The sequence below is a fragment of the Lacerta agilis genome, chromosome 6 (assembly GCF_009819535.1).
Source record: "Lacerta agilis isolate rLacAgi1 chromosome 6, rLacAgi1.pri, whole genome shotgun sequence".
NCBI lineage: Eukaryota > Metazoa > Chordata > Lepidosauria > Squamata > Lacertidae > Lacerta > Lacerta agilis.
The window spans coordinates 82,757,473-82,815,869 of NC_046317.1; the positions used below are offsets into that span (position 1 = coordinate 82,757,473).

The 58,397-nt window shown below is 43.5% G+C and overlaps 2 protein-coding genes and 1 non-coding gene across 3 annotated transcripts; 1 reads left to right on the top strand and 2 right to left on the bottom strand.

Moving 5' to 3' along the window:
- Positions 1-6,852: 6,852 nt before the first annotated feature.
- Positions 6,853-22,026, top strand: ZNF831 (zinc finger protein 831). The gene is made up of 5 exons (XM_033153651.1): positions 6,853-11,121; positions 11,717-11,868; positions 13,947-14,119; positions 19,030-19,115; positions 20,967-22,026. The coding sequence occupies exons 1-5, from the start codon at positions 6,934-6,936 to the stop codon at positions 21,759-21,761; spliced, it is 5,394 nt and encodes a 1,797-aa protein (XP_033009542.1). The 5' UTR covers positions 6,853-6,933; the 3' UTR covers positions 21,762-22,026.
- A 1,999-nt stretch (positions 22,027-24,025) lies between these two features.
- LOC117049054 (60S ribosomal protein L27a-like) lies at positions 24,026-30,394 on the bottom strand. The gene is made up of 5 exons (XM_033153652.1): positions 30,325-30,394; positions 28,932-28,995; positions 27,170-27,245; positions 25,332-25,506; positions 24,026-24,199 (listed from the first exon to the last, which is right to left on the bottom strand). The coding sequence occupies exons 1-5, from the start codon at positions 30,325-30,327 to the stop codon at positions 24,071-24,073; spliced, it is 447 nt and encodes a 148-aa protein (XP_033009543.1). The 5' UTR covers positions 30,328-30,394; the 3' UTR covers positions 24,026-24,070.
- On the bottom strand, positions 25,829-25,959 carry LOC117049337. Its single transcript, XR_004426965.1, has one exon. It is a non-coding gene; the product is annotated as a small nucleolar RNA SNORA3/SNORA45 family (small nucleolar RNA).
- Positions 30,395-58,397: the final 28,003 nt, after the last annotated feature.

A 58,397-nucleotide genomic window follows, 5' to 3' on the forward strand; every position in this document is an offset into this window, starting at 1 on the left:
ACTGGGCAAAAGCTTGCTGCAGAGCACTATGATGTTTTAAATATGCTTCATTTTCAGTCTTCGGTGATGTGTGGAATAGGTTGTATATGATGTTTCAGCTGACTAGCTTGGAAGTACCATAAATATTAGAGTATAATTTCATCATCAGTTTGAGGAAGCTACATTCAAAAAGTTTCCTTTAAAAAACTTTTCCAAAATAAGTAGAGTAGATTGCATTGCTCGCCGCCCTCTGCCCACATTGAAGCAGCACCGCGCCCGGAGCCTCCGTCTGATGTGGCCACCATGGCACAAATCGGCCAGCTGAGCTGGGAGGTGCCGCGTCCAGTCTCCGCCTCTTCCCTGCCGGAGGAGCCGCCCTCCAGCTGCTGCCTGCCTCCTCCAGCCTCGCTGGCAGTGCTGTCCTCCCTAGAAAAAGGTCGACGGGGGGGGGGGGGGGAGCTTTGCACCACAGCGCTGGATATGCTTGAGACGGCCCTGTGAATGATGTATGTTGGCTGTAATCCCAGCATCCTTCTGTCAAAAAGAAACAAGTTCAGCTTCTTGCTATATGTTCCCATGTAGGTAAAGTCTGTGCCTATGCAAGCTTAAAATGTAATTGGGGCACACTTTGGCTGGGATTCAAAATGCTGATAAAGCATCTTTCTTTAACTGAAAAAACCTTGAAGAAAAAGCATAGGCAATCCACTTTTTTAGATTTTTTACAGCAATCATGATGGAAGGAAACTTTAAAATAAAATGTGGCCTTTTTCAGCATGCCGATTCTCCAATTGTGCTGTAGAGAAGGGGGAAATTCCAGGTATATATCTTACAAAATTTCTTTTACTGCCTTTATCTCGTAATTCAGGGCCTTTAGCTAAGAGTCATGTTATGCTAAATGGTAAATTACACTTATAGTAGGGCACAAGTGTATTAGGGAGAATCAGTAACTGTACAGAGACCAATGCCTAGAATAAAAGAATGTACAACTTATTACAAAAGACAAAGATAGTTTAAACTATAGGTTGTTGCAGGATAAAACGGATGAGTCAAGCTGGACTGGCAACTTTGGGATCAAATCTAAGAGATGGTAGAAACTGGAGGGATCTGTTTAACAAAATGTTAAACCACCGAGCATTGCTGGGTGGTTTACAGTATAAAAACATAGAAAAACATAACAAAGTAACAAACAAAATACATTCTTGGGTTAAACACATTCTTTGGGAATTAAGTTTTGTTAAGTAAAATAAATGAAAAAACGGATATACTGTAGTGTCTTTACATTTTATACATAGAGAATTGAATGAATTGTTAGCCTAGTAGCCCATCTGAAACTTACCAGATATCAGAAAAACATACAAGGATTTCTGTGCTAAGTGTTTTCAGAGTTTGTTTTTTTAAAGGTGACACCTATAATGTAATTCAGAAATAGCATATTCCATTTGCAGCTGGAAGCAGTACAGTCCACTCTTCCCCCTCATTCTACTGCATGTGTATGTACACCATGCTACAGTTTCCACATGTAAAGGAGCACACTGTGTCTATCCTGTAGAATAATCTTCAGAACATAGAGAACAACAAAAAGAGTCAAAAATGTGAAAAACACCGGATGCCACAAAGCAAGATAACATCAGTTACAGGTGGGTAGCCGTGTTGGTCTGCCATAGTCAAAACAAAATCGAAAATTCTTTCTAGTAGCACCTTAGAGACCAACTGAGTTTGTTCCTGGTATGAGCTTTCGTGTGCATGCACACTGCTTCAGATACACTGAAACAGAAGTCACCAGATCCTTAAATATAGTGGGGGAGTGGGGACTCCCCCACTATATTTAAGGATCTGGTGACTTCTGTTTCAGTGTATCTGAAGAAGTGTGCATGCACACGAAAGCTCATACCAAGATAACATCAGTTTGTTTTGGAAAACATTGAACTGCTGGCATCAAGTAGGATGGCTGCTTCACGCCATCTGTGTAATATTATATTCTATATTACACTATGACCCTTTGATTAATGCCAGTCCTTCAGGCTCGGAGTCACATTAAAATGCATTTTTTCCCAGTACATGTGTCGTGTGCATGCAGTGATAGTGGCTTGCTTGAAGCCATTGTGTGAGTACATTTATTTATTTACATTTCTCTGCCAATACACTCCCAAGTGGTTTGCAAGCCAAAATAATGGGTAGTTGAAAATCTAATAATTGGAGGGTAGGAGAGGGGGCATGATAAGCAAATGCAGATAGCAACTCATGCATAAGACCTCAGGTAATATAATCGGGGCAGGAGACAGTTCTGAGTGAAGAAAAGCCAAATGGCAGGTAATATTAGCTGCTAGACTGTTGGAGGGGGTCTTTCTGTATAGCCCCTCTTGCTGCACAGAGGAGTGGCTGTTGATAGAAACAGTTCTGTGAAGACTTTCAGTGCAGTAGCCATGTTTAGGGCCAAAAACAACATGTACACTTACAGAAGTGACATGGTGTTGTATGTATCTGTGTTAAACTGCACATAGCAGCTGGCAGGTCCTCTCAGAATTGGGGACACAACCTATGGGGAGGGAGGTGTTTACCTATTATTCCTCTGATACTGTTTCAATCAAAAGCCCTTCCCAAGCTGGTCTTTAGCACAGGAGGAAGCTCCTATTGGCGATTCCAATAGAAGTTGAGTATCAGAAGCTTCTCACCTCTGTATTCCATGCTTGACAAAGGTTTTCCCTTTTCCACTGCTCTTAAAGACACAGGCCCCCTGCCCTTTAACCTGACATTTGTGTTGTGAATTAATTTTCAGGTCAAACTCTAGAATATATATTGTCTACTTAAAATAGTTAAAACTGATGTGTTACCAATTTGTAAGGACACACAGCCACAAATGAGTTTTGTGTGGCGGCTAGATCCCCCTAAATTCTTATATTTAGTTAATGTGAATAAATCAGTGCTTGGAGGATTAAGGTAAACTGCCAGACACCGTTTCTTTTTTTAAAACAACAACAACAACACATTTTTGGGTTGTTGTTTTTAAACCAAGACACTTACAGAACAAAACAATATGGAACAATCAACAAAAGGCAATCCAAAATCAACACTTATTTCAGAAAAAAAGATTGAATTCACACGTAAAGAATTCCAACATGACTTCCAGTCCTCCTGATATAAGAAAAAAACTGTTCTTTTTCCCTTATGGGGTACCCAAGAGCCCATATAGAGTCCTCTTTTTAGGTTCTCTATCGGTTGCAGGAAATAACAAAGACCAACCAGAGAATATTGAGAAGCAAAGCAGCTAGTAAGCCTGATCTTTATTAACTGTTGCAACAGTGTGCACCCCCACGTGCAGGAGAGAGGAGGAGGACCCAGAACAAAGGTGTGCCCACCCTTATATAGACTTTTGGAATTGCCCACCCTCAAACTCCTGACCACCCCCAGAAACATCATACATACATCACAGAAGGGGTGTAGTAGCCCAGGACCACCTCCCCCAATACATCATACCTACATCACAGAAAAAGTGGTCTACAACAGAAATCTGATTGCGTTTATCTCCTGTCTGGCAAGTTACCTGATTGCATTATCTGGGTTTTGGCCACTCTTTTGTTATTATAACTACTTAATTACTGAATCTAGGTCACAGGTCACAGGCTCACACCCTGTTCATATCACCAATGTGACCATAAGACAGGATTTGTGAGGACAGGATTTGTGAGGAAAGAGACAATGGAGAGGTTTCCCACTTTGTCCTTAAAATTCTTATAACACCCCCATTGTGATTCCTAAGTTACTTCTTAGGGAAAGAACATTTAAACATTTTTTAAAAGTTTGTTATATATTGTTTCCCAAAATTCCCTTATTTTTTTGCAATTCCGCCACATGTGGATCATAGTGCCTTCTGCCTCCCTGTATCTCCAACAGACGCTTGACCTAGATTTATACATTTTGGCCAGTTTTACAGGTGCTAAGTGCCATCTGTAGAGCATTTTCATGAAATTCTCTTTCAAATCATAGCATGCAGTGAATTTCAGGTTCTCCCTCCATAACCTTTCCCATGATTCTATTTGGATGTTATACCCAAAATCTCTGGCTCATTGTACCATAACAGATATTACTTCCTCCTCCTTGACCTCTTCAGTCAAGGTCAGGAGAAGTCTGTACATTTTAGAGAGCGGTTTTGTTTGTCTTTGAATTAAATCTTTTTCAAGTCTTGAAATTTCTGTGGAAAAGCTTTTCTGTTTGTCCTTTTGAAACGTTTCCTTTAGTTGGAAATATTGCAGCCAATGAGTCAAATGGGTCTGAATTTCTTCATTATTATTTTTTTAGCCTAATTTCTTTTTCTTCCAATAGATCTTTATAAGTTGCCCAATTACTTCTCCTGTTTGTTTTTTTAACCAAGAATGCTTCTGTGGAGGTTGTTTCTAGCAGTGTCAAAAAGGCCAGCCAAACCAGTTTTCCATGCTCAGGAAGTTGCCTAGGAGTAGATGGACCATTAACAAGAAATAAAGACAGCAGAGCACTGGGCCATTAAGAACAATTGACAGTGCAAATACTGTACTGCTGGCCAGCAGAGGTGTGGAGGCCCCCCCCCCAGCAGAGGCAAAGGCAAATGGTTGCAGACAAAGGCCAGGTTTAGGGTTACAACATAGGCAGTGGGGAGTTCCCTGGAGTCAGCAGCAAGAAGGAAGGGCAGAACTCTTTGTGAACTGAGGATGACAGGCTGGAACTAAGAAACACAGGATGGCTTTCTGCTGTCCTTTGAATCCAAAGCAGGACGTGAATGCTCTGCAATCTCCCAATCTACATGCAGGTGGTATATATGTATAAATAAAACCATAATATCATAAAAACACCACAGATTCTGTTGTGCCTCATTGTCCCCAAAGGGAACATAGATAAAGGTAAAGGTACCCCTGACCATTAGGTCCAGTCACAGACGACTCTGGGGTTGCAGCGCTCATCTCACTCTATAGGCCGAGGGAGCCGGTGTTTGTCCGCAGACAGCTTCCGAGTCACGTGGCCACCATGACTAAGCTGCTTCTGGCGAAACGAGCAGTGCACGGAAACACCGTTTACCTTCCCGCCAGAGCGGTACCTATTTATCTACTTGCACTCTGGTAACATAGACTCTGGTAAACACTGCTTGTAGAGACTGGGGTGGTGTGTAAACAGTATACTCAGGAAATAACAGCCTGAACAACAGCCCAAAGTCCCATAGAGACATTATTCAATAAATCACAAAGAGTATTTCCTTATATACTTTTTTTAAAATAAAAAAGCAGCAAATATTAATTGTAATCTATTGCAGGGGCTTATTCCATTGCAGGTATATTGCAGTTTGTCAGCATTTGAACCATACTATTGGGACCACTTCTTTTATGTAGTTGTTTGGGGTTCCTTGTAGATTAAATTTAAGATATAATACTGCCTTTAAATACATTAAAAAGACGAGGGTAGAGACATTTTAAAACTCAATTAATTTTAATGGGTGAGATAGGCACAAGATTTGGGCTGCCATCTTGTATTATGCACACTACCTGGGAGTAAATCTCTTTGAACTCAGTGGGATTTGCTTCTGTATAGACATGTATAAAATTACATTATAGATCTCTTAAAAACTTTAAAGTCCTAGTTATTACTTCATATTGTTTTACATTTGTACCTTTAAAATAATACAGTTTAATTGTGTCCTGCCACTTCCATTTCGAGTTTACTTTAAGCACTGCATTGAGCCTTGGTCTGTGAAAGCTTGATATTTTCTACTTTATTAGTGACCGTACATGACAGATTTATAAGCAAAACTACCATAAGTCCCTGAATGTCTATTGGCTCAGGTTTATTGTAATTGAGGCCTGCCTTCATCCAGCTGTAGTTTAAATTAGCAGGTGCTGATTAAAATGTAAATTTTGTGAGTTTGTTTTCTGTGGGATTGGGACATTTGGCTTTCTTTTTAGGAATGCTTAGAGCATTGCTTCCCAGAGTGACAGCTGAATTAAATATCAAAGTTAATACTCAGCTTTCTTTAAAAAATGGCTGTGAATTACCATATTTTTCGCTCCATAAGACGCACTTTTTTCCTCCTAAAAAGTAAGAAGAAATGTCTGTGCGTCTTATGGAGCGAATGCATGGTCCCTGGAGCCGAATTGCCTAGGGGCCAAAAGCAGATCTTGTTCTTTTTTTTACAAAGAGAGAAGGGGGTGTTGAAAGGAAGCCGCTGAACAGCTGTTTAGCAAGTGGTCGGGAGAGAGATAAGGCTCCCTTTCCAGCCCCGCCCCCTTGCCCAGGCCTCCATTGTTGAATGCAGAAGGAGGCTGTTTGTTTCCCCAGCGACATGCGACTGGCTGATTAGATTATCTACCTGGAAACTGTAGAAATGGCTGTAAGACTAGAAGCTGCAGAACTGTGAGTTGAACCACATAAAAACAGGGCTTTTCCTCTTTGAAAAAGAAGCTGCACCACTTTCAGCTGATCCTCAAAAAAGCAGGGCTTTTCCCTTTGCAAAAAAAGCTGCACCACTTTCAGCTGATCCTCAAAAAAACAGGGCTTTCCCCTTTGCAAAAAAAGCTGCTCCACTTTGAGCTGATCCTAAAAAAAACCAGGGCTTTCCCCCTTTCCTCCTCTAAAAACTAGGTGTGTCTTATGGAGTGAAAAATACGGTATCATAAGAAGAGCCCTGCAATATTAGATCCATCTAATCCGCTGTTCTCTTTACCACAATGGCCCAGATTCCTTTGAGAAGCCCAGAAGCTACAGTTGGCATTTAACTTCAGAATGTGGGAAATAAACAGGGGGATGGATCCAGACTCAGTTAGTGGTCTCTTAGTTCCCTTTGATATCAATTGGACTTAAATTTTGACAAGTTTTCAGAATGTCAATGAGATCTAAATTGAACTAATTCTTCCAACCCATAGTGTTGATTTCAATATAACGGCTTCTGTTTTATTTCTTCTACAGACAATTGAAAAGTTGTATAACATAAAGAGAATGGAGGCGCAGAGACTGCCTTGTCCTCCGGCGTCACTAAAAGATCAGCCAGTTCAGCTCTCTTGCCTTCAAGCAGTGCCAGCAGCATCAAATCTCTCACTGAGTCCGGTGGTGCTTCAGCCAGAACAAGGTGTCTCCCAGACTATATATCTGAAAGCCCTTACCATACCACTTTATCAACCTACCCAGGCAGAATGTCATCATCCGAACAACAGGCTGCCCACAGGCCGAACCAGTATCAACTTAGACAGCACTAATATGCCTTTAATCGTAAGCCCAGTTTTACATTCAGAGGGGACAGATCAACCTCAGGCAGTCATTCAGAAGCAACCTAGGACAATAAATATAATTAGTGGTTTATCAGTTTTGCCACAAAATCCTTCTCCATGCGTGCCACTTGGAAGCCCAGGGAAATCCAAAAGTGCTGGGAAGTACCTCTGCAAACATTGTGGCCGTGATTGCCTAAAACCAAGTGTTCTTGAGAAACACATGCGCTCACATACAGGTGAGAGACCTTTTCCGTGTACTACATGTGGCATTGCATTTAAAACTCAAAGCAATCTGTATAAACATAGGAGATCCCAAACACATGTAAACAATGCCAGGCAGCCCTCAGAATCTGACATCAGTAGTACACTAGAAGAGAATGAGAAGGTGTCTGAAAGTGCTGGAGCTTTCCAGACAACAAAAGCCAATGATAGAAACTGTGACCAGCCAAGGACAGTGATTAAACATGCCATTTCGGAGTCCACAGATGTGTTAACTAGGGAGAAGCATCTTCCTGATGCTTCTTTGCCAGCAGTGAACGCTTTATTCCTTGGATCTGAAAACCAGTGGATGACAACGGACAACTCTTATCACGGAGGGCTAAATCAGAATGCCTTTGAGAAAGAGACCATGAAAGATCCATTGAATTCACTCCAGAGAAGAAAGATCCAGGAGCAAAGGTCTCCAACTGTCAGTAAGCACAGTCAGCTACAGAGGCAGCAAGCCACGTACTCGGAGAAGCCATGGGACAGCAGATCTGACTACAAGCTGAAGAAATGTGAAAGCACTGACTCAGGATACCTGTCACGCTCTGATAGTGTGGAACAGCAGATGCTGTCTCCCAGCCCCCTGCACAGTCTTTGTGAGCACAGCATAGAGTCAGAAAGTGATACAGCCATTAGCAACCTCAGGTACACAGCAGGAAATAGCTCAAAAGTAGATTTGGCTGAGAAAGCACCAGGAGCCTTAACATTTGAGAAAAAGAAATTGGAGGAGCATATCTCAAAGCTAATATCTCAAAATAAAGCTGTGGTGGATGACACCCAACTGGACAATGTTAGACCCAGGAAAACAGTCCTGTCCAAGCAGGGCAGCATTGACTTGCCGATGCCTTATACGTATAAAGACTCGTTCCATTTTGACATACGGCCTGTTGACATACACAGAAAAAAGAATATTTCTCTGTTCTCAGCCAAGTCTATATTCACACCTGTGGAAAAATCAAAGCCATTGTTTTTTCACTCGGTCCCCACTCAGTTCTCTACGACAATTGATTGCGTGCCTGTTACCAGAAGTAACTCTTTGCCTTTTGTTGAGAGCACTAGGAGGGTACAGGATCAAGTAGATAGTTCAAAATTAACTTCTTTCACTAGAATGTCCCCAAACACAAGTTTTTCTGGTTTATTGCATAGCAACAACTTTGCTGCGAGTACAGCAGGTTTTCCTAACAGCCACCCCCGAGCACTTGTCAGGCAGGTGGCAGTAGATGACTTACTGCTAAGTAACGTGATTGAATCTTCATCTTCTTCGGAAGAGATGAAAGGCACTAAAAAGCCTGGAGCTGCGGGGGAAGGAGCAAACGCAAAGTATAAGAAACCCAGTCAAAGAAAATTTAAAATGTTCTCTCAGGAAAAATGGCAGGTTTATGGGGATGAGACATTTAAGAAAATCTACCAGAAAATGAAAAGCAGTCAAATGACCAAGAAACCAAAGGAAAATAAGACAGATATTTCAAGCATCCATTTGGATGCCAAGGAAACAACTAGTCAGGAGGGAATTACTCTGTCAGGAGAAGGCAGAAGCACCACAATGGTAGCCATTTCTGCAAAACTGAATACTGAAGAATTGAAAGGCCATTCCATCAGTAGTCCTATATTGCAATGTGTTTCCTTACAGGAGAGTTCAAGGAGCTTTGCAGAATCAATGGAAACATCAAGTGCTGTCAGTGATTATGAACACAATGATAAGGCTAAAACACTTCTTGAACACAGATGCAAAGAATTGGGTGTTTCAGAGGAAGAATCTAATAGCAACACTCCGGTCCAGCCTTTAAGTACCAGTTGTGAACTGAAGTTCCCACTTCAGCAAGCCACAGATCAAGAGACTGTTACCTTATTAAACATTGCTAGCTTGCATAATACTGGCTCAGAGGAGACAATTACACAAGAGGACTTTATTAAACTTTTGCCCCCATTACATGATGATATTTTGACCCACAAAGGAGAAGATACTGGTGGAAAAGAAAGCTTTCAACTAGAGCAGGGGGGCTTGCCATCACACCAGTGCAACAGCAGTGAGCCAGTGCAGGCACTTCAAAAGTTACCCTCGGAGAGAAAAAAGTTAAAAGTGGATAAACTGAAGAGCAAAGAAAATACAAAACTAAAAGTCAGTATTGGTCACAGCAGCTCAACAGAGAGAATTGTGAAACCGCTAGACCATTACAAACTTCTTAATATGGTTGCTCCAGTATCAGTAAATCACTCAGTTAAAGGAGAAAAGCAGACAGGAACAGTAGGAGTAAATGCATCAGGTGGCAACATGGAATATGAGGAAGCAGTCAAATATTCCATAATGGTTTCTAATAATAAGGATGATGTTGCTAATCTCACTGATAAAGCAAGTGTACCAGCATTTTCATTATCTGAACAGCTCAAGACTGAGATAAAAAAGCACACCTGTAATTCATTTGCTTTACAAAAACTGACAAAAAACCCATGTCCGATGATAACAGGGACAGAAACGTCACAGCAGAGTGGAGATACAGCACTACCCCCCACACAGCATATAGTAGTTGATCAAGCAGCTCCAGATCTAAAGAAAAATGAATTCCTCCCAAAGTATATCCTAAAATGCGCACAAGAAGCAAATAGTACAGACATGCCATTAATTCTAGCAGGAGTGTCAAAGGAAATGCCCTGTATTTCACTGCCCTGCATGTCAACTGACTCCTCTTCCCTTGCCAGTAACAATAGATCGGTTGGAACCAGCTCCACAGATGTATTTTTGTGCCCTTTGCAATTGGAACTGAGTCATCCTAACAGAACAAAAGAGCTAAAAAAGGAAGTGCATACAACGCTGAAGTCTCTGGTAGTTTGCTCACCAGCTATCCTAGAAACAACCAGCATCACAACCAGGTTAGACAGAAGATGCCATCTTCAAAATGTCAGGCAGAAGGAGAAGACGAAAGATGAAGGGAAAGGAGCCAATAATAGAGACCATTTAGGTGATCAAAAGCTGCCACAGGAGGGGGATGGACGTGTAATTGTTTGTACATCACAGATGCCAGGGGGGGAAATATGCTTTACATCTATGTATAGAGGAGGGTTTCTTATATCTTCGGACATGACAGGGCAGAGTCCCACCCTTCAGTTAATACACTCAGGGAACAGTTCGGTTCTATCTGTGTCTTCATTGGTGGAAAGGGCAGTTTTTTGTGGAAACACAGACACAAAAATCACAGAATGGCAATCGGCTGTTGACCCCTTTCCAGGTTTTCAAGATCTGCCCAGCTGTTCGGTCGATAGTTCCAAATGCCTTTGCCATTCCTCGGACACACTTTATTGCCATGTGCTCTGCACCCAACAAAAGGAAGTCTGCACTCTGTCCCAATTAAGTGTAGTTTCTCGTGCAGGAAACTTGAAAGTTCCGAGCTTGAATATATCCTTCCCAACTCTAAATGCGGAGCCTCAGTTAACGTGGTGTTGCTTATCTAGAAACCTCCCTCTTCCTGTTGAGCAGATGGAGAAGAAATATTCTGCTTATTCTTCCCTGCATACCTGCAAAAATGAAAGCATGGTGTCAAAATGTAGTCTTTCCTTTTGCCAAATGAAAAGTACCAAGAAGGCTGCTAGCCAAGGCTTGACAACTGGGACCCCCAAAGCACCAGTCAGTTGCTTTTCACAGAAGCAGCAGATAGAGAAGGTAATTCCTTTACTCCCTTCCTTCCCAAATAGAGGAATGTCACATTGTACCTAGAATAAAATGGAAGAATGGTGGTTAAGGAGCATGCTCATATGTTATCTTGTTAGTGCTTAATACTAGCAGCACATGATCAATTCATACTCTGATATCCAAGGGCAATGGGGCCATCCATGACAAACATCGGTTGATACCCTCAAAACATGGGGTGATCACCTACCTTAATAGAGCTCTCAGTCACGGTTATTACATGCTTTCCATGGGTTGTAGTATCTAACATAAGTCAGAGATTTTAAACTTTTTTGAGTCCACGGCTCCCTTGAACAACTACTTTCTTTCTCCAGCACCCCTGTGGGGCTCAGGAGCCCAGTTATGTCACCCCTTGCCTGCATAATTGGCAGCCTCTCACCCTACTACGAACACCTTCCCCTGCTCACTTCTCTCCCTCTACTTGGGAGTCCTCTGGGCAGCTGCTGCTACCATCCCTGATCTCTGAGCTCTCTGTAGTGCTCTATATATGGGTTAAATTCTTCCATAATTTTGGCGGTTTACAATTTTTCATTTATCTTGCCATTTTGTTTTATTTTTATGTTTGCAGCAGTACTTTACAACAACTGGATTTGATGTGCTGTTAAAAGACATTCCAGAGGCAGAAGAGGCAAAAGAAAAGCTTAACAAAGTGAGAGGACTCGCAACAAGTAAAGGAAAGAGCAGCCGTAAAAGGAAAAAAATGAAGACCAGTCAAAAACGGTGAGAAATACCGGGGTTAGCTTTAATCTAATAGAAAAATTATTTTCTCTGGATATGTGTAGTATTTATAAACATGGCGTGGTGATAGCTCCAGATGTACTGTTCTTGATGTCTTTTTTTCCTCTCAGAAGAAGAGTGTATGTGTGTATCTCTGTGGGTAGAAGTTTCATTGATGGTGCTCCCGTTGCAACAGCAACTAAAATGTGGAAAACTGGACTTTGTACCTGGTCAGGGCTGGTCTGTCCTGATGTGGCTGCCTCAGGTGCTCCCCCCACTGCCACCTCTGGAGAGGTTCCTGGGAGCTTCCTGAGACCATGGTAAATGAGGTGCTCCAGCAACGCCAATAAGCAAGGGAGCCATGCACAAGGCGGCACATTCCTATTCTGCCTCAGGTGGTGAAACAGGATGGGCTGCCCCTGGTCCTGGCTATTTATGATTAGTTATAACAAAATAAAAAATAAAAAAATCCTTCCAGAAGAACCTTAGAGACCAACTAAGTTGGTATGAGCTTTCATACGTGTGCATGCACACGAAAGCTCATACCAAGAACAAACTTAGTTGGTCTCTAAGGTGCTACTGGAAGGATTATTTATTTTTTTTTACTATGGCAGACCAACACGGCTACCTACCTGTAACTATGATTAGTTATTTGTCTCTGTAACTATTCTCTGGCTCCTCCATGAATACAAAATGACAGGGTTTGTAGAGAGAAGAAAGAGAAGTGACAAAATAAAGAAGGTGGGAGAGGAGAGAGAAAATAATAGATACCAAAGGAAGTACAGATGAAGGTATCTTCTCCTTTTACATCTCACCATGGCTGAAAAATCCTGAAATTTGATGAGCACTGTTTAATTGCAGATCTCGTATAATGTTACATAAGAGCTGCCATAAAACACAATGTGATTAGCATGGGTGTAGTCCTGAATCTCATATCTGTAGTAACATCAGATTAGACCACGCATGAAGTCACCCTTGCCATTTGCAATATGGTTAAAAGAAAACTGAATTAGGCCAAATGGTTTTTGGACGAGAATTTGTTTTTTGATCGGAACTGACTGAACTCAGACAAAACAGATGGTATCATCAAGAACACTTAAAGTGAAGAATACCAATGGAGCCACATTGTGACTTAGAACACATTATGTGGCTACTCTTGTCCCAAGTAGAAGATTAGCTGGCATTGTTGGCATCATAGGCAACTAAGTTCAAGAAAGAGTTATGTGTGGGTTCAATTGGACACCAGATTTCAGTTTACAATAATGAAGCAAAACGTATGGGTCTTGAGGCCAAGTCTTCAGCATGGGTAAATTGCCTCTTTGGTGGCATTAACTGGATTAATGTTAAATTGCAGGCATGCTTTCATATGCGTCATTATTGATTTCAAGATATTGGCAAGCACTACAGAACAAATAATGTCTTCATTACAAAACGGGAAAGGCAATGTTTTCAGCATTATTCATTTAAAGCATATTTTATTCTGCTTTTCAGTCATTCAGAGTCTGAAAGGTGAGAGCTGGAATGTTAAGAACCTGTTGTCTCATACAAAATCCGCATAAGAGAGATGATCCACAAGATGTATGCTTCCCACTCTTGCTTGATCTGCTTCTGTGAACAGTTGTATATCAGGGGCTGAAATGTTGCTTAGAGCTGGAATCTCCACTCCAGCCACTAGGGTGAACATACTGCTGTGTTTCCAGTCTGTGCATGTCCCGTAACTTCCTGCTGAAATCCAGTAGCTTTTTATGCCATACATGTTTGGGTTGGGTTTTTTAATTCCTGGTTCTGCTTGCTTTTTTTTTTGCATTTTAGTGCAGGAGTTCCCCTGCAGATGGTGATAATGTGGTAACATTGGAGAAGCACCACAGAACAACTAATAAAGTGGAACCGTGTGTGGATGGTCCAGTGTAGATCCATCACTAATGCACAGTTATTGAGTCATCAGTGGCATGTTGCAGAACACACCTGCACAAAAGCACCAATCCGGGAGGGCCCTCCAATGCTCGTGATGAGATGTGGCCCTCAGAAAACAAGGTCATAAAGCATTCTAAATTCATAAACCTGTATATTTTACTTTGTAGATATAAGGGAAGTTATGGACATAGACACATTCTGCTGAAAACCAACAGACTGGGCAAGCAACACTGGCCAGCAAACAGGCCCCTGGAGACCCCCAAAAGGTGTCCCAATTCCCACACGTCTGACAGCCATGAGCCTTGTGGAAAATGGTCTTGCCTTCCAACAGCCTCCCAAGGTAAGGTTAGCTCTCCATGACTTTTTATTCATTTATTTATTTAATTTCTATACCGCTTTATATTTTTAAGAAAAATCTCAGAGTGGTTTACAGAATATTAAAACATCAATAACACAATTAGAAGAAAGTCAAATGTAGAGTATACAGTCCAAGCAACATAATTAACAGAAAACCAAAATATTATCTTAAAGATTTCAAAATAAAACATTTCAAAGGAGGTCAACTACAGAATACATATTTAACACAAAGTTAACAAAAAATAATCTTAAACATTTCCAAAAAAAATTGCTAAGTGAAGTCAAATACAAAATGCACATTTAAAACAGCATAATTAACAAGAGAATAAAATAAGCATGACACGACTGTTTGGCAGACAAAAAAAAAAGGGGGCAGAATAATCCAATACTTAGGGTTTGTTGTCAGGCATAGCGATGTCCCTCTGGTCTCACCAGGAGCCTCTTTAGTGGAGCTGGGTGAGTCTGGGCCCCACCCCCTAGGCCAGATGGATAGGGCCTTGCAGGGAGCGGCCTTCACGACTCACACTGGGTGTCCTGCCAAGGAGCTGGCTGCACTGGTCCACAATTAGTGGCAGCACTCCCATTTCAGTGGCTAATTCTCCAACTTAAGCTCACACTAAAAGGTGGGGCAAAACTGCACACTCCCCACCCCCTGACATTTCCTGTTTTAACCACAATATATCCCCTTCTTCTCACCCCCCCCCCCCGCGAGCCCGCCAGCATACCGGGCGCTCCCTCCCCAACCCACGCCCGCTCGCGCGCTGGCGGCCAAGCTACAAGCTGGCTGCCCTCTGGAGCCCCAGCTGGAGCGCTGGGAAGGGCGCGCAAAGCCCCGCGCCGCTCCAACGCACGCCCCTCATCCCCCGCTCGCCCACCTCCCTCCCGCGCTGGCCGCCCCTCGGGGGATGAGGGGCGTGGTGCTGGAGCGGCGCGGGGCTTTGCGACGCCCTTCCCAGCGCTCCAGCTGAGGCTCCGGAGGGTGGCCGGCTTGCAGCGCCACGCCCCTCACCCCCTGCTCGGCCACCCCCCCTCCCGAGGGGCGGCCAGCGCGGGAGGGAGGTGGGCGGAGAGGCGGCCCACCGGGGGCGCCGAGGGATCATCACGCCAGGGCGCCCGATCCCTTTAAGACGGCGCTGGCAACAGAGAATGACGTTTGTCTTCATGCCCTGCTTGTGAGCTTCTCTGAGGCATTTGGTTGGCAGCTGTGAAAAACAGGATTAGATAGACCCTTCACCTAATCCAGCAAGTGTCTTACATATAAGCATAGAATTATGCAGAGACGGGACTCATCTAGTCCACACTTTCAATTCTTTAGGGAGCCATTTACATGTCAAAGGATTCTTGCATGTGAAGCCATGACACCCCTTGCAGGTTTGAAAGGATTCCATCATATTGTAGGGTACAGATGAAGCACTGGCCAGACCATCCCTCTTTAATGTCATAAAAATTCACTCTAGGACACAGCCCTGAGTCCAGGGGCGTCGCTAGCCACTGGGCTGCTGGGGGCGGCAAGCCCAGTGGCACCCATGGAGGCGGGGCGTCGCTCCGTGCGCATGACGTCATGACGCATGCGCACGGAACAACGCCTCCGCGCGGGCCAGTTGGCCCACCCCTCTCCCGCTGCGCTCCGTGAGCGGAGCCGTCCCGGGGAAAGGAGAGGGGTTGGGCCAGCGGGCCTGCCCCTGTCCTTTCGCCCCGGGCTCCGCTCCCTGAGCACAGCGGGCAGGGAGCGGCGCGGTGGCGCGTGGGGAGTGATGGGAGGGGCCGCCGCTTGTCACCCCACGTGCCGCCGTTCGTTCCGTCGCCCCGGGAGCAGCAGCTCCGCACACACTGTGCGCCGCTCCTAATCCCATGGTGACGGAGCGAGCGGCGGTGCGTGGGGGTGACTTGCGGCGGCCCCTCCCACCACTCCCCACCGGTCACCCAGGGAGGAGCAGCGCTGCAGGAACGGGGTGCTCGCTCGGCTGAGCGAGCACCCCGTCCGTGCAGCGCTGCTGCTCCCGGGGTGACGAGCGGTGGCGCGTGGGAGTGGTGGGAGGGGCCGCCGCTTGTCACCCCACGTGCCGCCGTTCGTTCCGTCGCCCCGGGAGTGACCCCACGGTGACGGAGCGAGCGGCGGTGCGTGGGGGTGACTTGCGGCGGCCCCTCCCACCACTCCCCACGCACCACCGGTCACCCCGGGAGGAGCAGCGCTGCAGGAACGGGGTGCTCGCTCGGCCGAGCGAGCACCCCGTCCGTGCAGCGCTGCTGCTCCCGGGGTGACGGAGGGAGCGGCGGCGCGTGGGAGTGGTGGGAGGGGCCGCCGCAAGTCACCCCCACACGCCAAAATGTTACGCCCACCTAGGGGCGGCCCGCCCCCCCGCCCCCACCCTACGACGCCCCTGCCTGAGTCCTCTGTGTTTGTGTCTGGCAGAACATTAGTAATGGCGGACAAACTGTCTTTCAGGGAATCCCGTATGCTGTTAAAGATCTTTTTATCACTGAACAGCCCTTGTTAAGATTCTTAAGAATGCCAGGATTCACTGGAACACCACTGTGATTTAATCCCCATGCCCCAAAGCAGCACTTTTCCAAATTACGAGCTCTCCCTGATCACCCCACGTGATTCTTCAGTGGATGCCCCAAGCTGATGCCTGCACTGAGTACAGCTGCTAGCTGGACAAACAGCGTGAGATGTGTCCCTAAAATCACTAGTCAGTGTCCAGTTCTCTCTTCCTGTCAGCTCAAGAATTTTCACTTGTGCAATAGGACTCCCCATGTGTTCCCTACACCCTTCCCAAATAAGCCTTGGAGGGTTGGGAAACCCCTAGAATAGATTTAGGGGACATGCAATGGTGGGGAAATCCCAATGTGCAAGCTTCAATTCTTGTGCTGGTGGGAGGCTTACACAGTGCTGCATTGGATGGCCAAGTTCAATTGGCATTCCTCCACAGCTTCCTTCATGGCAGCTTCGCTGTCTTTTCCTCTTAATTCATGGTTCATATGAAAGATAGCCCGGGCACAAATGGTTACATGCCACATTCTTAATTACGTCAAGTAAGCATTTTAAAGGGACATGGGTGGCGCTGTGGGTTAAACTACAAAGCCTAGGGCTTGCCGATCAGAAGGTTCGTGGTTCGAATCTCCGCGACGGGATGAGCTCCTGTTGCTCGTTCCCTGCTCCCGCCAGCCTAGCAGTTCGAAAGCACGAAGTGCAAGTAAATAAATAGGTACCGCTCCGGCGGGAAGGTAAACGGTGTTTCCGTGTGCTGCTCTGGTTCGCCAGAAGCGGCTTAGTCATGCTGGCCACGTAACCCGGAAGCTGTACGCCGGCTCCCTCGGCCAGTAAAGCGCGATGAGCGCTACAACCCCGAGTCATCTGCGACTGGACCTAATGGTCAGGGGTCCCTTTACCTTTACCTTTCAAGCATTTAATAGAACATTTGCTCTTGGATGCAGGTGAAAATTTTGGAAGATACTAATTCTTGCCATGACATCTAAGTTGCCAAGTCTAAGTCACTGTATTTGCTAACACTACACTGCTTAAAAGGGATGCACAAATATTCAGATTTGAAATGGCATGTCAAGGTGTCTGGTACCAGATAACCGATACCAAGACCGTGACAAATGTACTTGCATTAATTTTGACTCAAGTGCAGAAGTACTTTAATTCCCATTGAGTCACGTACGGTGCTAGCACAGGGTTGGGGAACCTGTGGCCCTCCTGCTGTTGGACTACAACCCCCATCACTCCTCATTTACTGTGCTGGCTGGAGCTGATGGGAGTTGGAATTCAACAACACCTTGAGGGCCACAGGCTCCCCATCTCTATAGCAGTGGGACTTCATGTGTCCCAGGGCCCCCAGTTAACACGGTCTGTCTTTGAATTAAAGTAGAGGCTTGGGGTAGTTTCCATTTCAGCACAGATTCTTCTTGCTTCCACATTTTTTTCCTTTTTAAGCATCTCTGTTTAGCTCTTTGGTACCGGTTTCCTTGGAGACATGAACAAGTAATTGCTGCACTAAGGAGTGTAAGCTGTTTTGCAAGGGACGAGTATCTACGAGGCCCAGCTTTTCTCTTGCTAAAGGATGGATCGAAACCAGCATAGCATTTGTTTTCCAGCCTTTCTCTTAATCATTTAGATTCAAACTCTAAGGCTGACAGTATTACATAGGATGGATTTTACTATAACGTGCTTTCAGCTTCCATGGATGGAAGTATGAAAACATGGACATGTTTCCACTCCCCTTGTTCCTAATTCTGGATACTTTCACCCACATTTACACTCCCCTTGTTCCTAATTCTGGATACTTTCACCCACATTTATACTCCCCCCTGCCCCCGGCTTCCACTTCATTTACCTGTCGGTCTGCAATTCAGAATTCTTGTTCCCCTTCAACCAAACTCTTTGGCTGGCTGAAATCTGATGCCCCGTTAAATGTTTTATGGGAGTGGAGATTATTGGTTTGTATTTGTTTTTATTTTTATTATGTATTTTGTGTTTTTTATATTGTAATTTTAAGTTGTGAACAGCCCTGAGATCTCTGGATGAAGGGTGGTATACAAATTTAATTGATAATGGTGGTGGTGGTGGTGGGTGTTGCCATTGAAGTGCAGAAAAATGTTGGCTTTGGGCATGGTAAACTAAATCTGATAGCCTCACAGAGATGTTTAAATATATTGATGCATTCCAAGACATCACAAGCAGTTAAGGTCACAAAAACATCTACATAAATAAAGGTTTTAAATATTAAGCAACTGCTTGTAAAATTTCATTTGTCAAATGCGTTCTGAATATCACTAACTATGAATTCAAATCTTAAGTGGAAGCCACCTGGAACCTATTCGCCCAGAAAAAGTGGAAAACGAAAATCAGCCTGCTAACCACACTGTCTCTGTTTTCTTTCCAAACAGGGAATGACCAAAATCTACAGCAGGAGACATCTTATGCCCCAACTGACAAAGCTGCTTCCTCTGTGAAAAAGAATCGGATGAAAGAAGTAAGGAGTCATTTGGGAATACTGGTACCTTTTCAACTCTTTGTAACTCAAGCAACATTGGACTAATTAAAAGCTGAAAGGACAAGTAGTTGATAAACCAGCCATTCCCCACTGGATAGTTTTAATATTCACAAAAAGCAATAGAATATTTTGGGCAGTACTCAACTTAATAATATTGTAAGGTCCTCGGTTAGTTGCTCATGAGTAAGCAGGCCAGACTCCGAGTTTTCCTTTTAAAGCTTTATTGTGCAAACTATGTACAGTGCAGAGCTAAAAAGTTCATGTCTGTATCAATTGTCGGCAGAATCCGGGAATGGCCCCTTCCGGTTCTAACCCCAACAAGAGAGTTTCGGTGTACGAAAACCCCGCCTCCCATCCTTTCGTTTCACCCGACGCCTTTGGGACGATGGAAATTGCGTGCCTCCTTCATCGCCACTTGGGCTAGGGGAGTGCAGGGTCTCTCCGGCATCCTCAGAGCCTCGACCCTCCATCCCTTGAGACCCATGCTCCTCCCCGCTGGAAGCCTCGCTGCTCCCTCCGCTACCAGAGGAGGTGCTGCTGGTCAGGTGGGGCTGGGGCTCTCTGTAACATCCCGAGAGCCCTTCTACCACCTTGCGCTGCGCCAGGGACAGTTCCCTGACAAATAATTAATTAATTAAATCATTAAACAAACAAGTTAAAAGTACAATGCAAAAACCAAAGTATCAGTTAAAACTATAAAATCAAACTTAAAATGGCTACTGGAATTTTTAAAAAGTCTTCAGTAAGTACTGGAACTTCAGTAGGGAAGGGGCCTGGCTGACCTCAACTGAGAGTTCTGTGAAATTGGTCCCACAGTACTAAACACACTGTTCCTGGTGGAAATGAGTTGTGCATCTGAACCATGAGTGATAAGAAAGACTTCAGTGATCAGACAGGGATCCTAGAGTTATCCTCTACCCAAACTGTTAAGCACCTTGTAAAGTAATGCCTGAACCTTGGAACTGGCCCTGTAGTGTAGGGCAGCCATAGACTTGTTAGTGCTAGAACTATCACACAATGGAAGTCCCCCTCTTCTCTCTAGGCACCTCCTCTAATTCTGATCCAGAGGGTTGGAGGAACTCCAGAACAGATTTTTTTTGGGGGGGGGGAGAAGGAGAGGGAGAAGTTCATTTGTTCCGTGAAAACTTATTGCACTAACAGAACTACTTATCTCTTAATATTATGACAAGAGGGGAAACGAAATGGTAGTCATTTGTGATGGTCAGTGATCTTCCATTTCCAATAAAGATATTTGTATTACAATATGAATTTTGGCAGGCACCATGGCTATCCATATGAAAACTCATCTCATGAATGTGTCATCCCCCCAAAGTTAAACATAGATGCCATTTACAAGAACAAGTTGCATGACATTCCTTTTCCAGAAGGTGCCGTTTTGCAGCGAGAAAATAACCTTCAGCATGGGCCCTTAGTAGACTTCTTGAAGAAATAAGACTTTAGTGCAAGTATTTTAATTTCTGCAACTTTCCCCTCCTCTCCTGCTGAATACTTCACACCATCTATAACAGTGAGTCTGGGACACTCCCAGAACTGGTTAAGCTGGGGAAAAGAGGAGAGGGAAGGGAAGTTCTATTACACAGCCAGGTGTCCCTGCACTGAAAGAAAGAGTGCACTGAATACTGCCCAACAACAGCAATCCTAACCTCACTTACCTGGGAGTTACCACCATAGAATTCTGCGGGACTAACTTCTGGGTAAGGCTACAGTCAGTGTAATTAAATGAGTTATTTAATTTACACAATGCACTTAGTGGCTTTGGATTTGAAAGTGAATTCAATGAATTGATAATTTCATCTCCTTCTCTGGTAGGAAGTTCCTGGGTCTACTAATGAACACTCCAGGGGCAGTCTCTCTCTTCAGATGATGCCTGCAGTTCCAGATGTTTCAAAAGCAACATATTCCTTTACATTGGCCACTGATGCAGTAGTGGAAAAAGCAAACACCTTTGATGTCAACGCCTTAGGAATATTTAAGGAAGAACCACAGCCAGATGTTATTTCTGATGATTGTTGGCCTTCCATTGAGCACTGCAACTTCGAACTGATAGTTTCAGGCAAGAGCCATTCACACAGCATTGTGGATTCAAAGGTTATTAGTCCTATATTTGTGGGATCAAATGCAGACTGTGATAATGTAGAATCAAAGTATCAAAATTTTACCGACTTAGAGCCATCTGTCCACGTCACAGGAAGAAAAGAAAAACCCACAAGTGGGGATTTATATCCATCTCTAAAAGAGCAGCTTGCCCCCACCTTCCAAATTCCATGTCCTGCTTTGTTCGGATCAAAGTTGCTTACTGGTACATCATTTTCAAGTAATCCTTTACATAGTTCAGGGCTTCTGCAGGAGACCAACAGCTCTCCTGGCCACTGTAGTTGTACAGACGAGAACATCCACTCTACGAAACCAGACAATGATCAAGGAAAGCTGTCTAAACCTGGATTTCCTCCTTTCAAAAACCCCTCTACTTTCATAGCTAGCTCTGGAGCACTATCCAAACCCTACAAAAAACAAAGCTTAGAAGTGATGAGCAAACAAGCTCATGTGGAATATGACGACATAAGCAGCAGTGATGATGAAGACAGGCTGATTATAGAAATATAGTGACTAGCCCATCTGCTGTTGAAGATAAGGCAGGAGTGGGGAACCTTTTCTCAGTCAAAAGGCCCACATTCTCTCCTGGGCAACCTTCCAGGGGCCACATACTAGTGGATGGCAGGGCTAGATGCAAAAGGTGAGTGGAAGCAAAGGCAAAATGGGCAGAGAAATGGGTGTATGATTCGTACCTCTGTGTACAGCAAGCAACATTGCAGCCATGCAGAAATCAGGTTTCTACATCCACGCCTCTGTCCTGGCAAGCAAGAAGGATTATTTATGTACTTGACATCAGAGAATAGGGTTGGCAATGGAAGTGGCTTGGGGAAGAGTCCTGAAAGCTGGCCTGAAGGCCAAATTCAGACTCTAGACCGGATGTTATCCACCCCTGATATAAGGGGCATGATCAATAGGAAGCCCTGTAAGGACCAGACAATTGTCATTCTGCCTTTATCCTCCACCTTAAGTGCAGGAAAAAAACATTCCTGACCTCAGTTGGGTTTCTTTAGATGTGTTAATACTTTTATATGAAGCAAGGAAGCAGTTGGTCCCCCCACAGTAAACAAACATCACCATAGCTCCTTGCTTCAGGTTTTGTTGTAAGCTCAATGCTATTGGTCAGTCTCTTATGTTGATACAATTGAAGGCAGAGACCATGTGCAAGTTGAGGGTTGACACTTGAGTGTCACCAACTCTGGAGTTGTTTTCCCGGCTGCTGTTTTTCTGCAAGTTTTTCCATCTAGACTTTTGCATGAGGAGATCTGCACCTTTAAGACATCCTACAGCTTTTCCATATTGCATAAATATTCTGTGCTTCCTTGTGACAGACAACACATACATGTTTTGCTTTGCGTTTTGTGCCTTCTGAAATAGAATTTGAATATTTTATATCCCCCACTGCTCTGGTAACATAGCTCACCAGTGTCAAACACAATTGGAATATTTTGAGTTGTTGTTCTTTTGTTTAAACCCCAGGACTTGAATGTAAAATAGCAACATCTTTCCTTCCCCCAATTTTTTTGCTAGTCCAGTCTTTGAACTAGTGCAGCAGCAAAACACACTTCACTGAAGATTCACCAGCTTCTATGTATAAAGTCCATTTGGTCAAATTGAATTTTTTAAAACTGAACCCAATTTTGTTCTAACACTAATTTGAAGTGATGCCAATTTTAGAACGCAATTGCACTATTGTATTATATTCAGGTTTTATATTTAGCATTTCATATGAGTTTTGAAATACTTTTTGATGCTATGTTACAAGGCAATGAATCTTTCATGTGAAACTCATTAACTGCTTGCTCCTTGATCAAAACAAAATTTGTAAAAATGAAACCTTGTAGGCCACCTATTCCTGCTGGCCCCAAGTCTGCATACCTAGGAAATACACTCATTACTGAACAATAAAAAGCAAAGTAGCACATCCATTAAGATATGTAGGGCTGAAAATGATCAAACTTCTTCTTGTTCCTTTCAACTGTGTAAATGCAGACTTTTTATACAGTACTTTGCCAAATTGGTAACCACATTGTAAGAGCTTTGTATTGATTATTAGTATACTGAATGTTGCAGGGTGGAAAAAAGCCTACCAAACCGGTTTTTTTTAAACTTCTAGTGAAGAACTAGTACAGAATTGCATAAGCTCTGTTGGAAGGTGTGTTAACAGAGATATGCAGCATCGTCTTAGAAACTTTCTAGTAGGTGTTTCTTAGTGGGTTTTACAGATGCTCTGCAAATAGCCTATCTTCATGAAATTTTGTGCATATTAAAACATTACCATAATTCCAAGTGAAGACTACAGTCATGAATGCTAGTATCTTTTTAGAGTGACAGTAAGAGTCAATTCATCCCCACTTGTTAATTGTAGCATAACAATCATGACTGGATGTGAAATTTGCCCCCTTTATTCTTAAATGACAACCATGCATCCTGCCATGATGCATAATGTACAAATGTTTAGTTGACAACATTTGTTGAACCTTCTGTCCATTTGACCTTATGCGTGTGTTGAAAGAAAAGAATGCCAAGAGATGCTGCATTTACGCGAATCTAATGCACACCTCAATTTTCAAAACCTTGAAACCCAAAAAGTATTTGCTGGCACCATCAAATCTAATGCACACCCTAATTTTTGTGATGTAATTTGGCCAAAAAAGGTGTGCAATACATTCAAGTAAATATGGTACATTAGAAAAGGTTTTGTCTCCTGTAAACAATCCAGCAGGCACTAGAATTAGCAGTCTTTCTCAACAGCTTATTAAAATGAGAACACAAGGTAGCTGAAATGATGTTTATTTAAATCTGAGCACGTAGAGAAGTCCTTATGCTACTAGCACACAAGCTCCACCAACTGCTTTTATTTTTTCTTCTGCTTTTCTGCTGAAGAACTTTGCTTTCACAATTACAGGCTGTTTGGGCAGTTTCCCCTTGCCCAGGACTTTGTAATAACCCTAAAAACAAACATATAAGAGAATCATCAGCAAGCCAGAAGGTACCAAGTTTTTTTCAACCATCACTGATCAGTTCCAATAAAACTAAAAGATTATGTATACTTTGTGAAATAATGCAAGTAAACAAACTGTGCCTAGTAGGGAAGCTGTAGAATTAGACACTACAAGGAAGGAAACAGAAAATAGTAACTTGACAGTGTAATGGAACACGGGCAATTTAAAGTGTGTTTGCTACTTCATAATATTCACTATGCACATCAGCATGAGTCTCAGCATACTTTAGCTGTGCATTCCAGCCAACAGAATATTTGTGTAATACGGGGCAATGTCAAAAAATTACCGGTAAGCTTTCACCGTATCATGTTTCACTGAACTACTGAGATAGTTGTTTGAAAGTGTGTAGTTACTGTAAAGAGACAGAAAGAAAAATATTCCATCTTTTTACCACCAACCCCCCCCCCCCTTTGGATATACAATACAGTGTCTACAGACATACAATGAAGTCTCGCCCTATTTTCAGAATTATGAGTAATAGAAAGAGCCAAGTCTATTGAATGGGCACTGCCTTTGTTTTGTTAATTGGAAAATTAGCTGTTCAAACTCCAGGGTTATCAGTATCCTACAACTGCATTTTTACAATAAGTAACATAAGTCTATTTCACTCATAATGCTGACACAAGCCATGGCTTATTGCAAACAAGCAGGCTCCCGAAGTGGAGACTGTCGTGGTCATTTTGCCCCTCCTGAATATAACACCATGGTTTGGTATAACATTCATCCAAACACAGGCTCATGGTTTAGATCTTTTTGACAATCCAACAAACTGTAAAACCTACAATAAATTTAAGTAATGCAATCACTTTTGAAATGAAATATAAAAATGCCCACTCTACAGATAGTACAAGCCTGGCCTATAGCTTGGTCTCCACAATCTATGCCCCATCAAGCCAGATACAGCCAACAGGTAGCAAAACCAAGAGGCTGGCAAACTCCCATTTGGTCTGGAGGCCTACTGTAGTCAAATTATGCAGACCTTCCTTGGTTTTTACACGATAAGAAGCAAATATAAAAGCAACATTTGGGAAGCTCTGCATCATCATAAAAAGCATATCCAAAAGTTTTTGGCACTTACTGAGCGCACAACATCAATTACAGGTGATAATCCGGCTGGATTTTTGGCATACTTGAGCCTTGTCTGCTCACTAACAAGTGTCCACAGTTTATCCAGGTTGACTGTGGGACAGAAGTGCTGGTTTTTCTTCAAGTGGTAATGTCTCATACCAACCTTTCCAAAATAACCAGGATGGCTAGAAAGAAAAATCACAAACTGAAAAATCACTGCATGATGCATTTTTAAATCCATGAGCAACAATACTTGGGTTTATTGGACGACCATGTCTAGGTTTACTGACAAAAATATCTGGCACAAGTTAAGAGCAAAAGGTGTGAGGCAGACATTCTTAGTTCAAATCTGAGGTCAGCCATAAGCTCACAGTGCTTTTAAGTAAGCTTCTTTCTTAATACAGGGTACAAAGATGAGGCAAATATTGAGAAAGGAGAAAGCTCTACATGAGACATTGTTGTCTGCACCCTCCTGCTGACCCACATCTCTTACTTTGAGGAACAACCCTCTATTACTAACTTGGTGGCTGACTGTACTATGCGGAGCACAGTCAGTGAATAAAAGTCAGTTGTTACTCTCTGAGCACTATAGCACACCATGATAACTGACAATATCTAGATGTGACTCTAGCCTCAGTTATTTGTAAATATGCAACTTCATTGTCTTGCCAAATTCTCAGGGGAACAGATAAAAGCATGAAAAAGATTGTGTATACCATGGACTGGAACAGTTAAGATTATTGCTATTCTACATGTCTGCGTCCATTTCAAATAAGCGAGGATCTAGAGGCTAAAAAAGAATTTATTTTAAAAACTAGTGAGTTGAGCCAGTTTGTTTTATGATACTAAGTGCACCTGAAGTCCAAATACAGTGGTACCTTAGTTCCTGAACGGCCGAGTTGTCAAATCGGCTCCCGAACGCCGCAAACCCAGAAATTTTCTGGTTTACAAATGTTTTTGGGAAGCCGAATGTCTGATGCGGCTTCTGCTTGAGTGCAGGAAGCTCCTGCAGCCAATCGGAAGCTGCGCCTTGGTTTTCGAATTGTTTCAGGAGTCGAACGGATTAAGTTCGACAACCAAGGTACCACTGTAATAAAAAGTGGGCTAGCACTTCCATTTTCTGGAAGGGCCATAGATAGCTCAGTGGTAAACCATCTGATTTGCACACAGAAGGTCTTAAATTCAATCCCTGGCATCTCCAGGTAACAGGAGACTCCTGTCCACAGCCTTGGAGAGCCACTGCCAATTAGTCAACGGTACTCCTCTAGATGGACCAATGGTCTGATTCTGTATAGGGCAGCTTCCTACATTTGAAAAGTAACATTGTAACTTCTTTGGAAATTTTTCTAATGCCCCATATTGACTTTAGGTCCAATTTAGCCTATTTTGCTAATATTTACTAAACAAAACAAGGGGGACCATCCAATCGTATTAGCCTCCTGCAGCAGACTTCTGATTGTGCAAATCAGGGGGGGGGGGTCCTCCCCTTACAGCCTCCTGCACCAAAATAATTTTCTCTGAAGGGTTGGGGGGATCCCACTGTATTCCCCAAAACTATTTGAAATAAAATAATTTGTTAGGAAAGCCAATACTAAATATACTTTACACAGACTTGTGCTTATTGGCTTCCACAGAGCTCCAAGAAGCCACAAGTGATGAAAGTTCAAGCTTTCCACAGCTGTTGCGATAAAATGCATATATACTTTCCTTAAATACGGTTCAGTATTTGAAAATGGCATTTCCTAACTTCTGAATCTATATAGGTAGTTAATTTTTGGTGCCAGTTTGGGGAGGGGGGTTTGATGAGGGAAGAAATGAAGGGAAGTAAAGAAAAAAGGGCTAGCTTACTATTTATCAAAGTTAATTCTGTGGTGGTGCAGGCCTCCAGCATTACCACGTCCTCCAGGATGCTTTCTATGCTTACCTAGAGAGAAAAATCAAACAGATTTTTTTTAAAAAAACTTTAAAGCATAGAAACACAAAAACAAGCACACACACTGCCAGCTTAAATGTTTATCATCGCCAGTACTTAAAAGACCACAATTCAGCACAAGAGTTAGGCAAGCTTAAGCCTGCAGGCACACCCATACTATCATAGAGGAGTTAACTGTCCCAGAATTTAGAGCACAACTTTATACATGTTTACTCAGAAGTCTCACTTTGTTCAATCGTGCTTTCCCTCTAGTAAGCATTTAGGAGCTCAGCCTTTGTGTGAATCATAGTGAACCTGCAAATGATCAGGCTACAGGTCTGCTGTGTGATTAACTGCCCCCCCCCCCCTTACTGGCCTTAACAGTCAAGGTTGGCTTCCAGTTTATGGCTTTAAAAAACTCAATTTTTAAAAAAATCAGGCTAGCAAAGAATTGAGATCTACCTTCTTCAGACCACATTTCTAGGAACTTGCAATTTCCACCTTCTAAAGTTATGCCGTCATTCATGCTACACTAGCTCTAAGCAAACTGGAAGTATAATTAGTTACACAAAGCAGGACTTAGGACAGTAGTTCTTTTACCCATTCACTGTCCCCAATGCCTGCCTAAAAATGTATGGTTAGGCTGCAACTGCTCCAGAGGCCATGTATAGTGGATGCCATCTTGGGTTCTTAGAACAAAGCCTGAAGGGATGTGGGAAACCTGCAAATTTAGGCACCAGGTATATAAACTAAGATTACCAGATTTTTTTCAATAAATCCAGGGACATCTGGCAACCTTAATGTAAACCCATTTGAGTCAAGGAGTGAAGCAGAACTTGTTACTAAGCAATCCTATATTTACTACTGATGCTATTTATCTCTGCTTCTTCTATACAATAACCATATTGCATTTCATAACAGTTCTGACTCAACAGTTACACTAAATACACTGATTAAAACATCTGTTACCTATTTTCCTGCAAAGAGCTTCAACCTCAGATTAGCAAGGGGAAACCTTGGCTGAGATACAGTAGGTACTAAGGAACTTCTTCCCCATTGCTTGTATTCATTCTGGAATGTGCAAGCTGAACCCCAAAGGCATGGTGGTTGTAGCTATGGAAAGATAGCCCATATGAACTGACTCAGACTCTGCGATCATCATTTGAGGTCCTTCTTCGTGTGCATCCTCTGCCAGAGATCCAGAGGGGAGCAACACGAGAATAGGCCTTTTCTGCGGGGCCCCTTGCTTACGGAATGCTCCCTCCAGGAAAGCTTGCCTGACACCTGTTACCTATCTTTAGGAGCCAGGCAAAAACATTTCTCCCAGGCTTTTGGCTAATTAAACAATCTATGGCCTTTTAAACTGTGTGTGTGAAGGGGAGTGTTACTGTTTTAGTTTGTAATTATGCTATATATTTTTGTGATTTTATATTGTAAACCACCCTGTGATCTTTGGATGAAAGGAAATATAAAAAATAAATCATGTGCTTTACTCCCATGCAACCACACGCAGGAGTTTTTTTTTTTTTTTAAAAGGGTGGGGAACAGAAAACTAAAAGTGTCAGACACCAAAAAGCCTTTTTTCCCTTTAGGTTTAAGTCACCTGATAATCAGGGGAGAAGATTCCAAAACCCTGTGAAGCAACAATAGATTTAAGTAGCAAAATAGTTCTACGTGGAAGCTGCTTTCTACACGTACCAATACGACCATGGCCGTGGCTGACGTGACCTCGCAGTTTCCTGGTCTTCCTCAGTCTTGAAGGCTTAAGAAAAAGACAATACGACAGCATATGTTATATCAGTGCCCAATGAAAGAACAACAGGTGTAGCATGAGGTTTCAAAAATCAACAAATGATTGGAATATACTAGTGGAGGATCTCCAGCTTGGAACAGTTGCTTATGAACCTTAATCAGGTTTGCAGGCCTGATTAATGTGTGTCTCCCATTTACCTTTTCTCTAGACACTGGCATTTCAATGTTTGCTGTGTTTTGACTATTTAATTCACTTCAAGTGGTGCTTAAATAGGTAATCTCATATTTTTATCTCACCTCAGGATGGCATATACACCATTATCCTCATTTAACCTCACAAATTCCTGTGTCTACGTTAGGCTGTGATCAGCCCAAGAATACCCAGTGGGCTGCATGGGGGTTTGAACCTTGGTCTCTGCAGCCTGAAACTTTAACCACCATACTAGTACAGATACCATACTATATATGCATCAATATAATATAAGGCAAAAATTACCAGCGCAGCCCTCCCCAGAGGTCAGCTAAGCAAACCTGTTCACCGACGCATAGTGTATGGCACATTTCAAAGAGTAGAAACATAAAGCATTGGAGCAGCTTTCAGAAAGAAAACGCTTTTGGACCTCTACGCAAATATTTTTATCCCATGAAACACTTGAAAATTGCTGCGGGGTCTTGTCAGACCACTTGTTGATGGGTTTTTCCCCTCATTGGAGCAATGGTAACGTGTTGCGGTAGATGCTGTACGATTTAAAAGTTTTATTTTTTACAAACGGGCTGCATGCAGCCGGCCACCTGAGTGAACCAACCTAAAGAGCCACTTTCTAGTTTAGGAGCCCCTGATCTAAAGGATACCCCCCCCCCCCAGCTATCCCTTCGACTGAGAAAGGAGCAGATCAGCAACAGATGGGGGCGCGGGCGCTACTCCATACAACACCCCACCCCACCCCACCATGGACCGGGTGGCTTGAAAAGAAAGCCGTGGGAGAAGCGCACGGGGGAGGCGCCTGTCCCGATGAGCTGGAGGAGGCAGGGAAACCCAATACCCCGACCGGGAGCGCGTCGTGGATGTTGTCTTTCCAACAACAACCCTGCGAGGTAAGGCAGGCCGAGAGCGAAGGGGGATCCGAGTGCAGAGCCCGGCCATGAGTTCACTGTTATTAAAAGTCCCCGAGAAACGCCTTCCGCCCCGAGGCAGCCGCCATCCCCTCGCGGACTACGGGCGGGGGGGAGGGCTGACCAAGTCCCCGCGCGGCCACCCTCCGTCGGGAGAAACGGCGTCTGAGGCGCCGGACCACCAGGCCCGGCTCCTCAGGCTGCGCCCGCCTCACTCGCCACCTACCATCTTGGCGGCTCCAAGAAGATAAAAGGAAGAGAGAGCTCCTCTCGCGAGATTGCACGGAAAGGAAAGCCCTTCTATCGCGAGGTCTCAAGCCTCTTCGGGGATGGGCCTAGTAAACTACACGCGCACGCGGAGAGAGAGAGAGAGAGGGCGGAGTCTCGCGATACTCTGAGTGCCGGCTTCTTTCGCGCGGTTGATCACGTGGCCCCAGGAAAAAAAAAAAAAGAACGCGTCTCGGTCGTCAATAGCAGCTGGGAAGACTCAGAAATGGTTGTTGCATAGATCGCTGTTTTTGTAGAGGTGGGAAAAAAAGTTTAGAGCGGCACATGGGGAGGTCTTTCAGTTCTCTATGGGCTACGCAGAGGACATGGTCCCAGATGTTGAGAACTCTTGCTTCCCACCCCATAGCGTGGCCCCGTGCACTTCTGCACATGAGTGCAATCTGTTGTGTTCAGTGGGGTCTTACTTACTCCCAGATATGTCCCCACCGGGGTAAGAATCATCTATCGAACAGATGGAAAGCTCTTTAATCTGAGCTGTCTGAAAGCAAGGAGTAAGGTTATTGTAACTTCCGTCATAGAGCTTCAGTATGCTGATGACAACGTAGTGTGTTCCCACACAGAGGATCACCTCCAAATCACCCTAAATATCTTTGCAGAAGCTTACAAAAAGCTTGACCTATCGCCCAACACCCAAAAAACCCAAAGCGCTGTGCTAACAAGCACAAAACAACCCCTCTGCAGCGCCACAAATCCAACTCAGTGGTGTAGGAAAGTGCCAATTACTTCGCCTACCTTGGCAGTTATCTTTCCACAATGCTGAAATCCAGCATCGCTTGAGCTCTGCAAGCGCAGCTTTCTCCTGGTTGAAGTGCAGAGTGTTTGAGGACTGGGACATTCGCAGGCAAACCAAAATGCTTGTTTACAAAGCTATTGTATTACAGTGGTACCTCTGGTTATGAACTTAATTCGTTCTGGGGGTCCGTTCTGAAGCTGTAACTGTTCTTATCCTGAGGCGTGCTTTCGCTAACGGGGTCTCCCGCTGCAGAAGCACGCGATTTCCATTCGCATCCTGGGGCAAAGTTTGCAACCAGGAGCAGCTACTTCCGGGTTAGCGGAGTTCGTAACCCAAAGCGTTTGTAACCAGAAGCGTTAATAATCAGAGGTACCACTGTACCAACTTTACTGCATGCTTGTGAAACACGGACCACTTATAAATACCATCTCCAACTCCTCGAAAGATTCCATCAGCGGGGTCTCCGAAAATTTTTACACATCACTTGGGACGACAGGTGAACTAATGCCAGTGTACTGGAAGAAGCAGAGATCGCCAGTGCTGAAGCAATGATTCTTCAACATCATTGAACTGGTCATGTTGTTCAGTTGCCTGATTATTGTCTTCCAAAGCAACTACTCTATTCCAAACTTAAAAATGGAAAGTGTAATGCTGGTGGTCAACAAAAGAGGTTTAAAGACTCTCTCAAAGGCAAATCTAAAAAAAAAAGTAGGATAAACACCAACAATAAAAAAGCAGCTTACAAACAACAAAAAACAACAACAATGACATAATAGGACATCACAAATGCAACATAAATCATATAAAATAATTGATAAATCATAAGTGAAACAATTACAAATCATCAGTAAAACAATTACAATCTATAAAACACTATTTACAAAACAACTAAATAAATAAGCTAAACATCACAATTATAACAAAAGTCGTAGGATTCACAATCAGCTACATGGAAGTCTTGAGACATATCTAAATCCCAGACTCAAAAATTGATTTAATACTTCTTAGGAAGAGTCCCAGCAGAGCAAGCCAATATACGGACTAGTTTAGTGTCCTGCTTTCAACAGTTGCCAAGCAGTTGCTTTTGGAAAGCCTTTCCCCAACTGAATGCCATCCAGATGTTTTGAACTACAACTTCCAGAAGCTACAGGCACTGTAGCTGCTGCTTAGGAATGATGTAGAGAGCATCAGGTTTGCTCAGAAGCAGGGTGCGAAGGCAGTAGCATGTCCCTGCAGTGCCCGCCCTACAGCAACCTAATGGGTTTTGCAGCCGGGGGCCACAGCAAATTGATTTGTCTGGTCTACATATAAAGCCATAATTGCATCTTGTGGTCATGGACTTGATAAATCAATTCCCAAATAGTGCAAGGCTTGAAAAAGGAAAACATCCAAATAAAGCTTGTCACATGTGTCAGAATTCCATAAAATTTCAAAGAAGGAGCGAGGTTTATTCTCTTGCAGCAAAAAAGAAAAATGAAACCACTAGCATCTTAAAGACTACAGTAGGTAAAGCTAAACTTAAAGGACCCCTGGATGGTTAAGTCTAGTCAAAGGCAACTATGGGGTGTGGCACTCATCTCACTTTCAGGCTGAGGGAGCTGGTGTTTGTCCACAGACAGCTTTCTGGGTCATGTGGCCAGCATGACTAAACTGCTTCTGGCACAACGGAACACTGTGACAGAAGCCAGAGTGCACAGAAACACTGTTTACCTTCCTGCCACAGCAGTACCTGTTTATCTACTTGCACTGGCGTGCTTTTGAACTGCTAGGTTGGCAGGAGCTGGGACGAAGCAACAGGAGCTCACCCAGTCATGTGGATTCGAACCCCCAATCTTCTGATCAGCAAGCCCAAGAGGCTCAGTAGTTTAGACCACAGCACCACCCGCATCTTAAAGACTACTGTGGCAGAAATCTACTTCATCTCTATTTGAAACATAATAAGAAGAGTGAAGGGCTGGTGCTGCTGTGTCGGGCAGGGACTGGATACGGAGGGTGCTCTTCAGCCACTGCCTGTCTGGCAGTGGCAAGAACTGGGTTAGCACACTCTGTCCCTGCTTGGGGTGTGTGTGCACACACCTGCCCCGGGCACCAGCAGACAGCGCTATGCCCCTGCCTAGCAGAACTTTAGCATGGCTTGGACCTGGGAAGCAAGAATCAGCTGCCTGTCCAAACAGCCTGCCTACAGCATCTCACAACACTACAACAGTCTCTGGCCTTGGCAAGACTAGAAGACAGAAATAGGCTCTTTTATGGCATCTAGTCTGATACTCAGCAGCTTGGTTGGCCCTCCACTACACATTTTTAAGCCAGAATATTATAAAACTATCTGGGCAAGGAACACTGTCATGCTGACTACACTTCTTGCCCTGCCTTTGCTGTGAAAAAGTGTGCATAATTACACAATGAAGATATCTGGATACTTTTTCTCTTTTTTTGGAAGGTATGTTATATATCCAAAATGAAACCAGATATATTAATAAGTTTAACTACATTTATAGTAACTCTTATTTTCCTGACAATGACTGATAAATGACTGCATTTATTTTAATTTGGGGAATGCAATAATAGGCTTCTGAGGGGTAGCCATGTTACTTAGCTGTAGCAAAAACAAAAACAAAAAACAAAGAAACCCACCCCATTGTCGGAAAACCCAGGTTTAAAAACAATACACACACTGTATCTGACAACCTTTAAGGTCAGGAGCAGGTTTCTGATTATTCCAGTTCTTTTCGCTACACAATAGAATAAATGGACACAGTAAAAGAACGTTTCAGCTGTCAGAACATATTGTAACTGACCTTAATATAGTCAATAAAGGAACTTCAAAGAGAAACTCCAGCATGAAACTGTTTAGATGTTTAGTTAGATGTGTTTGGGTATAAATAGAGACAATGGTTAGCAGTCCCACTACAGATGCTGATTTACTCAGCAAGGCTATGATGTACTACTGTTGTGAAGGGTCAGTGTGCTTACTTCGCACACATTTAAACTCTTAATCGAATTGTTAATGTCTGTACTTTTTGTTTTTCACTATCATTTGTCTCCAACCTCTACAAGTTTTCTTTCTTTGTAGCCATGGGTTAATAAGGATTATACTTTACACATCTGAAAAAGTGGACTCTAGTCAACAAGGGGTTATGACATGGTAACTATGTTAGTGTTGTTTTTAGCTAAGTTGTACACTCGGAATAGACCCACTGAAATTAATCAACCTAAGTTAGTCGTGTCCGTTAATTTCAGTGAGTCTATTCTGAGTGGAACTGACGTTGGATACACAATTCTTAGTCTTTAAGATGCCACAAGACTCCTTGTTGCTTTAAATTCAAGCTTCTTAATTTGTGTGCTTGAAAATATGGGAAATAAGGAACAGACTTAAATGACCCTGGTCTAATTTGAAATTAAAGCATCCAGATTCCCCCTCAATCCTTAAAGCACAGAGAATGAGGCGCCCTCACGGAGACCCCTTACAACCTCTTCAGATCAGAGAAATTAGAATTTAGTGTATGTACCCACCTCCTCTCAATTTGTAAAGAAATTATTTGTAGCATTGATGATAGAAAGCAGGGTGTGTTATTCTGACTTGTCGACACGTCCTAGCTTATGAAAGAGTTTGCATAAGCATGTTTGATTGAATTGTATAAACTTGTTGGCTCAGAAAGTGAGCGAGGAATTCAAACTGGACAAAGTCAACACAGTTAGGAAAGAAAGCAGCAGAAAAAGAAAAATAGAAGAGGTTTGATCTAGGGAAATAGCATGACGCTTGAGGGAGTAAAGGAAGAAAGTTGGCCAGCTTTAGCCTGATTGAAAAAACCTGAGTGAAAGGCAAATGATCATTATATTTGCATGTCTGATATGAAGAGCATAAAAATCAGATCTTTTGCTTTTATGCATACCAGATGTGAACTGTGGCGTCATGGGTCAGAAAAAGTGGAACTTGAGGAACTATCCATAATTAGCACCATACCTGAGGGGACTTGCAAGTCCTGTACCGCAAGAAGAGTCCACATCCTGTCAGAACTGATGCTGCCTTGGCCCCACAAAGCTGTCAAATGGTATGGAAATCGGAGCAGGAGAAACACAGAATGGTTAAGGAGAGGAGTGGTTTAGTAAGAAAGATTAAAATAACCTATATTCTGAACTCAATTATGTGCCGTGGTGGGTGGGTGTACGTCGTGAAATTCAGCGAAGCAGACCGAGCATAAATAGTAAGGAAATTTACAAGGCAGCAATTTCTTGGCAACGCATTCTAAGGGCTTGAGATAATGGCTATGTTACAGGCACCGAGAAAGGATGTATAACATTTGAGTCCTTTTGGGAAAGGGATGCAAAACACAGGGAAGTTTGCACTGGAACTGGAAGCAGTTGCAGATGAGTCTAGTGTTATGAGTTTGAGGGCGCTAGGCATTTCTAAATTGCTGGATTCAGTAAGTGTTAGAATTTAATTAAAGTCTGGGGTGTGCCAGACTAATCCCTGGATCTAACAAGTGTTAAAAGCTAATTAAGCCACGCTAGCTTCCTCCTGAGGTGATAAGTCCCGGATGATGGGCCATTAACAAAAAAACACAACAACAAAGCATTAAAAGCACTCTGCAAATGGATAGGCCCCCCTCACAAAGCCAGAGTTTAGAGTAGAGAGTTAGGAGCAATGTGAATTAGAAGCTTAGTGATGGCACTGGGGGGAAAGCAATATGAAAAGCTAGAGAGACAGAGCAACGGTTGATCTCTGTTTGAACCCAAGGCTGCAGCTATGGGAGAAATGACCCTTTTGGGGTGCTAATGCTATGAACCCCTCCATCGCAAGGTCAGGTTGTATATATGTGTAAATAAACTACTCTAGTAGTCTCTGCTGTGCTTCATTGTTCCAAAAGGAAACACAGGCCTTGGGTGAATTCCTGGGACTCCGGGAATCTTGCACCGCTCAGAGAGAGGGGTGGCATCCAACACTATCTATGGCAACAGATACACACTAGTGGATGCATTCCACTGCCTAGGGGCCAACCAGGAAGCGAGATTTGTAGGACATGATTTTGCCAACAAACAACACATGTGAGAGTAGAGGATGGGGCACCAAGTCAGATAATGCGTTTAGCATTTATAGAGCACTTTTTGAAGGGCAAAAAACCCCTCTCATAACCATGTTTGCAGATCACGGTTAAGCTGTAACTCCTGCTTTTGCTGCACCCCGTTTGCACTGGGAAGAAACAAGCCTCAACTTCTGCCTTAGTGTAATGTCTTGGACCAGGAGTTGTGGTTTGTTTCTCTCCACGCAAACCACACTGGTAAAGCCAATGCTTGCTCTTGGCTTATCAGATGTAATTTGTCTGGACAGAACAATCTGCAATCCCTAGTTTGGATGCTAACATCAAGCCTCCATGTGTTAGCGGGCAGGAGCAAAACAGCCCGGATGATCACTTTCTCAGTGAACTGTTAACTGTGCTTTGCCTGTGACATGTGGAATAGGCCATTGTTTCAGTAACCCACTATTCTTTAAATCAGATACTTCTCAACTCAACGCAGCCAAGTTTTCTCAGGCGTCCACTCCTACTGTGGTCCATGGGCTTACTCCCAAGTATGTGTGCACAGAAGGTTACGGCCACAGCTGTGTCACTTGCAGCTCCGCTAACCTACATCAGTTCCCCAGAAAAGGATCCTGCACCCCAAGATGCTTCTTTCTCAAAGTGCAGATCTCTCTAAGCTGCTGTTCTGCCAAACTCTGGTCTGGGAGACCCTACCCTTACAGGCAAAATGCCCATGCAGGAAACATCTACAGCCATTAAAAGAACATTAAGGTTCCTTAGTGTCGAATCTCTGGCTCTCATCCGAGTCACTCCTCCCCTTTGGGAAATACAGACCATCCTTTCCAGCTTCACTTATCCCCAACTTTTGCCAGGCAGTTGCAGAAGTTCAGTTTGCATGTTGTGGACGTAGTGTGTATCTTGCTTTCAGTAAGGTCTTTGACATAGTCCCCCATGATATTCTTGCAGAGAAGCTGTAAAATGTGGGTTGAACGAGGTAACTGTTAGGCGGATTTGTAGCTGGTTGGCTGACCAAACCCAAAGAGTGCTAATGAATGGTTCCTCATCATCCTGGAATCAAGTGACAAGTGGAGTGCCACAGGGTTCTGTCCTCTGCCTATTGCTGTTTAATGCCTTTATAAACTACGTGGATGAAGAAATTGAGGGGATGCTAATCAAATTAGTGGGTGACACCAAAGTGGGAGGGGGCGCTAAGGCTACAGAAGAAGGAATCAGGATTCAAGATAACCCTAACAGATTGGAGGACTAGGCCAAAATGAACAAAATGAATTTCAATATATGCAATTGCAAGGTTTAGATGAATAACCACTGTACTGAGAATAACCACTGTACCGATATAAGATGGGGGAATCTGACTTCCAGTAGTACGTGTGAAAAGGATCTAGGGGTCTTAGTAGACCACAAGCTTCACACGAGTCAGCACATGACTCTTCTAGACTGCATCAACAGTAGTATAGTGTCCTAATCAAGGGAAGTAATAGTACCAGTCTGCCTTGGTCAGACCACACCTGGAGTACTGTGAGTATTGTCCAGTTCCAGGCACCACAATTTAAGAAGGATATTGACGAGAGCTGGGCATGTTCAGAGGAGGACAACCAAGATGATCAAAGGTCTAGAAACCAAGCCTTGTGAGAAATGGTTGGAGGAGTTGGGTATGTTTAGCCTGTCCAGTGTTTCGAAAACTTGGGTCTCCAGCTGGGAGTTGTAGTCCAAAAACATTTAATAGAAGAAAAACTCCAGCAGATAATGCTCAAGAGCTGGTAGTGTTCTTGGTGGATTTTGCAGGGCCTATGAAATTGCTTTTGCAGGACCTAGATAAAAGCAACCTGGCCTCCTGCTGTTTCTGATATGCAGCAATCAGCAGACAATTTTTTCTCGATTTGAAGGTACATATGCTAACCGCTGCAGAGCAAACTAGTATTAAAGGAACCGTTACAGGAGGGTCTAGTTCAAAAGCTGAGTCAGCCTTGTTTCCAGTTCTTGAGCGGGGTTTAGATTCCTTTGGGACACGTATAATCAGGACATTGTGGCAATAGCTGTCAACATGGTATTGTCTCTCATCAAGTGGTCATTATGAGAGGCATAGTTCCTCTGACCCTGAAGGCAATGCATAGTCATCACGGAAGTACTGGTTGCCAATGCTACTGACCCAGTCCAACTAAGACCCCGGAGATCTGGGCTTCTGAAACTCTTTCCAAACCAAGCATAGTTCATACCAAATAAGTAAAGCATAAAGATACATTTTCTTATAATTGGCTTTAGGAAGCTGTTGTATGTTTCTGTGCTCTGCTCTTTGTCTCCTCTCCACAAGAAAATATGTGACAATTTAATTAGTTGCAAGGACTTAAGCAATATGAACAAAAGCAAAGCTGTATGAAGCATTGCAGCAGTTACTCGAGAGAACAGAGAGAGAGAGAGGAGAGAATCCAGTGGCTTGGCAACCATCACTGGCTCATCCATCTTTGGGTTCTAAATCTGGCTGTGAGTGAAAAAGACTAAAATCCAGTGCAGACATACTCTGCAGTAGGTCCCATTCAGAGGCACCATCTTGCACCCAAGTTGTTTTTTTTTTTTGGGGGGGGGGGTGTCCCAGTGCATGTTCTGCGCATGATGTCATTTGCCTGGCATGCACCATGTGTGTGTGACACGTGCACAACATGTATCACACATGCAACGCTGCATCATCAGGAGGAGACCAAGCTCAGAGCCCAGTATGTCCCTGCTTCCTCTCTTGCGCTCAGGAGGAGCAAGACGCTGAACTGTGCTGCGCTTGGCTCCGCCCCTCAGATATTGGGGGGGGGGCAAAGACACCTCCACTCCAGGAGTTGGGGTGCCTGGTCCCATCAGTCCTAGAGGCATTTACATACATAAACCTGCATAGCATACGGCAGCAACTGTCCCAGAAAAAAACAACCACACACACTGATGAAAGCTTTTAATTTCATCCAACATAGGCTCTTTAGCAGCAAGCAAAATGCTTTGCATTCCTGAATCTGCATCGGACTGTCGGCCCATCTGTCTATCCCAGCATTGTACCCTTGTGAAGTCTTTCCTGCTTATGCTACCTGAGATCAATTAACTGGATATTGAATCTGCAAAGCATGTGCTTTGCAACTGGGCCATGCCCCTTTTATTTACCCTGTGATCTTCCTGTGAGGCTGTTCAGTAATGTATTAGTTTATAGATGAGGATTTGTAGTCAGGCCATGCTATGAGTTTCTGGATGGGCGACAATTTGAATACAGTTGTTCAACAACCAAAGCCAACTTTCTGGCCACCAAATCTCATGCTACCTCTCGTAGTATTATTCTGCTTCTTACATTGGGGTCAAGTGACTTCTTGCTCTTTATTGGTTCTGGAGTTGCAAAAGAAGGAGCCAGTTATTGCCCTGCAAGTAAGAAAGAGACAAACTTCCGCTCCCAACCCTTATGGATGATGGAGGAAAATGGATCATTTTTACTTCCCCCTAGAAAAAGCGCCCGGACTGATTTGTCTGCAATTTGGCAGGCTTAGTCCATTCTAGAGGACTTGTGTGCCTGTAAATTTTATCCACTTTGGCCCAAAGAGAGAAATGTTATTGCTTTTATACAGAGTGGCTCAGAACACCACACAGAGACTGAAGCAGAGAGAACAGAGAGCAACTCAGAAATAGATCAGGTTTTTTAAGGCATAGAGATACAGCAGATATTGTGCCCTGTGCATACTCCTAACATGTACATCTGAGTAACTAAAGACCAGGGCTTCTTTCCTCCTACTTTATAGGGAAGGGTGGTTGCTGCCTTTGTTAAGCACTTGGGAGTCAGAAACCAACTAGATCCTGATCTACTTTCTTCCACCACACTTACATATTAGCTTAATGTATTTTAATATTTGTTGGAAGCCACCCAGAGTGGCTGGGGTACAAATAAATTATTATTATTATTATTATTATTATTATTATTATTATTATTATTATCATCATAGCTTGTCACAATACAATACCATACCATATTCAGCAACTTTATTGTATCTGAGGAGTTGTCCTTTGTGTTGCTTCCCACAAAAGCCCCAGGCTTCCACAGCTATATATAATCTGTGGCAAGAAGAATCTGGCCAGGTTTACGTTCCCTTGTCTGACACTGCACAAAGCTAACCCAACTCCAACCAGCAGACAAGACAAAAACGGTGCTGTGAAATTTCCGGCTTGTAAGGGAACCCCCCCTCATAAATACCAGGTTCGCGCCCCCCCCCCCCAGGAAAGAACGGGATAACATTACACACTAAATTAAAACTACTGGAAAGCTTATTTAGTGGCAAGAGTTTTGCAATAGGCAGACCATGTTAAAATGGGAATGGCTCCAAAATATTCAGGAACAAACTTATTGGCTTGAACGGGGAGGGGGAGGAATGGGACCAGTCAAAGGAACAGTTGTGAGTCCAAAGCTTTAATTTTTGGCCACTTTGGCGTGTGCGCTACTTAAAAGTAGAAGAACATTCCTTTTTATCACGAATCAGTGCTGTTTCCTGTTGTAACAGGAAAATGGACATGCTGTACCAAGTAAGAGAAAGGTACGAAAGCCCTCTGTACCATCTGGTTTCACAACACTGCGTATACAGTTGAACCAATGGCAGTAGTATTTTAGGGTGGTGGGGGTGGGGGGAGAGAAACCCAACCTCTTGCAGCTTCTGCTGTGTCTAATCCCCTCCTTTAAGCACCCACAGTCAGAACAGCACTGTCTAGTAACTGGCTGCACCCCTTCTTTAAACTATCTGTTTAAAGTTGAGTCCCCATCATAGCACCCATGGGCACAAGTGCCCTCTGCCCCCCCTGCCCCAAGATCTGTCAGGGTGCCTGCCATGCTCCCTAGTCCCTTTCATGCCAGATTGTGAACTAGAATAGCCATATGAATTCCTCGTCACTCTCCCAAGTATTGAAAACGCTGTCTGCTTATAAGCCTAATTGGCCAGCAGACCAAAAGAGAAGGCCGTTTTCTCTGCTGGTAGCATCCTATTGGAAGAGACAGGACAGTTTCAATTGGATGCTACCAGCAGGAGGGAGCATGGGCTCAGAGGAGAGGAGATAGCAAGGCATGGCTGCATCTGTGCTTTCGTAGTGAGAAAGGTACATAACGGGATAAAGAAAAAACCAAGCAGTCAGGGCCCATGCGAGGGTTAAAAATGGATCAGTCGAGGGGTTGCAGGGGGAGGAAGTAAAAATGGAACAGCTGACAAAGGGACAAAGGACAGAGCAGTCAAGGCTGGTGAGAAAGAGAGAGGTTTGCGTATAAGAATGATCCAGGAGAGAAAGTGTGTGTTACATTGGCTGTCAGACATAAAAGTCTTCCTTGCATTAAGTGGATATTTTATGTTCCGTGAAATGGGCAGTTTGCCTGCCAGACAGAGATGGAGGGAAAATATTTTATGGCTTGTGTCTGGCCATGCATTTCAGCCTGGATAGCTCAGTTGGTTAGAGCATGGTGCTGATAATGCCAAGGTTGTAGGTTCGATCCCCATATGGGACAGCTGCGTATTCCTGCATTGCAGGGAGTTGGGCTAGATGATCCTGAGGGTCCCTTCCAACTCTATGAGTTCTATGGCCATCTCAGCAGCTGTTCAGTGACATAAGGACACAGGAGGAACCATGCTGGAACAGATGAGGAGGCCGCGGTGTACACCTGGCCTCCCACCAGCGGAAACACTGCAATTACGATGAGGGAGAGGGGCAAGGAGGAGGGGAGTTTGGCGCTGTGCGGATGCACTGGTGGGAATGCAGGACTGGTTCCGCCAGTGCACTTGCAGAGCACCAACTTTTCACGCCTGATAAGTGCAGCAATGCTGCTGCTGGTAGGCCAGGTGTGCACCAGGATCTTTCTCCTTTGTCCGCTCCTGGATCAGACCAGAGGCCTTTCTAGTCCAGTATTCTCACAGTTGCCAGCTGCAACGAACCTCCCCGTCACACTACCCTCCCCTGTTACTAAGTTTATATTTATTTATTTATTTATTTATTTATTTGGTCAGGTGTTCCAGGTCAAACTAATTAACCACCCCCACCTGTCCCTCGGAGGTCCGTCAATGAAGTTAACTCCCTTGTAGATATAATATGGGAGAATCTTAGTAACCGGAGTTTCTTTGTCCAGCTGCCGCAGCCGCTTATAATCCTTGCTCTGGGCTTCAGGGGTTAAACACCTTTTTGCCTACAGCCCCAGGTTCTCTCTCTCTAGATCCCTCACTGTAGCAGTCTGCTAAACCCCTTTAGCAACTCAGTGGCATTCACAATGTTTCAGCCCGCTAGCCCCTCCTGAGTGAAACCCCTGAGACACAAACTAACACCTCGCAGGACAGTTTGGACTCTTCCCTGGGTTCACCTCTTCATGAGCAGTTTATAACCCGCTGGATCCAAGAATCGACTACGTCTGACTTATAGCAACAAAACTAGTCTTTATTTTTTTAATAGCATAACGGTTTCAGAGAATCAAATGTTTAAACGTAGTTTCATAACAGCATAAAAGGTTTTCTATTCGGTATAACATACTAAACCTTCGACCTAGCCTAACCTACCCACCACTATCCTGGTCTCTAACCCTCTCTCCCTCAGTCACCACTCACTCCCTCTTTGACCAACTGCCTTCCCTCCTTTTAAAGGGCGAAAAGTCCCGCCTCCTGCGAACGAGCTGCCATTCACACAGAGTGTATTTTAACTCCTAACGTGCTGGGGTTTCTGACCATACCCTGACTTAGGGCAGATCTGTTACACCAGCCAGACGCCCGTGGGAAGCCTACAAGCAGGCCATTAGTGCCATCAAAATTGTCCACAATTTACAGTATAGTGATGTTGACCACAACAGCATCCAGTATTGTGGGTCCTATTTCACAGAACTCTCTTCCAGCTGGGGTCAGACAGGCCCCGCTCTCTGTTGAACTTCTGGCACGTATGGAATATTTTTTTTATTCTAGCAGGCATTTTGTCTTCCACTATGGGGAATAATGTGGGTGGGAGCTCAGGCACTGAACTTTGGCATGGGAAGAGATATGTCGCAGGTTTCTAAGAATTCCCTGTGTTCATAGAGTCATAGAGTTGGAAGGGATACTGAGGACGATCTACTCCAGTGTTTCCTAAACTTGGGCTGCCAGCTGTTTTTCGACTACAACTCCCATCATCCATAGTTGGCGAGACCAGCAGTCAGGGATCATGGGAATTGTAGTCCGAAAACAGCTGGAGACCCAAGTTTGGGAAACAGTCCAACCCCCTGCAATGCAGGAATATGCAGCTGTTCCTTATGGGGATTGAACCTGCAACCTTGGCATTATCAGCTTTCTTTTAGCAAACAACGAATTACTTGGCACGTTCTTTATTGTGCTTCACATGACCTACCCTTTCTTCTGCCACTCTCCCATGTGAGCAACAGCTAGGGCTTATCCACACTTCCTCTTGTCCTGCTGCTTTCCCCCAGAGGGAAACTGTGCTTTAGTGCTCAATTGGAGTAATTCGGGTTTTCTGTGGCTTGCCATTTGTTCCAATTTAGAGACAGAGAGTGGGTTTTCCATGGGAAAGGAGCAGGGCAAGGGCAAAACTGCTCAGACCTGTGCTTTCTTGGCATGGGACAAGTGGCAGTGTGGATGAGCCCGTAGTCTGTGTCCCCTTTTCTTTTTGGTTCTTCTATAGAGGTTTCTCATCCTGGCTGTTGCAAATTCTTCTGCTTCTCTTGCTTAGGAAACACATTATGCACCCGGCAGTCCCAAAGATATCAAATGACTTTCACGTGGCATTGCTTCTGGTGTTGTGAAACTTAATTATAAAGTGACTTGCATAAGCTGCTGGAGACAGGAAAATATGCATGCGCATCAGCCTGCTCTTTCTCAGGGACTTTTCTTTCTTTTTCTTTTTTTTAAATCCAAGTCCTAGCAATTAGAGCCACTGGAAAACTTCCTAAATAATGAAGTTTTTCAATGCAACGCAAAACAAAACAAATCAGTTGTACACATGCTAAGGTTTTTCTGGGGTGGGGTTGGGTGGGGGTTGATAGCTGCTCTGGACTCCTTTTGGAGGAGGAAACATTTTTTTCCATTAAAAATGAGGTGCTGGTATTCTTATAAGCATCAAGGGTGCTAGCAGAAAATGGCTATGATATGATAGGCAGCAAGAAAAGGGATGTGCTCTCCATATCAGTTGTTGTTTAGTCGTTTAGTTGAGTCCGACTCTTCGTGACCCCTTGGACCAGAGCACGCCAGGCCTCCATCTTTCCCAACATCAGGATCTGTCCTTCCAGTGAGCACTCAGGGCTGATTTCCTTAAGAATGGATAGGTATGATCTTCTTGCAGTCCATGGGACTCTCAAGAGTCTCCTCCAGCATCATATCAGTAAGAACTATCTAAAAACTATCTAATGATAATATTTTGTGCTTCCCCCCAAACAAAAGCACTAAAGATTGAGTAGTAAACGCTAGAGTTAATTAGCATTATGTTTAATGCCATTGTCAATCCTTTCTTTAGGACTAATACTTAAGCACATGAGGAGAGGTTTCTCCTGCTAAGTAGATAATTGGCGGGGGAAGCCTGCAGTTTGTCATAACAAAAACTGTACCTCAGCAGGAGGCCTTTCCTGTCAAAAAATTTCCTCTGCTTAGCTGTGTGCCTCCCAAGCCTTTCTAGTTACTGTTCGGGCTAACAGAGTGGGAAAGGGATAGGCTCCTTTTGCTCCTTCCAGGCTGCACAGCATGTTTGCAAATGACAGGGGGCCTTTAATAAAAGCAATCTGGATATAAACACAACGGCAGCTAGCACACTGGAGATTAAACAAAAACGAAAGCCACAAGACTGAAAAAGCTAAAGCCTTATTAATGACCTTCAGAGTACCCTAATGATGCATCATTGAAAGGGGTGCATCTCTCACAAGCACTAGAGGACTGTTGCTTGCTTGTTTTTGTTTTTTTACATGAATTGCTGGTTCACCCATGCACAGTGAGGAACAGGGACATGAGCACTATTGGGCTATAAAGGTAAGAGAGTAAAGAAAGAACACCTGTAACCCACTTTCTTGGGTTCCATGATCACTGCAGATGGTGACAGCAGTCATGAAATTAAAAGACTCCTGCTTCTTGGAAGAAAAGCAATGACAAACCTAGACAGCATCTTAAAAAGCAGAGACATCACCTTGCCAACAAAGGTCCATATAGTTAAAGCTATGGTTTTCCCAGTAGTGATGTATGGAAGTGAGAGCTGGACCATAAAGAAGGCTGATCGCTGAAGAATTGATGCTTTTGAATTATGGTGCTGGAGGAGACTCTTGAGATTCCCCATGGACTGCAAGAAGATCAAACCTTTCCATTCTGAAGGAAATCAGCCCTGAGTGCTCACTGGAAAGACAGATCCAGAAGCTGAGGCTCCAATACTTTGGCCACCTCACAAGAAGAGAAGACTCCCTGGAAAAGACCCTGATGTTGGGAAAGATGGAGGGCACAAGGAGAAGGAGACAACAAAGGATGAGATGGTTGGACAGTGTTCTCGAAGCTACCAACATGAGTCTGACCAAACTGCAGGAAGCAGTGGAAGACAGGAGTGCCTGGCATGCTCTGGTCCATGGGGTCACGAAGAGTCGGACACAACTAAATGACTAAACAACAACAACAACAATAACAACCCACAGGAACAGAAACTGATGGATTAATCCGGCTCCAGCTCTGTCATTGGAGGCTCAAGTGAAATAAAAAAGCCTTCTCTTGTGTTCTTAAATAATTACCAGGTAAGTTTTTAGCAGGGTCCTCATGTTTGTGTGCATTTTTAATGTTGTTGTTGTTGTTGTTGTTGTTACTGCAGCTGTTTGGAAATTTTCTAGCTCTGCCTAAATTAGATTAAAAAAAAAAAGAAATGTGGGAGGGGGGAAGGTCTCTCTCTCTCTCTCTCTCTCTCTCTCTCTCTCTCTCTCTGTGTGTGTGTGTGTGTGTGTGTGGACACCTCTTCTCAAGGAGGCTGAATAGGAGGAATTTTGATGGGGCAAGGAGTGAGAGGAACGTGCTGTTTAGGTGTGGAGCTGGGTGAGAGGAACGTGCTGTTCAGGTGTGGAGAAAGTATTTCTGAGGGGGTGGAACAGGAATTGTGGTTTGTTTGGCCAAGGCATTGTTTGGCCAAAGCATGCACAAATGTCCAAGGAGGAGACAGCAGCTAGGTTGTATTGTTGAGGGGGAGATGGACTGTGTATACAGTGTACATTTAAAGTACAGTGGTACCTCGGGTTACAGACCCAATCCATTCTGGGGTGCTGTTTGCACCCCGAAAAGTCTGTAACCTGAGTGGCGATATGGTGCATGCAGGAAAGCGTGATATCGCGCTTCTGCGCATGCGCAAACTGCGTGGAAAACTTCTGTGCATGCTCGTGCGGTGAAACCCGGAAGTAAACACTTCTGGGTTTTCCGCGTTCGCAACATGAAAAAAACGCAACCTGCAGTTATCGTAACCAGAGGTATGACTGTATGGTATTTTCCTCAAAGAATGCTGGGAACTGTTGCTTGTTAAGGGTGCTGGGAACTGTAACTCTGTTAGGGGTAAACTACAGTTCTCAGGATTCTTTGGGGGAAGTCAGGTGCTTTAAATGGATGGTGTGTATGCAGGCAGGGCCGGCCCTCCCATGAGGCAAGATGAGGTGGCAGGATCCACCAGGGCATCAGATCCCAATGTAGATTAGGGTTATATTACTAACAGCAATTCTCTCATGAATAAATATGGAGGGACTGTGAGGGCAAGACAGTCTATTCTGTATCCTGAAGGGTTTTGACTTTTCTAGACGGAGCTACATTGGCTGAGTTTAAGCAGCTTTGGAGATTGTTATACTTTTGCATGCTTTGACAGACTACTTGTATTGAATTTGGAAGGACCTGAACATATTTCCTAGAGCAAAATTACCAAGATTATTTACTCAATTTGATGCAGATCCAGTGGGTCCTCTAATAGTTTGCCTCTTGGCTCTTGGCTCTCATTTTCATAGACCCATAGAATCATAGAGTTGGAAGAGACCACAAGGGCCATCCAGTCCAACCCCCTGCCAAGCAGGAAACACCATCAAAGCATTCCTGACAGATGGCTGTCTAGCCTCTGCTTAAAGACCTCCAAAGAAGGAGACTCCACCACACTCCTTGGCAGCAAATTCCACTGTCAAACAGCTCTTACTGTCAGGAAGTTCTTCCTAATGTTTAGGTGGAATCTTCTTTCTTGTAGTTTGAATCCATTGCCCCGTGTTCGCTTCTCTGGAGCAGCAGAAAACAACCTTTCTCCCTCCTCTATATGACATCCTTTGATATATTTGAACATGGCTATCATATCACCCCTTAACCTTCTCTTCTCCAGGCTAAACATACCCAGCTACCTAAGCCGTTCCTCATAAGGCATCGTTTCCGGATCTTTTTCATTTTGTTTCATTAAAAATCCCACTTGCTTCAAATTAACAGCAAAGTTGCTGGACAGACTGAAGTAAGAAAAGGGTTTCTATGGTGACAACAGCACAGCACCCCCCCCACCCTTCACTGTTTTGATTTTTGGAATGGGAACAGCTACTTATTAAGGCTGTTTTCATAAGTGATAGCTGTCTTTTTGTGAATGCTGTTAGCTTATAACAGAAAGCAGATGAGAACAATCCTTAAATTAATGCAGCTATTGCACATTCAATTTACAAATGCAGGGAACTCATGCGTAGTTTTTAGAGTAAATAATTTGATGATGGGCTGGGGAATGGATGTTGGCTGGGTCTTGCTGGCTCTGTTTTGTTTCAGTTCCTCAGCCCTGTCATTTACTTGAGGACCAGGTTTGTCTCAGCATCCCACCAGGCTAATCTAACCAGTTTCCATGGCAATTCAGATAACATTTTTGCATCAGAACCACTAAGCCTGTAGTAGTTAGAGTTGGAAAAGGTCCTGGAAAACCAGGGCTCAAATCCTTGTTCAGACATGAAGCTCGCTGGATGACTTTGGGACAGTTACAGCACCTCAGCTTAACCAACCACACAGGCTTCTCGTGAGGCTAAAATGGTATCATGATGCTGTCGATGGCTCCCGGCTGGTTGCCCAGGAAAGTATAAAGACAATGAAAAACTTCTTACAGTCTTTTTTGTCATGCATTCTACACATATTGATCCAGAGCAGATTCCTCTCCCATTATTTCCCAGCTTTCCCCCTCATCTGCCTCTGAGCTGTGACCTCCCGCAAGCCACTGTCGTAAATGTATACTGTCTTCCTCTTCCTCCTCCCTGGAAGGGTCAGCATGGGGAGGTGGTCTCCACCATTCTTACTCCTCTGCCCAGCTCCTGACATTGCCCCCCTCTCCATTGCCCTCCTCCTCTGCTCAGTCCCTGACAAATGGGCAGGAAGAGAACCACATGTGCCACTTTGAGGTCCTTGCAGGAAAGGTGATGAATAATTAAAATGAGTAGTGGGGTTGCTGGTTTAAAGTCCAGAATGGTTTTGCGGATTAGGTAATCCATCCTGACATATTCTTTGGAACCCTGTCCCATAGCTAGCCTGCTAGGTCTCATTAGTTTCCCATTTGGAACCTTGGAAATGTGTTCATTTTGTGGGGTTTCATGCTCACTTTAGTTTAGTTGTCTTTCTGACTACCACAACTGCAAAGGCGGCAGGATTTGCTGGGGAAACCAACAAATGTGAGCTCATGTTGGGTTTTCTTCCTGAGATTAGCTCTAGTTCATGACTTGAGTCCTACATGCAGGCATCTGGCAATAGGTTGTCCTCAAAGATGTCTTTAATTCTTGTGCAGAAAATGTAATTTCAGTGGTGGTGGTCTAGCTTTATTAAGAGCACGAGATACTTCTTTGTTCAACTAACTTACCCAGTGGTCCCCATAACCTTCCCCTGCTATGCTGTGCCAGGCTAAATAGAGAGGTTCTAAACAGTGCAGTGCTGCTGAGGCTAAAGGCAGGCAGAATATGAAAAGGGAATGCGCACCCCTCAGCTGTTTGGTAAGCCTGGCTTCCTTCCAGCTTTGAAACTAAAATGAAAGATCTGCATACCAGTGAATCAAATGTTAGTTTTATTTTGTTTGTTTAATGATCATAGAAAATAAAATCCACTCTTCAGTCCAAAGGCCTGCAGAGCAGCTTACATTCATTAAAACAAAAAAGTAATACAATGAAATGAAATTAGTAAAACCAACAGAACGTTAGCATAAACCAGAGGTCGGCAACCTAAGGCCCATGGGCCGGAAGCGAGGGTCGCTTAACCAGCCCATGAGCCACCCCCGAACTGAGCTGCCTGTTCTGCGAGTCCCCACGGACTGTACTAAACCGGTGTGGCGTGGGGACTGTATTCCGCGGCTCCGGAAATTGCTTCTGTGCATGCCCAGATGCTGAAAATCGCTTCTGTGTAGGCATGATTTTCGGCGTCTGGGCATGTGCAGAAGCAATTTCTGGAGCTGCGGACACGTGCAGACGCTATTTCCAGTGTTGCGCTGCGCCGGCCCGGCCCACGGAGGATCTCTGCGGGAGTGATCTGGCCCATGCCTTGTAAGCCTTGCCGACCCCTGGCATAAACATATAACAAATGCTTACTGATCTAGAAAGGTTTGAGAAAATTAAAATGTCTTCACCTGGTGCTGAGAAGACATCAGAGCTTCAGGTGACCATACCTGAGGAGAGCATTGCAATGAGATAATTGTATTAGGTAGCAGGAACGTGAGAGTGCTGAATTGACAACCCCTAGATCCTTTGCTCATCTCAATTATTCTGCACCTGACAAGGCAAGGCTGCCTCCTCCACCTCTCTGTCTCATCTATTCCATTGTGTTTCCTGCTACTTCACAAATTCCTGATCCACAAGAGGACCTCTCCTCTTTCCATGACTGCTAAGATTACTCAGGAGAAAATAAAACTGCTAGTACCATGCTGGAACAGAAATCTATGGCCAACCACACTAGATACACAGAGTACAGTTATGGTTGCTGCATCTCAAAAAGGATATTGTTGTGAGTTTTGTGGGGTTAGTCGGTATGATGCCTGAATCCCTTCCAGTTCTTGGGATCCTAGATCCAGCAAGGGTTAAAATCTAATGGAGGAGTTAATTGTTGAAATGGCCAGGCCAGCTTCTTGTTGAGTTAATGGGTCTAAGCATGGGCCTAACAAAAAGAAGTGACTCTGTGGCAGAGAACAAATGGGTGGAGCCCCTTCCCTCACCTGGCTGGAAGTGAGAAAAACAAAAGCCAGAGTGGTGTGTGAAACCTGGGGTAGAAACAGGCAGAAGACAGAGAGTGAGAACCATGTTAGATTTCTGTTTGATTCCAAGGCTGTGACTGTGGCAGAAGCAAGACCTCTTGTGGTGTTAATGCTGTGAGCCCCTCCATCTTAGGCTCATGTTGTATATACAGTATGTGTGAATAAGCCATATATCATAAGAACACCATAGTCTCCACTGTTCCTCGTTCCAAGGAAACTGAATCCTGGGTAAGGGCCTACAACAACTGGAATCTCTCACCACTCAGAGATTGGGGTGGCATGCAGCAATATCGTACAGCTGTAAGCTTGTACATTTGGAGGGATTGCCATCCTATCCAGAGAAGACTGAACACCACCTCCAAAGTCATATGAACATAGTTCTTCTGTGTTGCCAAGACTGAACTTCAGCAAAGGGGAGTTCTGCATGCTGGCTCTCTTGCCAAACATGCCCCAACCGCTCACAATTTAAGTTGTTTTAAAAAGCATTCCATGAATGTTTTGATGTGTCTACTCACACATCAGCTTAATTTTTTAAAGCAAACTTAAACAAACAAAACTGCTCTTGGGATGTGAGAAGAGAATATTTTTCAGTGGCATCGCATGGGACAACCCATTAGTGCCACAGACAGTTTCCGACCTCTAATATGAATTTTCAGAACTGTTCCCCCTTTTCCCTTGCCCATAAGCTTGACCGCGGAAGAGCAAGGTATATGTTTGTACTAAACACGCCAAATGCCCTCTCAGAAAAGCCCTATTGTTCTAAAATTTTGTGGCATTCTTCGCCTTTGGGCGACCAGATGCTAATTGGGGCATGGCTTCTGTGTCTTCAACAGTTGTGCAGAAAAGGATGTTTTTGTCACATTTTCCTGGCAACTACAGTTTGTGGTTTGGATAGAAAATGCAACTTCAGAAGTGCAATTGATTGTGGTAGTGGTCGGCATTAATATATTCCCCCCTAGACAAAGGATTAGAAGAATTGAAGTGGTTTGCTGAAGAAGTAAGTGCAACCTCTGAGCAGATGGCTCTAGCCAATCCAAGTTTCCCTTCGAGAACCCAAGACTTGTGGAAATAATTAATTAAAATGGCACGCATACACAAGTGAGTTCCCCAATGACTTTTGAGAGAGAGTATCCACCCTTTTTTAGTTTTTTGATTGAGCTATGCTTGTATAGAGGAGCAGGCTTCAAGAGTGCTGTGGACTCCTGGGAAGTCTCTGTAGCCACGTGTCAAGTACACATGGCGCTTCTTCGGATTCTGAATGGGAGGGTGCCTTGTCGAGACCTCGTTTGACACAGCTTGTTGTTCTCAATGGGTACAAAGTTTCATTTTTCTGGTTTGGGAAGCCCTGCCAAGTGCTTGGCTAAGTGCAACATTTTTAAATTTTACATTCCCTTCCGTTCCCTTCCCTGCTCCCCCACCCCATTCTGGTCTCTGTGTCATGGAGCTGGAGTTACCTCCAAGCTGGTGGTGCTTAAAGTTTTATCTGCATAACTACTCACCTCAAGTCACTCACTTTTTTGTGTGTCTACATGAATATTTATTGAATTTTATAACAAATAATGAGACAAATCTCATTCATCATGTTGTTTACAATTGTTCTCCTTCCCCTCCTCTGGACTTCCCTCAACTACCCCTCTGCTGAGTTATTTAGTTATATTTATTGTATGCTGCTTTTCCTACACAAAAATAAAATCCCTTATCATTTCTCTGAAATATCTGTTACTCAAATGAAATTGTGAACGTTTATTCAAATTCTGCCATTGAATCCTGTTGTTTCTGCAAATAAACTGTAAATGGTTCCCAGACTCTTTTGATGTCCTTTTTGTCTTTCTCTCGCAGTTTATCTGTTAGCTTAGCCAATTCTGCATAGTTCATCAGTTTTTCTTGCCATTTTTCCTTTGATGGTGTTTCTTCCGCCTTCCAGTATTGTGCAATCAAGATTCTTGCCGCTTTTGTAGCATACATAAATAATGTCCATTTTTCTTTTGGTAGCTCTTGATTTGAGATACCTAACAAAAAGGCTTCAGGGTGTTTAACAAAATTCATTTTAAACATTTTTTTCAATTCATTGCATATCATTTCCCAATATTTTTTCATGCATTTGCATTCCCACCACATGATAAAATGTTCCTTCCTTTTCCTTACATCTCCAACTTCTGTTATTTCTTTCCTAAACATCTTTGCCATTTTCACTGGTGTGATATCCCATCTATACATCATTTTCATGTAATTCTCTCTTAATAGTATGCAATCTGTGAATTTTATATCAACTTTCCACAATTTCCCCCTACTTTCAAATGAATGTTGTGTCCCACATCCTGAGCCCATTTAATCATAACTGATTTAACCTCTTCATCTTTGGTTTCCCACTCTAATAAAATACTATATGCTTTTTTTAACACCTCAAGTCACTCACTGAAACTCCCGCTGTTCTGCATGCCGGCATGTTACCAGTTGCACCACTACCCCAATTCAGAAGAAGCTACTCTCCTTGCATTCTGAAAATGTTGCCAGCTCCAACCCCAGAACTTTGTGCATTGGGCAAAAGGGGGAATCTGCATGATTTGGGTTGTCATTCATGTGGAGAACCCCATGGGTTGAAAGTACAAAGTTGTCAGTGTCTGTCTGTTAAGGCTTCATTAGACTCTTCCCCCACCCCCATTTTTGCCTTCAACATACTGACATCGCTGCAGCTCTGGAAATAATTTTTAAATTGTATACTGCCTTTCTGCATCACTCGTTGTCAATTCTATAAGCTGTAAATTGCCTTGAAAATCTGCACAACATACAGTGCTGTTAAATTTAAGGATTTGCACAAACGTTTAATTGGAAATAAAGTAGCCACTTGTCTCACCTTAGAAACATACATTAAGAAGGCAGAAGGAAGATGTGAGAAGCAGAGAGAGAGAGAGAGAAATCAAAAGCAGCTTCATAGAATAGATTCCAGGAAGCAACCATAACAAGATGCTTATGCCTCGAAATTCAAAGGGAATATAAAAAACTTGGAGCTCATCTTAAGACAGGATAACTCATTGACTTCAGGAAGAATCACAAACTGGTAATTCATCTGGTTTTGTGACTGGTCCATTGATGCGCCATGAAGTATAAATTAAAGAAATGATATTACTATCAGCCCACATGCTGAGGCGGATTTCACTCCAGTACATGTTATGCATGTGGCCAAGTATCATAGAATCATAGAACTGTAGTAGAGCTGAAAAGGACCCCGTGTCATCTAGTCCAACCCAGTACAGATAGTGTACTTCTCTAAACAGAATCCAGACATGGGAGACGGCTGCTGAAGACACGGCTCAAGCACTTAGTCCAATTTCATTCATTTTTTTAAAACTACACCAACTTCATATGAAGAAAGCTGCATAAAGATGGCAGCTCCCTGGTATCGGACCCCATGGAAAAGCAAACAAATCAGTAAGGCAAGTGATGGAAAGGGCTGACTATGCTGAGAAACCAAAGGAGATTCCTTCCACATGGAAGGTGGGTACGCTCTAAATGCAGGGGGGTTCTGGAAAATGGTAACATCCAGGTAACTCTTATTGGCCCTTTGTTAGGCTTATTAAATTATACACAAGTCCAAGGGAGTGAAAAACCCACACCAGTCACAGATTTTACATATTATGACCATATCCACGATACTCTATGGCAAAACGTTAAAACATTATAATGAGCCAAAGAAGCTGGATGTGGTTAGGAACATCTGGGAACAATTGCAAATGATTAATCTAACTGCAATGTTGCAGTTAGTTAATTAAACAGTGATTAATTGGATATCCACAATAACCCCCTCCTTGCAACACACTTCCTGCCCTAACCATCCAGAGTCGATGCAGGGGGAGAGCTAGGGAGGGGAAGTTCTGTGGCACAAAAGTCGTCCTACCCTTGTAGTGACTTTGTTGGATTCTGCCCAAAGTGAGGTATGAACAGTTGCAGGAAACTCCCTTTACCCTTTATTTTGTTTATTAATAGAACAGGCCCCAGCCCTATGCCCAAAGCCTCTCATTTGTTCCTGCAGCCGTGTCCCATCAATCCAACAATCTAACACTTGAATATATGACCTTTCCTTTCCCATCCACCAAAGAGAGGCCCCCAGAGAGATCTAAACAGCATGTCACCTGAGAGAAGAAATAAAACAGATTGATTGAGCTTCATGCCAAGGGTTCAATTTATAAGCAGAAAAGTTGTTGCGGGGTGAGAGGCTTGTTGTGTGCAAATGATGCCCACAAACTGGAAAACGGTGTTTTCGTTCCAAGGGGATGGGAGCTCGCTTTGGCTACTGGATGGTGCTTGGGAGGTGGAGAGCTATTTGCACTGTATTTTTAAATAACAGGACGGGTTTTTTTTTACAAGCTTTATACAATAGAAAGTTGATCAAATATATTCAGTAATTAAATGAAAAGGGGAAACGTCTTTCGTTAAGCGTTGCCATTGATGTTGCAGAAAGAAACATTCAAACCTGGAAATTTGTCCTTTGATGGATGTTGCGCATTCTGAGAGAATCACTTTCTATGAATGGAGAATGGGGCATTATATATTATAAAAGTAAACAGGCCTGCCCGATGCTTGCAGCAAGCTGATGAGTGGTATATTACCAAAAAAAACCTAACTGTGAACTGATTATGGAAGAGTGCTCTAGTCTATAACTATGCATAAAATAGTATGGAAAATGTCCTATTTTCCATAATAAAGTATTTTGACTCTGTGACCTGAAAATATGATGGCAGCATGACGACGACAGGCACAGTCTTCCAGTGTAGGTCTGGCAACAGAAGGGCAGTTATCTGTCATATATATATAGTTAACAAAGAAATAGAGTGACCTGTATTCAGGAAAGAGATGCTTGAGGGACAACTCTGATATTGCAACTTCTGAATCTCAAGTTTTGGAAACAAAGGTCAGATTTGACAAATGCCTTTTAAAGAAATCTGTGGGGATGGATTTGCATTGCCATTCTATGATATTCTAAATATAGAAAATGGAATGTGTTGAAGTCACTTGTCTTGGGGATTCCTACTACAAGCTCAGTTTGGGTATTCTGGTATCACCCTTCTCAGCTGTTCCACTTTCCACATTGTTTTGCCCTTGTCTCCGCTTTAAATGGATACTGCTCTCCTCTTCTCATTCCTTTTGCGTTGTTCAGCTGATGGAAAGAGAACAGATTTGTAACTTCTGTCTACAGCTGGGAAAACTTCAACTAAGTCCTATTCATAGGGTCTGACATTGGGTATCACCCCTACCAATATGATTAGCTACTCTGTTACCTGTCAGGTCTAGAATTTGGGAGATGGGCATCGTGCTTTGGGAACTAGCAGGGGAGCAGTTATGGCAAATGTCCCTGCAGAATTCAGAGTTGTACTTAAGATAATAAAGTTTAGCATATGGCAAATGTTTGCAGTACACTAGAGTTTATGAAACAACCCCCCCCCCCCGGAATTTATTCTGCATATACCCTATTGCAAGGGTGGCCAACTTCCAAGAGACTGCAATCTACTCACAGAGTTAAAGACTGGCAGTGATCTACCCCCTTTTTGGGGGTTCAGATCAAAGTTGTTGAGCTTTTTTGGGGAGGAGGAAGCCCCGTTTCTTTGGGGTTCAGGGCAAAAGTTGCTGAGCTTTTTTTTAGGGGAGCCAAACTTGTTGGGCTTCTTTGGGGGGAGCCAGTGATCTGCCGCAGATGTCCAGTGATCTACCGGTAGATCACGATCTACTTGTTGGACGTGCCTGCCCTATTGAAATGAAAAGTGAGCTGGGTGAAAGAACAAGTGTTCTTTTGTTGCTCCCATTTGTTACAAAGGGAATTTTGTTGTACATCAGTTTCAAAATGGGATCTTTGGCTTTGCCTTATCTTAAGGGAAATTTGATGCCCTCTGGGTACCATTTACATCTTTGAAAAACCTACCTTTCCAACATCTAACCAAATGCATCCAACGCAAAAACTAGTGACTGTTATAGCAATCTAAGTTTCTGGCTCTAATTATGCTGAATCTTCTTAGTTTTTCTCCACAAGTATGATGAGTATGGGATGGCTTTATTTTTTGAAGGATGCTTGCTGTATTTCTAGATTTCAACCATTAGAACCTCATGCTCTCAAAAGATTTTTTTTTTTAAACTACAAAAGACTTTAATCATATATCAAAAAGCAACCGATCAAAATTTATAAATGATGAAAGAGAGAAGAAATACCACCCATCTCAAAATACTTTAGAAGTTGCTATCACAGTAGAATTGCATGTGGTAACAATATTTCTTTCTGCCTGATTATACAAACGGCCTTTTTTTTACCCATGTCACAGAGCATATGAAATTAATCATTAATCTCTTAGAATTTAATGTGCATGAACCGAAATGCTTACTGTTAGTCCATTTAAAAAAAAGATTCAGTAAAGTATCAAATACAAAGTATTTGCTTATGTGAAGCTTTACAATTATTTACAAGGCAGATACTGAAATTTCCAAGCACTATCTGCAAATTGCTATTATTGTCATCAGCTAATCTCCAGACTGGATACAACTGATAGTATCTAAAAGTAAGTAAATAAAGCAAGTAAATTTTTATTTATACCCCACCCTCCCTGGCCAAGACCGGGCTCAGGGCGGCTAACATAAAATATCAAATACATTAAAACACAATCAAACAATTGATTAAAATACAGCTTAAAAATTAGAATCAGGATAAAATTAAATGACTGTCCACGAATTACAACCAGAGTTGATATTGATCCAATTAATAGGTGTTATTTGGGTGTTATTTTTTGCTATGTGCATCGACAAAGGGCCAAGGAGCAAAACCCACATATTCCCTTCAGCAAAACTCACATATTCAGCATTAACGTCTATTGAGAGGGGGCCTTTCATGCTTATGGTTATATGCACAAAAGTTTCCTTGGGATCCGTAACCCTGAAGATTCTGGGTTCTAGATCCCAGAGAAGTTTTCACATGTCCCAGCACCATACACACCAAGGCCCCCTCCCTTAAGATATTCATGCTGCAGATGCCGGTGTCAGGTGGGGCTACTTTGCACAATCCCACTCTTTCCTCCCATGTTCATGTACACAGAAAGAAATAATATTGTACAGGGTTATAGTTGCCCTTGGTATGCACACTAACATGTGTTCCTTATGGTGAATAATTTTTTTTTAAGCTCTGTAAAAACCTGTAAACAATGGTAGAGGCATACCTAGGCTCTTTTGTGTCCTTGGCAAGGAAAATGGGTGGGCTCCTTGCCACTCTGAGCCAGTGAAGAGGCACAATTTTTGTGCCCTCCTGGGCCTGTGCCCTTGGTGGGAGCCAACCTGGTCAACCCCTAGGTACACCCCTGAACAGAAGTGATAGTAAAATGAGCAGGTACTGCATGAACAGCTTTGTTAACTCTCTCTCGCTGCATTACAGTCTAGAGTTGCTAGATTGTAATGCAGAATTTCCTCCTGAATTTAAATTTGCTGCTGAGTTGGGTAGATGAGGCATCTAGGCTTTCCTTTTCCCATTCCCATTTAATTTATTGTTTTTATCTTCGGTTTCCCCTACAGTAGTACGGCACACTTGGAGTCTGGCTTCTTCTTCTTCTTCTTCTTCTTCTTCTTCTTCTTCTTCTTCTTCTTCTTTAATTAAAGAATTCTTGGTTTACAAAAGTATGTGCAATGTCCCTGGCATGAAAGAGGAAGGACAATAGGATCCGGAAACAAAAGCAGATGCTTCCTCGGCTTCCTATTAAGAGGCAACGTTAAAGATACAGGGCCAGGGATAGTCTCCATGCAATAATCCCAAGAACTGGTGAGAGGCTCTTCTAGTAAGTGCATTGAAGCAGACAGAGCCTGTAGTCAGGTTTCTCAGAACAAGCCTTTGGGCATCCATGGCTCCATTTTTCAGTTGAGAACCTGAAGTTTAATAATGGTGACTTGCCTAAGGTGACTAGAGAGCTTCATGTCCGAGTCAAAATGTCACAGACATCAGAGAATGACCTATTTACTTTGAGCGATGCCTTTGTACTTTGAGTGATGCATCTGCCCATTCAGCATTCTTTATGCCAATACATTTGCTGATAC

Coding starts and splice junctions, on each gene's coding strand:
- ZNF831 (XM_033153651.1), top strand. CDS start 6,934: ATGGAGGCGCAGAGACTGCCTTGTCCTCCGGCGTCACTAAAAGATCAG. Junction 14,120..19,029: donor CCTTCCAACAGCCTCCCAAG/GTAAGGTTAGCT, acceptor CTTTCCAAACAG/GGAATGACCAAAATCTACAG. Junction 19,116..20,966: donor AAAAGAATCGGATGAAAGAA/GTAAGGAGTCAT, acceptor CTTCTCTGGTAG/GAAGTTCCTGGGTCTACTAA.
- LOC117049054 (XM_033153652.1), bottom strand. Junction 27,246..28,931: donor CCACGGCCATGGTCGTATTG/GTACGTGTAGAA, acceptor TTTTCTCTCTAG/GTAAGCATAGAAAGCATCCT. Junction 25,507..27,169: donor AGAATTAACTTTGATAAATA/GTAAGCTAGCCC, acceptor TTTTCTTTCTAG/CCATCCTGGTTATTTTGGAA.